The 72,089-nt window shown below is 34.3% G+C and overlaps 1 protein-coding gene and 1 long non-coding RNA gene across 2 annotated transcripts; one reads left to right on the forward strand and one right to left on the reverse strand.

Annotated features, from left to right (window-relative positions):
- Positions 1-23,841: 23,841 nt before the first annotated feature.
- LOC109123737 (uncharacterized) lies at positions 23,842-25,396 on the forward strand. The gene is made up of 2 exons (XR_002031528.2): positions 23,842-24,043; positions 24,396-25,396. It is a non-coding gene; the product is annotated as an uncharacterized LOC109123737 (long non-coding RNA).
- Positions 25,397-25,850: 454 nt separating this feature from the next.
- On the reverse strand, positions 25,851-57,674 carry LOC100267967 (uncharacterized). The gene is made up of 9 exons (XM_019224379.2): positions 57,515-57,674; positions 53,872-54,104; positions 53,566-53,705; positions 49,176-49,278; positions 44,300-44,845; positions 43,270-43,607; positions 34,362-34,510; positions 30,395-30,447; positions 25,851-26,366 (listed from the first exon to the last, which is right to left on the reverse strand). Exons 2-9 carry the CDS (start codon positions 54,038-54,040, stop codon positions 26,185-26,187), a joined length of 1,680 nt encoding a protein of 559 aa, XP_019079924.1. The 5' UTR covers positions 54,041-54,104; positions 57,515-57,674; the 3' UTR covers positions 25,851-26,184.
- Positions 57,675-72,089: the final 14,415 nt, after the last annotated feature.

Genomic DNA, 72,089 nt, shown 5'->3' on the forward strand with positions numbered 1-72,089 from the left:
GGCAAATAAATCCATCCAAAGAGCATGGTCAAGAGTAGGAGGTGCCTGAGAAGGTGGTATCTCAGTATAGGTGGGCTCGGTGAATGATGCTTGAGTAGATGGTCTCTCTGTAAAATCAGGCTCAGTCATCATCGACTTAGAGAAAGTGGACTTAAACTAAACAACCTCGATATGTAAAGGAATTTGTGTTTGAAGTGAGGGAATATCAAGCTTGGGCCCTGATTGAAGCCAAAATATGTGCTCTAATGGCACATATTCGATATGATTTGAGCACCAAATGACATTCAAATCACCCAACTTGACCTAAATCAATGCTAATGCTCTAGCATGAGTTTAATTTTTTACTTTGGAGACTTATCTCAGGTTCAAAGGAAGAAAATGGTGCAAGTTAAATCACTTTAGATTTTGAAATATCAAGAAAGTGCTAAATGAGGAAATAAGTGAGTCAAGACTCATGGACCGTAAGGAAAGGCAAGATGAAGATATCATGAGTTTGGGAGATGATAAATTACCATTATGGAGTAAGAAATAAGGCAAGAAAATATGGAAAATGAGGCATGAAGTAAGATTCAACTGGATGGAAATTTAGAACTTAAAAATCTGATGGTATTCTATACTTTGAATTTGAAGACAAATTTGGAGCACTTATTAGAGTCCATTTTATACATACTATATATCATTTCGAAGCTTGGGAAGTCAGCAGTCCAACTCTTCAAACGGTGTGCAAATCGAAGCTGAAATGAAGAAGTTATAGCCATTTGAAGACAACTGCACCAAGTTGGAGGGTCATTTTGAAATGATTTCGAAATTCAACTTATGAATTCAAAATCCACTTCAAAGTGACACCAATTTCGAATTCACCCACTGCCACTTTGATGTTTTGTCTCCTCTACCTCGGGAGTTGCATCTATTCAACTTATGAATTCGAAATCCACTTCAAAATGACACCAATTTCAAACTCACCCACTGCCATTTTGATGTTTCGCCTCATCTACCTCGGGTATTGCATCTAGGGCACTCCATCTTCCCTAAGTGGACCCCATATGACTAGAAATCACCATTTTATTATTTTTTTTAATCATTTTTTGGAAATTATTTTGTAATAAGTGGCCAATGAGAGTGTGTCACATGTTAGGTAATTGATGATATTATATAAACTCTCTTAATTCTAGGTTTTAGGGATCTTGAATTTTTTTCCAAAGAGTTTGACATTGAAGGTGGAAGAAGACGAGAACTTTGGTTTTTTTTCTTTTTCTTCTTTATTAAATATATATTTTTTAGTTTCTTTTGATTCAAATTATGGATTTTTACCCTATTCTGGATTGTGAATGTGATATCACCCCCATGAAAGGCTAAGAGCCAACTTGGGGCTTGAAGCATGAAAACCTAAGGGTTAGGAAACCTATAGGGACAATGGGTAAATTATTATAACAATGAGATTAATTATTGGTTGGGTGACAATTTATCAATTTTTTTTATCCTATCATTGTGAGTTAGTTTAGGGAATGATACGATAGGTTATTACCCGATACTACTGATTCTTGGTAATTCTTGATCATTAGTTATCCTCATCTTCCCTATTGTTATTTGCCCAAAAACAAAGCTATAAGGAGTATGAAGGGTTAAAAATCCAAATCTTAAACTGGTAATCAATCTCATTTATCTGATGGTTCTAGGAATCTGTTTTTAAAAGGAAAAATTAGGTTTCAGATGCAATTTTGAGTTATAGAACTCAACTTGATCGTGAACAGCTAAGGATCTCAAAACCTTAAGATCATATTACTTAAAAGACCCTTATTTTCTCTAATTTCTATACCTTAGGTTGGATTGTGGAAAACCCCAAACTTGAATTATTCGAATTTAAAATCAATATTCATTTTTTTTATTAATTTAATTTCTTTTACTTAGTTTCACATTATTCACATATTGATTTTCACTTTCGGATTTAAACAAAAGCAATTCATTTATTCTAGTATTGAAAATTTCCATAAGCCAATCCTTGAGGATGATACCTGAAATACTACATAAGTTGTAGTGACTTTTTCTCTGGTTTTTCTTGACCAGAGTTGCTACGTAAAAATGCTAAGTATTTTGGTACAATAAAGAAGTTCGGTAAGGCCTTCTTGACTGGTGGCCACTTTGAGGGTCTAGGCCACCCTAATGGTCTACTCCACCCCCATCTGTCTAATCTTTGCCTTCTCCTCAACTCCAAGATGTACATGTCCCTATGGTTGTCATCTCTCTGTTTTTCTGATCCAAGAACCATCTAGATCCTTCTCAAATTTCATTCGTCTCATGGACTAATCATCATATGTATCATATGAACTAGGGGTCTCAAAGTCTATCTCTTTGCTAAGGTCAATGCCAACATCCTTGAATACTCGGGAAAGGAAGTAGCCATAGTGGAGTACATGAGTCGTGCTCTTGCAACATTCAATCATGTGCATCATCATGAGGTATCCCAAAAAACGGATCCATCTTCTAGTCATAATGGAATCTATAATGAATGCTTCGCAATATTAGACCTCATCTTAGTGTCCACCCCGTGGTAGGAAAATGAAGCACAAAATATGATGCAACACTCTATAGATGACAGTCAAGCTGTGTGCTGAGGGTTTTCCCATCCCATGAGCATTTGATAGTACACAAATCCTCTTAATAGCCTCTTTAGGCTCAAATCCTAGCATAGTGGGCCACATCTTGAACTCAGCAGGCCACATCTTGGATGCATATACTCTGAGTTGAATAGGAGCAATATCGAAGATACGACAAATGCTCTTCGGTTCCAAGCAAATCTCAACTCCTTTTGACAGTGTACGTGATTGGGTCAACCATGTCATAAGTTGTCATTGAGTAGAATGCTTGTACCAATGTTGGAAAAAACGACTCAGAAATTATAATAGCCGATAACTAGCCCACCCTCGTGAACAATTTCTCAAATACAAAGTGTTAAAGCTGAGGAAAATTGATGTTTATCCTTAGAACTACCTATCTCTGAGCAAAATCCTGCTTGTATCGTTGGTACTCCTCCATGGTACTAAACATTGTGGTGTCAAAACATGTCTTTCAACATGTCTCTAGTTGAGACGCTTCATTTGGGCACTTGCCCTAAGCTCTAGCCACAATTGACTCTCATATAGGAGCCATGAGAGTCCGAGAAAATCAAGGAAAAATGAAATGAAGCTCGGGTGGAGAGAGTAGGTACCAAAAAATTGAAACCCTAACCTCTAAATGTGTCCTAAACTCGCAAATTCGTGTCCAAGATAGCTCTATCAACAATAAATAACACCAAAACCTCTTTCCGGCCCTTATTGTGGCAAAACCCCTTAAAGAACCAAAGGAAACGGTGAAAAAATGAGGCACAAGAGGCTCATAAAGTTCTCAACCCTGACAAACCGGTCGATCGGACCTCAACCGATCGACCGCCTGGTCAACATGGTCAACGTTCTTTAACTTTCCATTTTTTGTGCACTTTTTCATTTCTTAATCCTCCCTCTGCATTTTTTTTTTTCCAGTTGAATTCCCCAATTTTTGATGCTCAATGCTAATGGAATTTTGATTTTTGGTAAAAAATTGACCATTTTCTAAGTATATGTCTATATGATGTTCTATATGATGCCTATGACATGGAATTCAAGTAATCAGTAGGCATAGACATGAAGCAATCATAAGAAAGCATTTGATCATAAAGAAATCACCCCTAATTGTCTTCTAATATCAATAAATTGTTCTTCACTTAGAGGTTTTGTAAAGATATTGACAAATTGATCTTTAGTGCTTACAAATTCAAGTGTTATGTCACCCTTTTGTGCATGATCTCTAAGAAAATAATGTCTAAACTCTATATGCTTAGTCCTATAGTGTTGCACGAGATTTTTTGATATACTTATGACACTAGTATTATCATAATTAATAGGAACATGCTCAAAAGATAAACCAAAATCACTAAGTGTTTGTTTCATCTAAAGAATTTGTGCATAACATAAACCAACTGCCATGTATTCGAATTTCGCCGTTGACAAAGTTACTGAATTTTGCTTCTTATTATGCCATAAAACAAGTGAGTGTCCTAAGAAATGACATGTGTCACTAGTGTTTTTTCTTTCAACTTTACAACCGGTAAATCGACATCCACAAAACCAATTAATTCAAAGTTATCACTCTTAGGATACCATAAGCCTATGTCCATTGTTTCTTTTAAATATTTAAGGATTCTTTTTATGATACTTAAGTGAGATTCTTTAGGACAAGATTGAAATCTAGCACATAAGCATACACTATACATAATATTAGGTCTACTAGCAGTCAAGTATATTAAAGAACTTATCATGCCTCTATACATAGTAGAGTCAATGGATTTACCTTTCTCATCCTTATCAAGTTTGATGGATGAGCTCATTGAAGTCTTCATTGTCTTGGCTTCCTCCATGTTGGACCTTTTGAGAAGATCTTTAATATATTTTGCTTGATTGATGAAGGTTTCTTTCTTTAGTTGCTTGATTTAAAGTCCAAGAAAGAAGTTAAGCTCTCACATCATGCTCATTTCAAACTTATTATGCATACACTGAACAAATTCTTCACAAAGATAGACATTAGTAACACCAAAAATGATATCATCAACATATGTTTAAACTAAGAGTGTATCATTTTCTTTGGTTTTTGTGAAAAGAGTTGTGTCAATTTTACCCATTTTAAAATCATTTTCTAAAAAGAATTTTCTCTATCTTCATACCATGCTATAGATGCTTGTTTCAAACCATAAAGTGTCTTTTTAAGTTTAAAAACATGGTTAGGAAAATTAAAACTTTCAAAACTGGGTGGTTGTTCAATATACACTTCTTCATTTATAAAACCATTTAAAGGTGCACTTTTCACATCCATTTGATATAAAACAAGGTCTTTGAAACATGCAAAGGCAAGTAGCATCCTAATGGCTTCCAACCTAGCTACGGGGGCAAAGGTTTCTTCATAATTTATCATTTCTTCTTGATTAAAACCTTGGGCTACTAACCTTGCTTTGTTTCTAACAATTAGGCCATTTTCATCCATTTTATTTCTAAAGACCCATATGGTTCCAAGAACACTTTGATTTGAAGGTCTTGGTACTAATTCTCATACTTCACTTTTTTCAAATTGATTTAACTCTTCTTGCATAGCAATCATCCAATTTTCACCATCTAAAGCATCATTTATATTTTTAGGCTCAATCTAAGAGATAAAAGCTAGATTATTGCAAATGTTTCTAAGAGAGGATTTAGTTCTTACCTCACTAGATGGATTACTTATGAATTGATCTTGTGGGTGATTGATGGCAAACTTCCATTCTTTAGGAAGGTCTTGGATTAATTCACCTTGTACTAATTGAGAATGGGGTAGTGTCAATGGTGATCTTTCTTCCTTGGGATCTACTTCATTCTCTTTTTGCTGTCTTCTATCTTCAATTTACAATCTTCCTATGTAAGTCTCCAAACCTAAATCATCATCAATACTCTCTTTTTCTTGGAGAGAATTGTTAGATTTATAAAAAATGACATGGATGGACTCCTCTACAACCATGGTTCTTTTGTTGAAAACTCTAAAAGCTTTACTTGAAGTTGAGTAACTAAGGAAAATTCCAACATCCGATTTTGCATCTAATTTTCCAAGATTGTCTTTGGTGTTTAATATAAAACATTTGCATCCAAAGACTTTGAAATAACTAATATTGGGTTTCTTATTTTTCCAAAGTCCACAGGGAGTTTTTTTTAAGTATAAGCCTTAATAAAACTCTATTTAAAACATAACAAGAGGTGTTAACAACTTCAACCCAAAAATATTTTGGTAGGTTATTATCATTTAGATAGTTTTTGCCATCTCTTGAATGGTTCTATTTTTCCTTTCAACTACCCCGTTTTGTTGAGGAGTTTTAGGAGCTGAAAAATTGTGGTCAATTCCATTCTCATTGCAATAATTTTCAAAATCAATATTTTCAAATTCTCTCCCATGATCACTACTTAAATAAATAATTGCAAAACCTTTTTCATTTTGAACCTTATTGCAAAACTTTGAAAACTCATAAAAGACTTCATTCTTTTGACTTAAAACAAGATTCATGTGTATCTAAAGAAGTCATCCACAATAACATAACTATAAGACTTTCCTCTAAGACTTGGTGTCGTAGAGAGACCAAATAAATTCATATATAATAACTCAAGTGACCTAGTTGTGGAAATGAATTTTTTTTTGTTTTTAAAAGAGTTTTTTTATTTGCTTTCCCACTTGACAAGCTTCACAAACTTTATCTTTTTGAAAAATTATTTTGGGAAGACCTCTAACAAGTTCATCTTTGTTGAGTTGGGAAATGAGGTCCATGTTAGCATGTCCCAACCTCCTATGTCACAACCTACTTTGATCATGCATGCTCGAAAAACATCTATCATGACCATCATATTTTGAAATATTCATAGTGTAAATATTATCACATATATGGCCCCTGAAGATGGTTTTTGTCATTTTGAATGTCCTTGATAATGCAATGAGATGCTTCAAAAATCACTTTAAAACCTTTTTCACAAAGTTAACTAATACTTAAAAGATTATGTTTTAAACTATCTACTAATAAAACATTTTCAATGAAAAAATATGTGTCATTACCAATGTTGTCTTGACCAATAATTTTTCCTTTTGCAGTGTCTCCAAAGGTAACATATCCTCATTTTTTCTTTGTAAGAAAAGAAAATTTGAATTCATCTCCGGTCATGTGTCTTGGGCATCCACTATCCAAGAACCACTTATCCTTTTTTGAACCTTACAACACATAACTCAAGTTGATTTAAGTATCCAAATCTTCTTGGGTCCTTGACGGTTAGTAACCTTGGATTTTTCAACCCAAATCTTTTTAACTTTGATTCCTTTACAAAATAGTTTTTAAAATACTTTGATTCTTTGAAGATTTGAATCATAACCCTTGTTTTTCAAAAATACATTTTTAGCTAGCTATGATCATTTCAAAAGATTTTTGTCCATAAGAAAAAATTGAAAGAGAGGACGTCAACCATTCATTTTTCTTTCTTAAAATCTCATTTTCTTTTTCAAGATAAGTTTTAGAATCTTCAATAATTGAAAATTTTTGTTTTACTTCTCCAAGTTCTTTTTCAAGTTGTTGAACTTTCTTTTTTAGAAAAGTATTTTTCAAACCAAGTTTTTCAAAATCCTCATACAATTCTTCAAAAGCATCATGTATATCTTCATAGCTAATGTTAGAGTTTACCTCATCAAGTTCATCTATTCTATGAAGCACGTGTTTACCACTTCTTTCTCATTTTCTTTTTAGAAGGATTCATCTTCACTTTCACTCTAAGTGGTCATCATTGCCTTCTTCTTTCTCTTCTTGGCTTCACTTTTGTATAGAAGACAATCATATTTAATGTGTCCCGATTTCTTACACTTGAAGCACACCAAGTCTTTTTCTCCTCTCATCTCTCCTTGTCAACATGGGATGAAGATTCCCTTTTAAAGGAGCATCTTCTAGAAATGAACCTTCTTCCTCTAAACTTTTCACCTCACATGAACTTGTTGAACTTTCTTGTAATGAGGGTTAAGTTTTCATCTTCTTCACTTTGTTTTTCTTCTTCAACTTCTTCTTCTTCCTTAGTTGTAGCTTTGAGAGTCATGTTTTTCTTTTTTTTGTCTTCCATTTTTTGTTGCTTCTTTGTTAAATTGATCTCATGTGTCATCAATGACCCTATGAGGTCCTCCAAAGGTAGCTTGGTCAAGTATTTGGTTTCTTGAATTGAAATGACCTTTGTATCCCATTTTGATGGAAGTAACATCAAGATCTTCACCACCTTCCCCGATTTCTTGTAGGTCTTTCTCAAGGCTTCCAGACCATTGACAATGTCAGTAAACCTAGTAATCATCTCAATAATAGTTTCATTATCTTTCATAAAAAACAATTCATAAATATAAACAAGTAAATTGATTTTTGACTCTTTAGCTTGATTTGTTCCTTCATGAGTTACTTCAAGTAATTTTCAAATTTCTTTAGCCGATTTGCATTGGCAAATTCTATTATAATTATTTCTATCTATAGCACATTGCAAAATATAAACGGTTTTAGCATTTAATTGAAAATTTCTTCTATCACGCTTATCCCATTCTTTTTTGGGTTTTGGAATCATGATTCTATCAACTAGTTTTGAAGGAAAAGTTGGGTCATCTTCAATGACATCCCATAAGTCTAAGTCGATTGATTGTAAAAACCAAATCATTTTAGTTTTCCAATAGGGATAATCGATTCTTGTAAAAAAAAATGGAGGTCTATTGGTTGCAAAACTTTCAATATGAGATAAGCTTGATGGATTAGTCATTTCCTCTTATACGGTTAAGTCTTAAACAAGAAGCTTAACTCTTATACCAATTGAGAAAATAGAGGTTAATCTTAATAGGGAAAACACCCAAGAGGGGTGGTGAATTAGGTTTTAAAAAATCTTTTTCAAACATAACAAATTCAAGCAAGGGAAGCACAAATATGAAGAGATAAGGTTAGAGATAGCAAACTTGGATTTTATAGTGGTTTAGCACCACTTACCTATGTTCACTCTCCTTAAACTCCTAACCGAGTGAGGGTTCCACTATACTTGAAGCTTCTAACACTATTACACTTGGATTCCAACTCCAATGGGCTCTTACACAATCTCTTCAAGTCTCTACTCACTTGAAGCTTCTAACACTCAAATAACAAATTTAAATATTTCAACATAGCTCAAAAAATGCTCAAATAGAACTCAAGTACTAGGATGAATCATAAGGGTGAACTAAGGAATACGCAAATGGAGATTTAATTCACCAATGAAAGAATGAGAACTTTTAAGGTAAGATCAAGTATGTAAACAAATAAATGTAGGTATTCTCTTCCTCATAAATGAAGTAGAGCTCTCAATTTTTAGGTCCCTAATCTCATAAGCCAAAAATGCTAAAAAGCAGCATCGACCAATCGAGTTAGGACCATCAACCGGTTAATTAGCAATCGGGCAATAAATACATGGAAGGTGAACATTAGGTCTCGACCGATCCTTGACCAGACCTCAACTGAGAAGGCATATCCCTCGATCGGTAATGCAAGTGTCACGCCTCAAGACCCACTCCAAGGGCGTGACGGTCATTTCACACCTCAAACCCGAAGGCTTAAAGTATAATCTGACCCAAACAATCATATTGTAACTGGATGTTACCAATTACCAAATACCTATTCAGAGTAGCGGAACAAAATCTAAAATCCTCAAAATTCAATTTCCAAATAACTTCCAAATACCAAATGATCCAAAGGAACATAACTAACAGTTAAACAAAATCCAACATAAAATCCTAAGTCAAATCCTAATGATGACCATTCCTTAGCCTAGCCATCACTCCTCACCCGAACTAAGAGTACCTGAAAAATTTTCAACAATTGGGAATGAGCTCACAGCCCAATAAGGAATATTAATGCAGTTCATGGATCAAATATTTTCATTTCAAATAGGAGATATCATTTTTTTTTTCTCATCAAATATCAGAGTTTCAAAAATGCCAATATATTCAAAATTCAACCAACCATTTTCATATCAAAATCAAACACTTTCACATAAGATTCAATCAAATCCATTCAATTTTCATTACTCTGGTTATCAAATATCAAATGCCCAGTTAGGTGGGACTTTTCAAATGGGTGGCTAGCCTCAAATTGTTCTTGGTGAACGGAACCAAACACTACTAGTACTAGTAACCTCTAACCAAACCCCTAGAGGCTGGGGTCCAAATCAATTACATTCCCACCATGAAATGTAAAGGTCAACTATTATATCCCGTTGACAGGGCCGAATAGTCAACTATTATATCCCATTGACAAGGGCCAAATAAACCAAAGTGATGTTTTTGTTCAAGTATTCAAATTTACACAACATAATATCTCCATATTTTGTGTCATAAATAAAACAAAATATTCCAACGTAATATTTAGTGCAAAACAGTTTGATCCATGCATGGTAACAAAATATCATTTTCTTTTCCACAATTCAAAATAACATATAAAATAGTTTAATTTTATAAATATTGCATTAACTTCCCTTACCTCAAAAGAAGTCCTCAAAAACTTTGGAGAAAAATAATCCTGAAAATCTACTCTTCACCTAACAAATATAAGAGAAATAATCATTACTATTTATCTAAAATTATAGGTTTGTCAATCCTAAAATTTTAGGTATTCAAATTAATATTTTCAATTATGAAAGACAATTTAATCTATTCATAATAATTTTTTTTTTTTTTTTTTGGGACACAACTTAATTTAATTAAACTATAATTTATTTCACTAATTAATTTCTATGTTATTTATTAACTTATACTCATCATTAGTATAATTATAATACCAAAAAAAAAAAAACTTTACTTTCTTTTATTTAAAACTTCTATTCTCTCATTTTTATTTTTAAACATAAACTTTATTCCCAACAATACTCCATTATTGCCAACAAACAATAGACATATATATATATATATATATATATATATATTTAACTAACAAGACTCTTCCTCCATCCGTACACACACCCACACCCCATATATATATATTATATTATTTTTTTTTTCCTCCAATTCTATAGTGTGCACACGCGTCTTCCAAGGATTTTTTTTTTCTAAAAGCTTAAGAATTTCCAATTTCCAACAATAAATCAAAATCTTAAATTTTCACTATTTTGATATTAAAACGAAATAAAAATAAAAAAAATAATAATAATAAACTAACCCTAATCTAAATTGAAATCTTCACAGGAATCTTTTTTTTTTTTTTCTTATAAAAAAACTTAAGATCTCCCCAATTCCAGTAATAAATCAAAATCTTAAATTTTCACTATTTGATATTAAAACGAATTAAAAAAATAATCTAACCCTAATCTAGATTTGGGGTTTTCCAAAAAATATATCTAATGTGTTTGAAATTAACTAATGAATCTAAAATAATAATCTAGAGGTTAGAAACTTACCTATAGAGGTTTGTTCTTCAAACCTTGAAATCTGACCTCAACTTCACGTTCTCTGGAAACTCTCTACGAACAGGAATACGATTAAAAAAAGAACAGGAAGAAGAGAATTTTCTATTTATACCTAGGGTATTATTCGTAAAATTACCTTTTCACCCGTCTTCCATTTTATTAAATTAATTAATTAATTAATTTAATATCATTATTAAGAATTTCCTAAATTACCCTTTAAAAAGAAAACTTGGGCGTTACAGCAAGGCTATTGGAAGAGATAAAAGATTTTCGCATCTCTCGACCGAATCTCGACCAAAAAGGTATAACCGGTCGACCGCTACCCTAGTTGGTTGAGCCAATTGGCTTGTGCCTCGACCAGTTCACCATTTTTGCCCAAAAACCTATCTTTTTCTATTCTTTTCACTTCTAACACTTAGGCAAGGTCTTTAGGTAAACTGATATGCCAAATTTGAAACAATTTGCCTAAGGTTCATTCGATAAAACTCGGATTTTGATGGAAATATAACTTTAATGCACAAATTGAATTTTTAAACATGCATGAAAGGATATGAAAATCCTAAATGCACCCATGTATTCATCTTACATATGTTTCCTATTATTAAAGGTTTTCCAATTGTCTTGATCTTGCATCCATTGTGTTCTTTGTTGAATTTCCAAACAAACACCTAAAATTCTTTATAATTTAAACCAATAAGCAACTTAACAATGATTTGTTATCATCAAAATGCGATTAGGCTAACAAATATAATTATGTGTAGAAAAAAAAATCTAATATATTAAGGTATTGCATGTTTTTTTAACTTAATTCCAAATAGAACTTTAATACTTAATAGTGTTAAGTATTAGATTGTTTGTTTTCTTAATATTTTATTTCTATTAAACATTAGAAAGTCATAAAAAAAACCCAATATGTTACTTTTTTCATTTAGAAATGGCATCTGCATCTCAGTCACATTCAGACTTTAATCTAGATTGGAATAAAATTAATTTCTACTTGTTAAATTTGATAACTAAAAGATAAACTTTGAAGTCCTAATGCAACCGCATTTTCGAATACAAAACAAAAACTAGGTTTCCTCACGGGTTTCATTCATGAGTTTTGCAGAGAGAATTGCATCTTGTATCAAACCTTGAACACAAGTTAACTACATGAAGGTTTCATTTGGTATTTAGGGATAGTAGCTCCTTGAATTGGATAAGGAAAAATATTGATCCTCTGAATTGCATCCCCGGTCAAAATCAAGGGCACTTATAAAATGTGGCTATTTGGAGAAAATAGTTGAGAAGCTGGTTAGAAGGTGTAGCATAACTCAAGGAAAATGTAAGATTAAAGTTGTGCCTTTTAAACATACAAATATAGGTGTATGTCAAACCCTTCAAAATGATGTTCTAGGGTGGAATGATCGATATTTTAACTCTATGTTCCATGAGTCCTTCAATGAAACACTTTATAATATCATGTATTGGATCAGACTTTGACCATCTCATCTAAAAACCAATTAGTATCCAGTGAGTGTAAGTTAAGTCTCATATGACAATTACCATCACCATCATTTGGGTGACCCATTTTCAGGCTTAATAGCAGCATCATTACACCCCAACACCATGCAACCTCATCAATAGCATGGATAATCTTTTTTCCTAATTTTTTTTTCCATGAAAACAAAGACTTTCCTATAATTTAATCAAAATTTATCCAAGTTTTCTCATTGCAATTTGTTTCCTGAGTGATCAAATTGAGCATGGCTAAAGACAATGACGCGCCCAGAAAGAGGAAATGTCCAATTTACCTAAAAAAATAAAATAAAATAAAAACTTGGATCAGGGCATTAAGAACTGAAAACAGAATACTATGATCGTCAAAGTTAAATGGCGGATACTGCTGTTGGTAGATTAACCAACCAATAATTCAATTTCCAATTCAAAGGCAAACCATTTCAGAGGGTTTAAGAACTCAAGGCTTTAGATGATATGAAAAGATTAGGCATGTGGATGATATAAATGACTCGAGGTCATGGGTTGAAGGCTTTAGATGCTATGAACAACATAGGGCTGTGAATGGCATGAATGACTAAGGGTCATAAACTCAGGTCTTTGAATGTTATGAACAACTCCGAGCTGTGAATGATATGAACGACTCAAGGTCGTGTGCATAGGGATCTATATGATATGATCATCTTAGGGATTTAGATGATATGAATGCCTCGGGTTTGTGAGCTTAATTCTCTAGATGCTATGATCAGCTTCGGGTCGCGGATGACATGAACGACTCTCGATCATGAGTTTAGGGCTCAAGATGCTATAAACAACTTAGGGTTGTGGATAACATGAATGACTTCGAGTCGTGAGCAAAGAGCTTTAGATGGTATGAACAACTTAGGGTTGTGGATGACATGAACAATTTTAGGGCAAGAGCTCAAGGCTTTAGATGTTATAAACAACACAAGGTCGTGGATGACACAAACGACTCTGAGCTCTTTGCCACGAAGGAAAGGGTGCCAGTTGCTATGGAATCTCCTGCTAGCCTTGTCAAAGATTTTTTGTTCAATCAGACGATGTTGGAAAGAAATGACCTTAGGGCCCTAGATGTTATGAACAACTTAGGGTTGTGAATGATATGAATGACTCGAGGTCATGTGCTCAAGGCTCTAGATGTTATGAACATCTCAGAGTTGTGGATGACATGAACGACTCTGGGTCATGAGCTTTGAAATCAATATGCTATTAGCAGCTTAGGTTTGTGGATGATATAAACGACTCAGGATCCCATGAGCTCAAGTCTCTAGATGCTCTGAACATCTCACGTTTATGGATAACATGAACTACTCAGGGTCATGAGCTCTGGGTTCTATATGCTATGAACAACCCAAGATTGTTGATGACATAAACGATCCCGGTCTTGAGCTCAGGGCTCTAACTACTATGAACAACCTAAGATTGTTGATGACATAAACGATCCCGATCTTGAGCTCAGGGCTCTAACCACTATGAACTTCTCAGGTTATGGATGATATGAACGACTCAAGGTCGTGTCCTCAAGGCTCTAGATGCTATGATTGTGCATGACAGGAATGACTCCAGGTTGTTAACTCAAGGCTCTAAATGCTATGAATAACTCCGGGTTATGGATGATATGAATGATTTAGGGTTGTGTGCTCAAGGCTCTATATGCTATGAATAGCTCAAGGCAATGGATGACATGAAGGACTTTGGGTCGCAAGCTCTAGGCTCTAAATGCAATGAACAGTTGGGGCTATGGATGACATGAATGACTCCTGGTCCTGTGCGCTCAGGGCTCTAAATACTATGGGCACCTCAAGGTTATGGTTGATATAAACAGTTTTGGGTCGTGAGCTTAAGGCTCTAAATGCTATTAATAGCTTAAGGTTATGGATGATATGAACGACTCGGGGTCATGTGCTTAAGGCTTTAAATGTTATGAATATCTCAAGGTTATAGATGACATGAACGACTCTGAGTCATGAGCTCAGGATTCTAGACACTATGAACAGTTAAGGATTATGGATAGCATGAACGACTACAGGTTGTGAGCTTAAGGCTTTAAATTCTATGAACAACTCAGGGCTATAGATGATATGAACGATTCCAAGACCTGAGTTTCAGGTTATAAATGCCATGAACAACTCAGGGTTATTGATGATATGAACGACTCGAGGTCATATGTGTAGACCCTCCATTTTGTCCTATTAGCACATGTCCTATTACGTGTTCGTTTGACACTTTACAATAATTATCTAGTAACCCATTGGGCACCACTTTAGGCCCACTTTGGCATCATGGGCCCATTTAAATGCACTTGGCCCATTAAGTACACTCCTAGGTCACTTGACACATTTCTAATCACCCTACATCACTTAGGCACTTTTCTAAACCACTTAGCATATTTTTGACCACTTAGACACCTCCTTAGTTTAATTTCCACCTAATTCACCTTGGCACTTTCCGCTTAGGTCACTTAGATGCTTTTTTGGGCTTAATTCCCTAAAATTAATTTCTTGATTGCTTGATTTTTGAGATTAGGTGAGTATTTTGGCTTGATTTTGATTTTGATTGCTTGAGATGAATTTTCGATGTTTAATTGTGTCAATTTGATATTTTGTTTTTTATTTTTATTTGTGTTTTAGTTTAATATTTAGATTGTTGTTTACATGTATGTGGTATTTATTTATTTGTTCATCCTCTTACTTATTTTCAAAAAATTGCAGGTGATTGGGGATCTTATATTATTATTATTATTATTATTATTATTATTATTATTACTACTAGTATTTTTAGTTATTATTATTATTATTATTATTATTATTATTATTGTTATTAGTATTCATTTATTGTATGTTCTTTTTATTATTATGTTATCATTCTTATTTTATTTTCATATTTTTAATGTTTATTTATCTTTATTTTTATTTTCTTATTTTATTAAATAAAAAATAAATAAATAAATAAATAAAATAAACAAATGGGAAGGCATGGGAATTGGGCAACTACATGAAAAAAGTGGTGGAGTTTTTGAAAAAGAAGAAAGAGGAAGAAAATGAGACATGGAAATATGGGAAAGGAATTTTTTAGGAAAAGAGAGCAGTTGGGGTTTTCCGAGGGGTACATGGAAAATGGGAGCTGGGAGGTAATCTTAAAGGAGAAGAAGAGAAAATCAAGAGTCAGAGGGAAGTCTGATAAGAGCTACAAAAAGAAAAGAGAAGGGAATGAAATTTAGGGAAGTCTGAACGGAAATTGGAGAGGCTTTCGGAGAGAGAGGAAGGAGACTGGAAAAAAAAAAAATAGAGAACAGAGAACAGAGAGAAGAAAGAGATAAGAGGAGGATAATCATTTGGGTTTAGGAAGAGGGTTGAGATTAAAAAAAAAAAAAAAAAAAAAAACGAGGAATATGAGAGTTTTTGAGAAAAAAAGAAAGAAAAGAAAAAACAGAGATATGATAGGAGGAATTCGGAAGGTGAAGGGGTAGTTGGAAACCGATATTTCACATAGCCAGAGAGGGTTTTCGAGGTATGAATTTTATTATTTCTATTGTTCAATTTGCTTGCCATGCCACCTTTTGTTTCTCTTTTATGATTTCTGGATATTTTAACTTGCTTGGGAATGTGATGGTAAAGACCTCTTGTTGCCCATTGGAATCTGGCTCTAATATTTTATTTGTCATTGTTACATGTTCATCTATGTTCTCTTCGGCTTTGCTCAGTAAATAATGCAAAATATGTAGTCTTTTTTTTAGTTGTTTGATATTTTCTGATTTGTACCTTTGTTTGGCCTTGAATCTACCTATTTCCCTCCCACCAATCTGAGCTCGTTGATTATGACATGAAACGTTGGTTATGGTTGGTTCATTTCGTTCCTTTCATTTTGTACTTTGTTTTCTAGTTGTTTGTCCCCTGTTTTTGAATGTCTAGCTATAGAGAGTTGGGCACTGCAAATATGGAACGTTAAGAGGTTGTGGGAGATCATGAGCTGAGAGCGTTTATGGAACATGAGATTGACCGTCATGCTGATCACAAGTAATGACAGAGATAGAGAACAAGATTTCGTGAAGCCATTGATTTCGGCTTGTTTATGTTCTTCAAACCAGCCATGCAGTGCCGATGGCTTTATCGCTGGTGGCAGCGGCTAAAAACTAGAGATGATATCCTCTCCAAATGCTCGGTTCAGCTATGTTTTGGAGTTGATGTAGTTCGTTCCTTCAATGCTAAACGAGATGGCTTTATCGTTGGTGGCAGTAACTGAAAACTAAAGATGATATCCTCTCCAAATGCTCAGTTCCACCGTGTTCAAGAGCTGATGCAATTCGCCCATTCGATGTCAGCCGGGACTGCTGCTCCACCGGTGGCTGTGGCAGCTCCCCTTGCTGTGATGGCATGGGCGACACCCCCTTTAGTCCTCATCACCGGAACTACCCTAGGTTTGGGGTAGATTTTTTTTTAGTATGAAAGTCTCACAGGCGATGATAATCCAGCCATTCTTAAATTCTCAGATTTTCGAAATTCTAAATCAAGTTTTTTTTTCTTTTTAAATACTAACTTTAAATAAATTTTCCAAAATTCCATTTCTCTTAAAATTCCAAAGTTTCATTTTTTTTTTTTAAAAAAAAAAACACCATTCTTAAATTAATTTTTCAAAGTTCCCAAAATTCTGGATTCAATTTTTTTAGGTTTCCATTTCCAAGGTTTCCAATTTTGAAAATTCAAGATTCAATTTTTTTAATTTCCATTTCCAAAGTTTCCAAAATTTCGAAAATTACGAATTTAATTTTTTAAGTTCCCATGCATGCGACTTTCATGTAATTGGTGGCATATAATTGATCTTTGGCAGTTGAAGTTTTTATGGTGAATTATGGAATTTGTGGCTATCAGTGGGTGAAATCAAGTGGAAAAGATGTTAATCCCCAGCTAAAAATCAATGGAATTGGAATAGCTAAATTTTAGCCATGTAGTAAAGTTTCATGATAGCATTTTGGTGGTCATTTAGTGGAGACTAGATGTTACATGTATAGGGTTTGGTCATGGCTAAAAATTCTATTAATTCAAGTAAAAATACGACTAAATTTTAGTAGATTTGGGGGTTGCATATGTTGTGTGCTTGTACTTATTGACTCACCATTTTCCGTAGCACATGGCTAGGGACCTCAAGTACGTATCTTTGTTCTAATTATTGATTTCCTATGCATGCCAAATATCAGCTAAAATTGTATGATTATTATCATCCATGTAGCCCGGGGGGATAATTGACTGATCTTTGACCCATATGCTCCAATCTACCCAATTCACTAGTAGAGACCGAATCCCAAGCCTAGACGAGTGCTACCTTGCATGAGGTACCTTCCTAATAGGTAACCTAATCCCCAGACCTAGAAATCGAGTTTCACAGACCGTTTTTTCCTAATTGGAGTCATTGAGGGGTTTTTGTTCTTACTTAATTTTTCCCATTTCAAAAATAAAAATAAAAAGTAAGGGGCGACTCCAAACAAAACCATTCCTCATCGGAGACGGATTTTCCAAAACTCGAAAACCGTTTTTTCTCTATTATTTTTTTTTTTTTAAATCGCGAGTTGCGTCAGTCGGTGGATCAGGGGAGGGTCCACAGTATGCTCAGGGCTCTATAAGCTATAAACAACTTAAGGCTATCGATGACATGAATGACTACCAGTCCTAAGGCTCTAAATGTAATGAACAATTAAAGAATGTGGATGATATGAATGACTCAAGGTCCAGTGAGCTCAGGGCACTAAATGCTATGAACAACTCAGGTTGTGGTTGATATGAACAACCCAAGGTCATGTAATCAAAGCTCTAGATGCTATGAATAGCTTAGTGCTCCATATGACATGAACGACTCTAGGGTCCAATGAGATTAGGGCACTGGATGTTATCAACAACTCAAAGTTGTGGATGATATGAACATCTCGAGATCGTGACCTTAAGGGTCTAGATGCTATGAATAGCTCGGGGCTATGAATGACACAAACGAATCTGGGTCGTGAGTTTAGGGGTCTAAAGGCTATGAACAACTCAAGGGTGAGGATGACATAAATGACTCCTGGTCGTGTGCTCAAGGCTCTAGATTTTATGAACTATTGAGGGCTTTGGATGAAATGAACGATTGGGTGTCCCATGAGCTTAGGGCACTAGATGCTATGGACATCTCAGGGTTGTGGATGATATGAATGATTGTTGGTCGTGAGCTTAAGGTTCTAGCATTTATGAAATGCCCAGGGCTATTGATGACGTAAACGACTCCAGGTTGTGAGCTTGGGGCTCTAAATGCTATGAACAACTTAGGTTGTGGATGATATAAACGAATCATGGTCCCATGCTCGAGACTCTACATGTTATGAGCAACTCAAGGCTATGGATGACATGAATGAATCTGGGTCGTGAACTCTTGGTTTTAGATGCTATGAATAGCTAAGGGTTATGGATGATATGAATGACTCTGATTCGTGAGCTCAAGGCTCTAAATGGACTCCGGGTTGTGAGTTCAAGGCTCTTGATGCTATGAACAACTAAAGACTGTGGATGGCATGAAGGACTCTGAATCATGACCTTAGAGTTCTAAATGTCATGAATAGCTCAAGGTTGCAAATGATATCAAAGACTTAGGGTCTCATGAGCTTGGGGCACTAAATTCTATGAATAGCTTAGGGCTATGGATTATATGAATGATTTGGGTCTTGAGTTCAAGGCTTTAGATGTTATGAATAGCTAAGGGTTATGGATGACATCAATGACTCTGTGTCGTAGCTCAAGGCTCTAAATGTTATTATGACCAAATCAGGGCTATGGATGATATGAACGACTCAGGGTCATGAGCTCAAGGCTCTAGATGTTATGAATAGCTCAGGGTTGTGGATTACATGAATGACTCTGGGTCATGGGCTCAGGGCTCTAAATGCAATGAACAACTTAGGGTTGTGGATGATATGAACAGTCATTCTTGTCATCCATAGCTCTGAGTTGTTCATAGCATCTAGGGCGTTGAGTTTAAGGCCCCGAGTCGTTCATGTTATCCATAGCCCTAAGCTGTTCATAGCAGCTAGAGCCTTAAGCTCCCAACCTTGAGTCATTCATATCATCCACACCTCTGAGTTGTTCATAGAATTTAGAGCCTTGAGCTACAACCCAAAGTTGTTGATGTCATTCACAACCCTTAGCTATTCATAGCATCTAAGGCCCCTGAGCTCACACCCTAGAATAGTTCATATAATCCACAACCCTGAGCTGCTCAAAGCATCTACTGGCCCAAGCTCAGAAGAACTCGAGTCATTGATATCATTCATAACCTTGAGCTATTCATAGCATTTGAGCCTTGAGGTCATGATCTAGATTCGTTCATGTCATCCACAATCCTTAGTTGTTCATAGCATCTAAAGCCTTAAGCTCACAACCTGAAGTCATTCATGTCATCCACAACCCTAAGCTCTTCATAGCATCTTAAGGCTTGAGCTGATGACCTTGAATCGTCCATATCATCCATAGCCCTAAGTTGTTGACAACATCTAGTTCCTTGAGCTCACGGGACCCCGAGTCATTCATATCATCCACAACACTAAGTTGTTCATTGCATTTAGAGCCTTGAGCCCATGACCCAAAGTCGTTCATGTCATCCATAGCCCTGAGCTCTTCAAAGCATCTAGAGCCCTGAGCATACGAACCTGAGTCGTTCATATCATCAAGAACCCTAAGTTCTTCATAACATTTAGAGCCTTAAGCTCATGACCTAGAACCATTCATATCATCCACAATCCTGAGGTGTCCATGACATCTAGAGCCCTAAGCACACAAGACCCTGAGTCGTTCATGTCATCCACATTCTGGAGCTATTGATAGCATTTAAAGCCTTGAGTTCATGACCCGGAGTCATTCATGTCATCCACAACCCAGAGTTGTTCATAGATTTTAAAGCCTTAAGCTCATGACCTAGAGTTGTTCATGTCATCCAAAGCTCCAAACTCTTCGTTGCATCTAGAGTGTAGAGCTTGCAACTTGGTGTCGTTCATGTCATACACTGCCCTGAGATGTACATAGCATCCAAAATCCTGAGCACATGACCCCAAGTTGTTCATATCATCCACAGCTTAAGCTGTTTAGAGAATTTGGAGCCTTGAGCTCGTGACCCAAAGCTATTCACGTCATCCACAACCCTGATTTGTTCAAAGCATCTAAAGCCTTGAGCTCACGACCTAGAATCATGCATAAAATCCATAACCCTGCTCTATTCACTACATCCAGTTCCCTTAACTCACGGGGCCTCGAGTTGTTCATGTCATCCACAGCCCTAAGTTGTTCATTGCATTTAGAGCCCTGAGCCCATGACTTAGATCCATTCATGTGATCCACAGTCCTAAGCTGTTCATAGCATCTAGAGCCTTAAGCTCATGACCCCAAGTCGCTCATGTCATCCATAGCCTAGAGTTGTTCATAGAATCTAAAGCATTGTGCACACAACCCTGAGTCATTCATATCATCCACAACCCAAACTGTTCATAGCATTTAGAGCCTTGAGCTCACAACCCAAAGTATTTCAGATCATCCATTGCTTGAGTCGTTCATAGTTTTTAGAGTGTTGAGCTCACGACCCGAAGTCATTCATGTCATCAATAACCCTGAGTTGTTCATAACATCTAGAGCCTTGAGTACACGACCATGAGTCTTTCATGCTCTCAATTCATGAATCGGAGTCGTTGATGTCATCCACAACCCTAACTGTTCTTAGCATTTAGAGTCGTAAGCTCACAACCCAGAGTCATTCATGTCATCCACAACCCTAAGTTGTTTGTAACATCTAGAGCCTTGAACACAAGACCCCAAGTTGTTCATATCATCCACAACCCTGAACTCTTCATAGCATCTAAAGCCTTGAGCTTATGACCAAGAACCTTTCATAACATCCACAACGTTGAGGTGTCCACGACATCTAAAGCCCTAATCACATAAGACCCTGAGTCATTCCTGTCATCCATAGTCGAGAGTTGTTCATAGCATTTAAAGCCTTGAGTTAATGACCCGAAGTCATTCATGTCATCCACAACCCCGAGCTGTTCATAGCATCTAGAGCCTTGAGCTCACGACCCAGAGTCGTTCATGTCATACATTGCCCGGACTCAAGGTTATGAACTCAAGGCTCTAGATGCTATGAACAACTCAAGGCTATGGGTCATATGAACGACTCTGGGTCTAAGCTCAAGGCTCTAAATGTAATGAACAACTTAGGGTTGTGAATGATATGAACAACTATGGGTCGTAAGCTCATGGTTCTAGATGATATGAATAACTAACGATTGTGGATGATACAAATAACTCCGATTCATGAGCTCAATGTTATGGATTATATGAACAACTTGGGGTCGTGAGCTTAAGACTCTAGATACTATGAACAACTTAGGCTTGTGGATGACATGAACGACTGTAGGTCATGAGCTGAGCGCTCTAAAGGCAATGAATGACATAGGGTTGTGCATGATATGAACAACTCGGGGTCCCATGAGCTCAATGCATTGGATGTTATGAACAACTTAGGGCAATGGATGATATGGACCATTTTGGGTCGTAAGCTCAAGGCTCTAGATGCTATGAACAGCTCAGGGTTATGGATGACATGAATGACTCTAGGTCATGAGTTGAGCGCTCTAAATGCAATGAACAACTTAGGGTTGTGAATGATATGAATAACTCGAGGTCTCGTGAGCTTAAGGCACTAGATGCTATGAACAACTCAGGGTCTCGTGAGCTCAAGGCACTAGATGCTATGAACAACTCAGGGCAGTGGATGATATGGACGATTCTAGGTCGTAAGCTCAAGGCTCTGGGTGCTATGAACAACTTAGGGTTGTTGATGACATGAACTACTCTTGGTTGTGAGCTCAAGGCTCTAAATGCTATGAACAACTTAGGTTGTGGATGATATGAATGACTCAAGGTCGTATGTTGAGGACTCTAGATGCTATGAACAACCTAGGGCATTGTATGACATGAACTACACATACACATTCATATTGGTAGAAAATCAACCAAAGCCCTATGACACAAAACCTTAAGTATCAAAACTTAAAAACCCTTGAGAACATGAATCCTTAATCGATCAAATTTACAGTGAACATCAACTACAATCCTAAAAGACAAACTCAACCAAATGAAAATTGAGAAATCTAACACACACACAAAAGGAGAGATTAGATAAGGAAGTAAACAAAGAGTGAAGACCTTAGAAGTAGATATTTTACGAGAGAAGCATCGTGGCCGAGAAAAACCCATCTCTCTCTTGAAAAGCTCTGTAAATTCATCTCCAAATCCCTTACAGCGAGACTCCATGGCAGTAGTTATAGAGTTGACTAGAGGTTGGAGCTGCACACAGAATCAAAGGCTTGAAGAGCATGTGCCAAGCTCAATACACAGAGAGCATGAGAATTGGAATTTTAAGAAAAGAGTGATTCATGCATACGTGTCGATTACAAGTATAACAATGGACTTCTGTTCTTTATTCACTCATTTTCTCTAAAATTGTCTTCTAAAAAAAATAATAATGAAAATGTTAATGGACATATTAATAATATATTGCGAAATAACTGGAAAACATGTCATTTTAGAAATATTTAAAATTTTAATTTAATTAATTTTTTAGTTTTTCCATCAAACATCCAACATAAAAAAATTATTTATTTCTTCTCATTTCTAACCCTCTTCTTAGGTACTTTTCAAGAAATAAGTTTGATACATCAATTAAAATGACTTAATAACTTAATTTAAGTTATTAAATAGATTAAAAATGTTTAATAAAGTAACTTAATATTACAATTTAAAATTATATTTAATTTTAAATATTAAGTCAAAATAGTTCATTTATTTATTAATCTCAATTTTTGTTATTATATTCTTCCGCTATAATAAATATTTTATTGTTATTTTATATATATTCAATACTATAAATATAGATATTTTATAAATAAATTTATTAAATTGGATGGTTTTAAATAAATTTTAACAATGAAAAAATAATTAATAAGTTTTTAAATTAATATTTTAAGCCAATTTAATTTAAAGTCAAATTAAGTTATTAAATAGTAAATATGAAGTCTTTACAAACATCCACGAGCATCAGTTTTGAGGGTCCAAGTGATTTTTTTATAACTATATGCATATAAATTTCATAAATTTTTGCAAAACTATAAGAAAACTAATGTGAACAAGATTTTTGTACTAAAATTAATTAATTATAAGGTACAAACTCTGAATAATATTTGAAAGAGACACGTGGGAGTATGGGATTTCTTGTTATAGAGACAGATGTAGGCTGTGAGGGAGGGAGGGTATTCTAGTGTGGGACACGTAGAGAGAGAGAGTGAAGGAGCTGTTGGGGGAGGCTTGAGCAGCAAGAAGCCAGAGGGAGCTAGAGGAAGAAACCGGAGCAGAGAAGAAGGGGAAAGGTGGAAGGAAGCGTGTGAGAGAAAGGAGCACCGGGGGAAAGAGAGGAGAAAGGATTCATCAGCCTGCATTTTCCTGGAGGTAAGTTCTTCACTGTAACACCCCTGCTGCTTTCTGGATTTCTTTCATTTGCTACTTCTGTAATTTGTTGTATGCTTGGGTGTGGCCATCAGAGGCCCACATGCTTCTTGTTGATTTTGGGTATGAATATCAGAGGATCCTATATTCATTTCTGTTGATTTCTTGGATTGTTATGATTTAATTATTATTGTTTCATCTCTCATTTCTCTGATTCCCTTTAAGAATAACCCTATTTTGCCTCTAATCCGCTGTGTCGTATCATAAGCTTTGTTGTATTATCTGATTCTCTATTAAAACCACTTTGGATTCACACACTGATCTTCAGCCTTCTTATGCTCTGTTTCTGTTAAAGTCCTAAGTTTTTCCCGTCTTTGGTGGAATGGATCACAAGAATACCGTGATTTGGACTGCGTCGATGGGTCGGTTGCTACAGGATTTGTGGAGGATGAAACTGAGGCTCCAGACGATGAAAATGAGTTTGTGAGGGCACTTGTTCTTCTATAATTGATTCCTGGAATTCTGAGTTGAGAAAGAGCTACAGATTTTTTTTTTCTTAGCACAAGGAAGCCACTAATAAGGGGTATTATGTTAAGGATGTGAATGGGGAGATTATGATGGTCTGAGAAGTTCTCTTATCAAGAACCATGTTGGATCAACTCTTTGGTTGTACATTTGTAATGACATGAATGGGCCTTCTGTCTTTAATGGCCCAGAGGTGACAATGCCTCGAGATGCTTTATATTATGGAGGTGTAGGGCACAGAGAGCCACATAATGCCCATAGTTGTTACTTTCATATGGCCACATCCAATGGGTTTGTAAAGCGTGGAGATGGAAAGGATCGACCTTTTGTTTTGTCAAGAGCATTCTTTTCTGGAAGTCGAAGATGTTGGTGGGTTTTTAGGGCAATCCTGAGACAGAGCTGTTGGTACGCTGGTATCAACTAGGTGCCAACTATCCTTCTTTTAGGTGCTATCCTCGTCACGACACAAAGAGACGAGTCTTGCCATCCCCTGCTTCTCAACCTACATTTTCAGATCATGGAGAGATGAAATTTGAAATGTCAAATGCAAGGAGGGTCCCACAAGCTTTCAAATTTGACACTGCATGCAAAACATACGTAGATGTGATTGGGAATGCATGGCCACCTTTTCCTGCATGCGCGTGCTTCCTCTCCTCTTACAGCCACTCTTCACTCACCCAATCTGATCGCCATGAGAACTTTTCCCATGTTTGGTGCTCATAAATGCAGATGCAAGAGTGCCTTTCTCACTCCTCACACCAATTTCAATTTCACTACACTTGTGCTTTATATTTATTTTATTGAATCTTCTATAGTAATTTTATTTTATTATGGGAGCTGTTGTACTTCATATAGAAATTATTTTTGAAAACAAAAGGTGAAAAATATACCCAAACACCACCTTAATTTTTTTTTTTAATTTATTTCGAACATAATAAATGCAAATTTGATTCACGGATTAACCATCTAACTGGAAAGTGATGCTTAAAAAACTGGAATAGAACTCAGACTGAACCCATCTTAATTCTAAAAAACCGTCCGTCTGAAATCTGAATGAATCCAAGTCATTTGGTTGTAGTCGTCAACCCTAGGAATAGGAATGGGAATAGGTAGTGCCAATGTACAACCCTCACCAAGAAACAGGCATGCCAATACTATTATTGACTGAAAAACCTAAAAGTCAACAAACTCACCAACAATCGATGGTAATGATACTTGACTGAAAAGCCAAGAAAGCAAGAATGATGGAGGGTGGTGGCTGACAGACAGACAGAGACAGAGGGAGTCATTCAACTTGGAATTCTCTGAATAATGAAACCATTACAAGAATGGAACTGTGTACTAATGTGACCAATTATTACAAAAAGAAACGGGTCTTCAAAATCCATACTAGTTTGTATGCATGTGAAATCAATCCTCTGAACAGCTGAATGAGAAAGTATCAAGATTTCCCATGTCCTCGTATTTAGATTTCTTAAAGGACAGCTTGCCATGACTTGGTAGATACCATTTTAGGTTTTGGGCTTCTTCTAATGTTGGATTAAGTTTCTGATTTCTTCTGTACTCTTTCACAAAACCGGAAAAAAGGAAACTATGGCGGGACTAGTCTTTGTCATCTGTTAATGAAGCAAAGGAGAAAGGCCTGAATTTGTAGCCACCATGGTAACACTTTGGAATTCCACCCAATGGAGACGCAAGGCATGGAGGAAAGCACCAAGTGTCTCCATCATGAGCAGTATGAAAGCAGTAGCAAAGGCAAAAACTGCTAAGCCCCACCATCCGGATGACAATGTTATTATACCTGTAATAGCCATCAAAAAGTGATCTTATTACTCAAACAAACATACTTTTCAATCAAGTATATCACCAGAGAGTGCATGTGTTTTTTCCCCTTTTAGTTATTGAAACTAAAAGATATCAGAGTTAAATAGATCCCAAACACAATAGGGAAGATTGTTCTGCTTTTCCTTCTGTTCACAAACACGAGAGCATACTCAATCATGGGGCAATACCCAAGAAACAAGAATAAACATGGGTATAGCAGTCCCAACCACATCAGCCATCAGCAAGTCCCCAATGCAACTAGGGAATTCCAATAACATGAGAGTTAATTTGCCATTGAGCAACTAACTGCAATTAAGGAATTTCAGAGTTTTACCATTCACTAGAATGAAACATTTTATTCCAAGTACAAGGCCTCTTGGAAATTTTGGGACAATGAAGTTGGGCCTGCTCATGATCATGCTTCCCTAAGAAATGGTCTGAATAGCTAATGTAGAAAAAGGAAAATGACAACAGAGTGATGTTTACAGCAAAAATCAGTTTGTCAGTGCTCTTTCAGTTAATGGGTGAACGAGTGTGCAAGTTATATTCAAGGAGAATTTCAATAGGTACTTCCTTTTCTTCTCTTTAACAGAAACAAACTAATTACCTTCTTTCTACTTAATATTACAATGCAATAATATCATTATTTCTGATTTAAAAAAAAAAAAAAAGAACTAAAAACTCGAAGATCTATCAAGGAATGAAAGAATTTTTTTTTTTTAAACCTAAATTACATTATCAAGGATATTTACGTAATTTTGGAATTTTTGTGTCAAAATTGGTTAGTAATTGATATTGATTTTTATTCAGAATTTGGGAAGTTTTCTAATTCTTAAAAGTTCTTCTAAACTCTCTATTTTCTAAAATAATCTTTTTATTCTCAAGCTTCTAGTTTGAGTCCTTAGAATTTAGAAGTCCTTTTTATTAGAAACTATATTATAAGAATTTTTTATAAAGTTATTATTTTTTTTAAAAAAATTTGTTGATAAAAAATTTAGTAGTTTTAGAAATGTATAAGAGTCTTAATACAAAAAGATAAGGAGAAAGGGGATCCCCTTGTCTCAACCCCCTGGAGCTGTTAAAGAAGCTTGCTGGTGTGCCATTCACCAGCACTGAGAAAGAAGTTGTAGAGATACACCACTTAACCCACCTTACCCATTTTTCTCCAAACCCCATTTTCCTCAACACCTGGAGCAAAAAAATCCCATTTTAAATGGTTGTAAGCCTTCTCTTTATTAAGTTTACACATCACCCCACATTCATTACTTTTCAATAGAAAATCTACGGCCTCGTTAGCTATTAGCACTGCATCTAAAATCTGCCTCCCCTCAACAAAAGTATTTTGAGACGAGGATACCACCTTGCCCATCACTTGCTTCAACCTATTAGCTAACACCTTTGCTAACAATTTGTACAACCCTCCCACCAAACTGACGGGCATGTAATCTCTCAGGTCCTCAGCATCTCCTTTTTTTGGGACCAACACCAAGAAGGTAGAGTTCAAGCTTCTTACAAACCTCCCATGCTTGTGAAAATCACGAAAAAAAACCCATCACCTCCTCCTTCACCAAATCCCAACTAGACTACCAAAAGCTAAGGAGTAACCATCTGGCCTGGAGCTTTGTCCCCACTTAGGTCGAAAAGAGCCGATACAACCTCTTTAACAGAGAAAGGCTCCTCCAGCCTAACTGCCTCTTCCCCTTCTAATCTATCAAAGACCAGCCCATCCAAACTTGGACTCCAACCACCAAGGTCCGACAACAGGTGCTGAAAAGCACTAACCACAGCCCCCTGGATCTCCCTCTTTTCAACTATCCAATAACCATTAATTTTTATCTTGGTCAGATTACTCCTTCTATGACTATTCGCCATCCTATGGAAAAAACTTGTATTCCTGTCACCTTCCTTCAACCACACTTCTCTAGATTTTTGCCTCCAGGAGATTTCCTCCATGAGAACCCATTTCTTAAATTCCTCCTTAGCCTCCTTTCTTGCCTCTCCCTCCTCCATCGATAAGGCTCTAGACCTCTCTTGAGTATCCTAGAAATTGACCTATAAATCAGTCTCTTATTCACCTCCACCTTCCCAAAAACCTCCTTGTTTCAGGTTTTCAAAATACCCTTAAGAGCCTTCAACTTTGCTGCCAAAATGAAACTACTAGAACCCCTGAAATTGAGCCCTTGCCACCAGTCTTTTAAAAGGTCCTTAAACCCCTCCTCCTTCAACCACATATTCTCAAAGCGAAAAGGCAAAGGACCACTCCTCACCCCTCCCACATCTAACAGAATAGGATAATGATCAGACACTGGTATGGAGAGAGTACTTTGCACCACCCCACTGAACCGACTTTCCCAGTCCTCAGACACCAAAAAACGATCCAAAACCTTGGATCCTTTTTAGCCAGTTCCACATATCCTAAATTTTGGAGTTCAAGAATCTGATTCCTAGATATGTACCCACACCTGACACCCACATCTGAATCCAAGAAGTGGCCAAATATCCTAAAATTTTTCATGAGTGTTAAGGAAAAATGCAGTACAGGTAGTAGTTTAGAGTCTAAACATCAAGCGAGAAACCAATTAATAAATATGTGAACTAGAAGTGATAAAAATAAAATAAAAAATCTGACAACTCAACTCACCTCCATGCAAGGACTTTCTCATAGAAGACGGTTGACAATTCCGAGTGGACGAAGCTGCAACAACAGTAGGAGATGTCAACTAAACTATAATAATATAAACAGATGGAAATTTGACTATAATGAGAGGGAAACTATGGCTGTACCTTAAAGCCTAAAGTTGTAGGTAAGATGCCGTATTTGAAACTGCACCCAGGATAAATTCTATGGAATGTATCATTTGATGCACACATATCTCACTAAAATTAAACTCCTCATGATGTTGTGCAGAATCAGGTTCCACTTCAAGATCCATCTCAGAGGTGTCAAGTATCCCATAGGTACGACCTTGAAACCCCTAGAAAATATTTCCATGAAAGAAGAAAAAAAAACTTAACAACCAGTTCTAAGCTATCAACCAATTGTCCGATGTTCATGGCTACTGTTAAGAGATAGATGACTAGCATAAATGATTACAATAGATTTTCAGTCCATATTCGCTGAAGGATCACAAATATTCATCATTTTTTTTTAAGATAAAAAGGCAATATTCAAAACAAGTTTCCTGACTAGATGGATTCTAATGGTTTTTTGGATGATTGAATGCCATTGATCCTTATCTGGAGCAAATTGTGCTTAAAATAGTGAAAGGTCAGAACAAACCAAATGCTATATTTACACTATTTTATACTCGAGAAAATCTTCAGATAAGTCTAAAAATATCGGAGGATTGCCTAAATCATATGCTAAACAGTCATAAAAGAACAAAAAGCATCCAAAAAATTTATGAAGCTAATGAAATGGATGAAACTGAAGTCTCCAGATCTAAGTATTTTATACAGAACACCTGATTTTAAAGTCTCTCATCATTTGATAAAACAATTATTACATACATTGATATCTAGATACAAAGATACATAGATATGCACAACAATCATGAGATAACCATCGATGCAATGCAACTTCAAAGACATCACTCCTATTAAATACAAGGAAATAAGGAACTTTCAAGTTTCAACAATTCAAAACCACTCTACCTCTCTTACATGTAAGCCTTTTAGAAGCTGGAGGTTGTAGAAAAATCTAACAACAGGTTTCTCAAAGAACCAAAGATGAAGAGGAATATCACTTAGACACTCTCGGTTGAACTGGAAAACTTTTAAGGATACAGAAAAATGAATAGAGAAATAGTAAACATAAATTATGATTTAAGAAAACTACAATTTAGACATTCAAATTAGCAAATTCAAGAAAGAAACAATGTGATGCAAAATAAGACACATGGTACCTCTAAATGAATCTTCTTAAAAAAGAAAAGTACAATTGTAGATGTCCAATTCATTCTCTCTAGAAAGAAAAAATGTAACACAAAAAGACACCCACACTACCTCCAAATGAAGCTGCTTCAAAATAAAAGGTTTTGGAAAGGGCATCCATGGAACTGCAATAAGAGACGAGCAACTGTATGAGCTGCAATAATCAAGCATTAATCAACCATAAAGAAGACTAAAAACATAACGATGAAGTATATCCAGACTGCAACAATAGTCAAAAGAGTAGAAATCATACTTGGAGTGGTCTCTGGCCCCAAAACAACTGATTCTCACCAAGATTGTCAGGGGCTCAAGAACATGTAGATCATTACATGATAGAGATCAGATTGAGAACCAGTGCACCATTTTATGATAATGAGAAGCAATAGATACCCAAAAAGCCTGTTGAGAAATATCATTTGTAGCACAAACTGAAACCTGATAACAAAGCAGACAATAAGTTTCACTATTCTCTACCTCCCTTCAGATGTACAGAGTGACGGTGGGGGATGTTGAAAAGGGGGTGGGAGGAGGGGGAGGGACAAGGAACACACCTTATATCCAATGAGCTACCAAAGAAATGTGCATTCAAGTAAATACAATTCCTATGTTCATCTGGGTCACCCCAAACAAAATAGACATCTTCATTTTGAGAGAGTTCGAAAAAGGCAACTCTGAAGAACTTCCACACCAACTGGGATCTATGCCGAATGGGTATGGATCTTGGTATTTGATTAAACCAACGGTGTGTGAATTACTGATCAAAGCACCAAAATTTGATTTAGATATATCACACAGCTAAAAAAAAATGTAGAAACAATTCCAAAGTTCTCATTCGAGAATTGAACATAAGATCTCGTATTGGGTTTAGAAAAGGATAGGATTTTTAAGCAGGAAAAAGTAGAATGATAGTGTGCAGGAGATGCCCATAACTTGTTAGAATAACAGAAATTTGGTCAAAACTACAAGAAGGATCAAGAGACAATTACATTAGAACAAGATGGATTGATCTTATTTCCTTCAAAGAAAAAAATAAAAATAAAACTAAAAACTAAGATATCTACATAACCTCTATAGAGAACTAAACAATGTATCAACACCAGTTAATCATCACTTTTGCAACAATTCAGAATCATAATGAAGAGTAGATAGATATCCAGAATCCTAATTCCACTTCCTTCCATAAAGAATCAAACCCCTAATGTAAGTCACTCAAAACAGTTTATATAGCATTAAGGCCACATTTGGTACACTGGATCAGCAGTCCAGACAGGATATATATACCCAGAGACATTATCTTCCAAGTGATATAATATCGTATGCTACTGTTTGGTTTTGGATAAAAATCAGATTCAAAAACAGAACTCATGTGTTTGATACTTTAAAAAATAAAACATATATTTCATAGATGACTTTTTATTTCCTTTTTAATAATATTAATTAAAGTATATAAAATTTTAATATTATTTTAGATAATATGATACATAAAAATATTTTCTATAACTATTTTTGTTTTTGGATCAGAAATTTAATTTCTTGGTTTAAAATTTTTTAATCAAAAAATAAAAAGCATGAGGGGGAAAAAAAGAAAGCTTGAAGAACTAGAAGAACGGAGGAAAATAGGAGAGAAAATAAGATTTATGATGCATAGATAATATTCCATCTCCCAAGGCAATTATTAGTCGTCCCTTGTAAAAGGGACATGAAAAAAATGTAGGATAAGTTATTCCACTCACTTATATTATCCAATTAGCGATTATTAGTCCCATGTAAAAGGGACATAAAAAAAATGTATAATAAGTTATTTCATTCACTTATCTTATCCAATTATCAACCAAAAGGGGGAATAAGATCTCTATTTCCAGGCTAAGAATTATTTCAGAAAAAAGTGAGTTAATTTCAATAGGAGCAGTACCAAATATGGAGGAGTGATTTTCAGTGTTGGGCTGTCAAGTTGGGATGCTTCCCACTAAATAACTAAGACTTCCTCAAAGTGCTTCTGTTGTGGGGAAGAGAAGAAAGAAAGTATGGAGAGTGGCTGCATTGTGTATTTTTTGGACAGTTTGGAAGAAGAGATATCAGAGATGTTTTGAGGATGTAGAACAAACAGATCAAACATTAAAATCCTTTTTTCCTATGTTTACTTTTGGACTGGGTGAGGGTAGGCTTAAATGAAGCAACAATGTTTATGGCAGACTTAATCAATCAGTCAGGTGTTTGTTTTTTTTTTCCTTTTCTTTTTTCTTTTTTTCTGCTTTTCTTTGCTTTCATTTTGCTCTTGACTTTGGAGCTCTTGTATACAACCCATATATGTCGGTGCATCTTTTTATAGGTGCTGTCAATATATCTTTTTTGCTTGCTAATAAAACAAAAATAATAACACTGGCACTATAATCAAGTCTTCACCCATTTATTAGGTGTTGAATCCTTTAAACTAGATGAAATTGTGAGGCCATCATACTTAGCTTTCGACCAACACAAGAAGCTCCATCTGATTTTTTTTAAAACAGAAAACCATCTCATTTAACTATTGTGTCACCAATTTATTGAAGCTATTCTTGATTCTATCAATGGGCTTATGTCTAATTTTGCCTTTTTTAAAGGGATGTCCAAAAACACAGCAACAACATTCTCATATTCCAAATTTTGTCCTTATTTTTCATCATACAAATGAAACCCAAAATTATTCTATGCATTAGAATAATATCTGAAAATATAATTATTCTATGCATTTCAATAATATCCAAAACATTTTCAATAAGTTACAACAAATATCTGAAGTCCTAAAAAAACACTGAATATGCAATAGAAACATCTTCCTAATTTTCTCAACATCCACTCCTTTCCGCCCTAAAATTCTTATTGGATCTTCCCCAAATTATTCTTGATATTTTCTAGGAACTCCCAACTCGCAAATCATTCAAGTACTAAGTCTCAATATTCTTGGGAAAAAAAATATTTGGGAAACAAGGGTAACCTTTCTATCGTTTTTATCAGTCGTATTTTATTGGAAATCATATTTAAGCTCCACTCCTATTGATACAGTGACAATTTAGATACAAGACATTACAAATAAAAAAATTTCCCAATTTTGGAGGAGGAAAAACAACACTGAGATAGGAAAGAAAATCTGTTGTAATATTCTAGGAATACCAAAACAGTTCATTCCAAAGCACAATGAACTACTAAGGCAAAAGCATTCCAGTCTCAATGACAATCCTGGTAATTTGAGAATCATAATTAAGAGAATAATTTTTCTTAAAGCAATTATACTGTAATGAACTGTAAAATGGAGAAGAACAATTCAAAAAACTGGAGAAAACCCACTCACTGGAATAAGAAATAATTCTAATTGCAAAATATAGTGTTTTCCCAATAGAGCACTTTCTTTTGCACCATTAAATGCTAGAATATTATAACAGATCATACCTGAGAACTAAGCTTACTTTCACGAGCTATAAGAACTAATGCTCCCAACAAAAAGCAATTCCATGACCCCAATCCCCAAACATCACGGCAAAAAGAAATGGAAATGTAATAACAGTGTAAACTGCAGGATTTGCTTCTAGCAACACTGTCAAATAAATTATTGCATTAGTATCTTGATCATTCTGACATGTATAAAATAGAGTTAACATTGTTCACCAAAAAAAACAGCTTATCCTTAAGCTTCAAATCCTCACTAGTCTACATGATTTGCATCAACAAGTAAGGTAGTACATGAAGTAGAAGTATTAAATTTGGCATTATTGCCACTAATAAACTAGAGATACTTGTGCAATCCTTACTAGAGTATGAAACAGGCTATGCACATGATTTCTCACTACAAGATCTCCCTTGATTAGGAAAACTAATGATGTTAAATGGGAATTGGAGAACCTCAATAGGTCATCATGACAGTTCTTTGTTCTTTTGATAGCTTCAGCATGATTTCAAAATGAATTATGAGGAATGAGGTAATCTAATTTGAAATCATTTTCCTTCTCAATGATAAAAAGAGAAAGGAAACTTGTTAGCAACAACAATGGCTGCTTAAACTCACCCATATGCATCAACAATTTCCTGAAATGCATTTGTGAAGCGGTTGGTTCTAAAATATGTTGGAGGTGGTTCCACAGCATCCATCACATGATATATTATGCCCACTTGTGAATTGCTATCAAACGTTGCATGTTGCAGAGCCTCCTGAATCTGTTTAACCACAGAACAATTTTACTTTTAAAACCAGTTGAGGTTTGAAAACGCTGAGAAGAAATTCAAGAGAATGACAGGAGCAACTGCAGATAGATATATTTGATAGTTATATAATGGAAGATTATTTGTCACAACATGAGTACAGTGAGAAAGCAAATTAAATTACCTGAGCTTTTGCAAATATTGGGCACCAGCCCTCTCCAACAAGGCACTTTTTTGTAACATCAAATTTCAACATAGTTTTCATATCATGTTAAACATGCATAGCACACTTTCATACAGACAAGCATGAGTTAGTTTGAACACTCAACAAGAAGTTGATAGCTCAAGCCAATGCAATTAAAAAAGGACTAGAAGCATACAATAGCGACATTTTACCATGTTCATCCATTTCATTAGGTGGAACCTGATTGAAGAAAGTGTTTTGTTTCAGTGACGGATACCAGCATCCAAAGGGGCTTCAGATTCAGAGATGCGTGCTAAAACCTGCAACAAAAAAGTTGGGACTTCCAGCCAAGAATGATTATAGGGTACTTGCAATTAGGTTACTGGGGCATTTGTCCAAAATCTTTTATATTGGAATTCCACTTCAAAAATTGTAAAGGTGAGTGTTTTGGGTGCTTCACAATCAACCCAAATATCATTGCTAAAGAGAATAGACCTTAAAGCGTTCAAGAATTGGCCTAGTGTTCTCTACAATGTGATGGATGTGAGGTTGAAATTAGGAAGTTCTTCATATTGTTTGAGATTGCACAAAAAGAAAAAAACATTGTTTTTTAGAATTCCCGGTTTTCTAAAATATTTGCTTTGAAGACGAGAAGTTTCTAAACTATTTTTTAGAAAGTTTTCTTTTTATAAAGATCTTGCAAACAATTTTTGAAAATAAGACGGTATATACCTTATATATTCTTTAAGAAGATTTGAAAAGTTTCTTCAAATGTTTTCCAAGGAAATTTAAAAAAATGTCCAAACCGTTATAGAAGGAAACTTTAAAAGTTTCCTATTTTGGTAGAACACCATTTCAGAAAGTCTTGTTCTTTAAGTTTCCCAATTTATTTGAAAGGCTTTTTGAAATAAAAAAGATTTTGAATTAAATTCCAAAACTTTTAATCAAGGAATTTTATAGCTTTTATAAACTTTATTTAAAATTGAAAATATTTTGAACCAAGCTTCAAAATTTGACTAGTTTAGATCTCTGTTTTGAGAGTAATCATTTCTCAAAACCTAATATTTTTCTAACAGCTTTTGTTGATCAAAGAGAAATTTGATTTGAACTTATTTTTTGTTATCTTCAAACTTGCATAGCATTCATATCTTATAGTTTTCAAGACCCTAAAACGTCATTTCTCTCAAAATTTCACAATCAACCCTTGTGCAGTGTGTGCAATCTTCTCTAGAGGATCATGTTCCTCAGCATTCAAGGAAGCTTTTCTCATGTGCTCAGAGAGGAGTAATGAGTTGGATCAGTAAAGAGTGAACAGATGATTTGCAGGGTTATCAATGGGGTCAAGGTGCATAGAGTAAGCAAAGCATGAGGACACTAAAAGGATATATGGATTGGATAGAAAGTAGGGCCACTTGCTAAAACTTTGTAATATACTTCTGAATCTTTAGTGGAGTGTTTCATGGCTATTAGGCCCATGGTCTTTCCAAATGTGATTTCCATGTAGAGAGAGAGAGAGAGAGAGAGAGGGAACAAACTAAACAGAGACAGCCATAAGGAACATAAAGTCAATACTTGATGACATGAGTTATTGGACTCTTAAGTGATGAATCTGGCAAATGCATACTGCAGACTCATCCAGAAGTGAAGGAAACAAAACAGATTCATAAACGTTATGAATACAAAATGGACTCACTTGAATCTCTGGATGTTCTATGATGTTTGAATCTATTCCATGTGCATATGTGGTTGACCAGTTAATTTAGTTAAGATATATCATCTACTACTGTCCTTGGAGTTGAATTTTTTTTTCTTAAAATATCATTTAAAGGGGTACTTTATGGTTAAAATGGATGACAAAAAGATATAAAAAAAAAAGAATAATTCATGTGGAGAACACGTACATGTGTTACCAGAGGCATATGTGGGAGATTGAAGCTTGAGTGTACTTCCTAATTATTGTTCCAGAGGATAATGAAGAGGTATCATTTAAATGAAAGATAGGCTATTCATATGATGAATGAAAGAACAAAACATAAGCTGAATATAATAGTTTAATCTTTTATGGGTTTCTTTTCTTTTTAGGGAAACTGATGGTGTTAATTAGTTAGAATTTTGAATATGGCACATCAACACATCCGTCAATAGTCCATAAAAGTATAGTAATACTTCTATAAGATCATAGTTACTATTTTGGTATAGAGGTTGAATCTGTAGGAACCTAGAATTTTTGACATAATAATATTCGTCAACAGCCTTGTTGGAAATTGGAACTCGAAGTAGCACCCTATTCTAACAATGGAATCCCAACACCAAAGTTTATTATGCTTGGACACTACAAAACTCAAGGTCAAGTTTTATAGAATTTGGAGGAAAATGATGATGAACATCTCCATAGAGAACGAGCAAATAGGGTTCATTTTATTAAGTCTTTATATTGGATTTATTCTAATCTGTCTGATAATACACCTAGCTGATAGCATTAAACTTGAGAGTTAATATTAGTCTAGGACCTAAATCCAAGTCTCAGGAATAAAGTTTAATTAATATTGGATTAACTTCACATCCACATTAATTGATAGCTAAGTTACCATAGGTGAAGCAAGCTGCTTCACTTGGATGTAACTTGCTTCTCTATGAAGCAACCTCTACTTTAGAAGGGGTACACTCTCTTGTGCACATTCTTCAAATCATATTCCTTGTTTCTTCTTGAGTTTTTTTTTTTTTTTTTCTTTTTTTTTTTTAGTTAACTTTGTATTCTTAACTCTGAAGACTACTGGTAACAAAAAAAACTTCTCCTGTACACACCTACTTAAACCAATTAGTTCTCTTTCCTAACTGCTTCTTGCATCAACAACTTATTATGCCAGTCATCTCAAAGGAAAAGGACATCCTGCATCAAAGTGACTAAAGCAGAAAAAATAAGAGCTTCACTACAACTTGAATCTTATCAACATGACAGATGCAGAAACAACTAGAACACTGAAGGAACAAGAAGAGATGAGAGAAAGTACAACTTAGGCATACATTACATAGTATAGAGTTAATAAAAAATCCACATACTTTGGAGTTTGACCATTAAAAAAATAAATAAATAAATAAAAGAAAAGAAAATACCCAATATAGTATAAAACAATTACTTTTTTGTTTTATGTTATGTGGAGTCTCTCTATAGATTGTGTCCTACAATTCGGAGGTTAGGGACCTTAATGCAATCACACAATGTTATATTTTTTTTATAGGCAAAAGAGCAATAGATTAAAGAGCCAAGAAAGGACTACAGGAAGTACACAAGAAGTATACAAGTGTTTTTTGAATAAAAAAACAAGAAGACCCAACCCAACCAATCAATACAATAAAACAAGTACAAGTACGCAAACCTAGACCCCGTTTAGTCCATTTTAAAAAGTTACACAAAAAAGAGAACTTAAGCTCTCAATATGATAACCCAACATTTTCAAAAGCCCTTCCATTTATCTCTTTCCAAATGGTTCAGAACAAACAAAGGTGACAAACATTCCATACCTTCCTTCTCTTCTCTCTCTTCTTTCTAATGAAAAGACCGTACCAACTTAGTATCATTGCTTTGACTGAGGAATACAACACCCAAACCACTCCAAACAAGGAGAAGAAGACCAACCACCAAAACAAAATTGCCTTGGAACGGTGAAGAATGTGATCACAAGATTCCTCCTCGCCTTTGCACAAAAAATATCTTTTCAAGCTGCCTATAGTTAGAAGCCCTTTCCAAGCTGCTTCCCAAATGAAAAAAAAAAAAAATCACTTTTATTGGAGCCTAAGAATTCTAAATAAGGGTTGTCAAGGAAGACTCTAAACTCCTTTGAACCATCCCATAATAGAAAGATTTAACTCAAAACTTGCCTCCCCTTGTGGTCATCCACACTACCCTGTCATCCACCTCCCCACTCTTCCATAACTAACTTTTCATTTAAAAGAATTCTAGAAAAAGTCTTTCATGCTCCTAATAATAGAGATTAAAAAATATCAAGGACCACTTCAAGAGCACTAAATATTATTTATTTTGTATACTTTTATATATGTGTGTATATGTGATAATTTATTTTGATGTAGAAAATTTTGTTTAATGTAGTTGTTCCATTCTAGAGTTTAGTAGGTTAAAGAAGATTAATTTTTTTCCCTTGGCAGTCTCTCTCTTACAATTTATTTGGATTAAATTCTCTAGTTCAAAGCTTATTAGATTTTTATTTATAAAATTTATGATAAAAGAATTACATGATCTACTACCCACACCTTATTATAAATTATTTAATAGAAATCTCAACAGTGCAATTAAAAGAATTATTTTTTTACAATTTTTCAATGCCAAAATTTGTTTACTATTTATAATTTAGAAGAACAAGTTGTTTTGCCTCATAAAAATAAAGAAAAATTTATAATATATGTGTATAAATATACATATCCTTATTCTCATAGATCAATCTTCTTTGCTTATAAGTTTTGAGAGTGATTTAAAAAATAAAATAAAAAATGAAAGAAACAATTTAATAATACATATTATAAAATCATGTAATAACTCACGCACTTGACTTATGCATAAGGATGACTGCTACACATAGAGCTAGGGTTAACAGAAAGACTACATGACAAAATGTGTTCTACATGAAAGTAAGGATAAATTTGTAAAATAAATTATTTTCAGACTGTAGTCATATTATTTGTGAAACAAGAAAATTAAATTTAAGATTTAATTTGAGTTTTGATAATTGCAGAACCATGTTTAGAGTAATTGGATGTAAAACCACCTTCAACATAAGGACTTGGAGCTCTCTCAAAGAACAGGTGTCAAAGTAATTTGCAACAAGCGACTAGGAAGCTATAAACCAATGTCATGTATGCAAATCATGAGCAACACGAAACAGAAAGATGAAGTGGTCATCTGCAAAGTATGGTGCTAAGCTAGTTAACACTTCAAACTTTCAGAAGGAACAGTGCAGCAACACAGGTATGCCCAAGCTTCAGCAGTTTGACCCCATAGTTTATAGTTTATACAAAAAAAGATGTTGCTCAATTAGTGGGAGTTGTTAGCATCATAGTTGTTAACTCCTAAAACCTATTGTGTATCATAAGTTTTTATACTGTGAAAAATTAAACAAAAAAATACGCATACATGTAAACATATATTGGAGCCATGAATAGAATAATATACAACCAATTTTATAAAAGATAGTAGGATTTAAAGAATTTAAGTTATATCATCCCATATAAAAACATTGAATGATAGATTTTTTAAAAGTTCAATTTAACAAAATAAGAGTTAAATATATAGGTTCATCACAAAATTCATAACAAAATACTTTTTAAATTTTTAGATGTAATTTTAGTTCTAAATTTTATATGGCATATGTACTTTTATGTTTTATTGATATATGTCTTTAGATGTCATCCCCAAAGAGGCGTTTCACTCAATGTTATTCAATTCCGTTGGCATTTGGTCTGTAAATCAAATGGGTTGAATAACAATGAGAGGAGTTGAGTCTGGTTTTGAGGATATTTTACGTTTGTTTATCCTTGGGCAAACTAAACCTTTGTGTAGAGTTCTTCTTGTATAGTGGAGGTTTCTAATCTTACTTTGACCAGTATTTCGTACTTTGTGGTAAGGACCCCTCATCCTTCTCATGCACTTTTTTCATAATTAATACATCTTTTGTTTCTAATATATATTCAACCTTTTATATTCACAACATTAAATAGAATTTTTATTCATCAATTACCATCATTTTCAACGTCAAAATTCAAGTCATTCAAATAAAAATTTCCAACATCTATTGTAAGAATAAATTTACTTGGCTTCCAACATGACTTTTGACAACAAGACTCTAGCTTCTCATATAGGATTATTTTACTTCTCTCCCCTTTTTGTGATCAATTTCAAACCATATTGTGTATTTAAACAATTAATATAATAATGTTTTAGGGAAAAAAAAATCACTTTGCTTTTCTTAAATATTATAAAAAATAGTTAAAGTTGTATGTATTGTTGTATCATTATATCTCGTATCATAAAGTATATCGTATATGTATCATGAGCTACGCTCAAGATATGATATGGATTGTGATAAATATCCGTTTTCATAAATGAAAAAAAAAATGTATCATAACATTTTATTGTGTCGTGTATCATAGGTTTTAAACAATTATGGTTATTATATTTGTAAACAAAACAGGAAGGAGCACTAGGAAGCTGTTAAACAGGATTCAATTACCTGAGAACTATTACAGATATGGCACTGTGTCATTGAGGATCATAAACTAGCACTCAGAGCAATGTTGACTCAGCTCTAGCAAGGGTGTTGATAGCAAAAAAAAGCACTAGAAGATATGCACTTTTACGCAGTGCAGCAGTTAACAGAGTTGGGTAAGCAACAAGAAAATTGCAAACCATAAAGTGATACTCATAATATCCATCTTGCAAAGAAAGAATGAAAGCATATGAACATCAACTACTACTTCATGTATCTGGAAGATGGACAGTTAGCCCAGAGAAGGTTTGTATTAAGTCTAAACCCTACAAATAAGTTAACCAGAGCTTAAGTCTGTTTCAACTTTTGCAGGTCTTCAAGTGTAGAAGACTTAAGGAGATTCACATGGAATTCATTATGAGGTGCCTGAGTTTTTGGAAATCAATTAACATCAGTCTCTATGTACTTATCAAAAAAAAAAACTAACATCAGTCTCTATGTACGAAATGGTTAAGCAGGGAACCTTACCCACTAGTAATTGCATCCCAGGGGTTCAAGGGTCACTGACCCTGCAGCTATCCTACATGTTCAGTACAATTTCAAGGGGATATTTTTGGCATTTTCAATTAGTTTTTCAGTAAACTACTTCAGGTATAGGTAACAGAAAAATGGTTACTGCAGTTTATATTTTGTGGTCTTGCTGCCTCATGGCATAGCTGAATCAGAGAGTGTAATCCGTGGACATAGCTCAAACTAGAGCAAAACACATAAAATTTGCATGGTTCTCTCTTCTACTTTGTCCTTCTTTGCTTTAGTCAATATTAACAATTTGTCCATTTAGTCTTAGGTAATTCCATTCTATAATTAAGGTGTTCAAACGACATTTTGGTTTTTTATTAATAGTTAGATATGAATTGAATATTTTAGACACATCAATCAAGTAGAGTCAATTATTTACTTGCAATCCTGCTAGCTAATGCATTGGTAAACTATTGATTTCTGTATAAGCTCCAAAAAAATAAATAAATAAATAATAAATCAGAGCAACCTCCTCACGAACAATAAAGTATACATATGAGAACAAAAATAATATCAATATGGAACAGCCAAATCTTGTACTAGATGAGGTTCTCACAGAAATTGTTTCAGAAGAAAACTCCCCTTCAAAATAGTAATGAAAAAGCTAGACAAATGCATCAAGAATTAATGGAAAACAAAAATAAAACCCCACACCCAATTTTATTTCACTATGAAGTCATTCATATGCACAACTGTTTGAATATGACAGCTTTTTATCTGCCCAAACAGACATTCCGGGCAAACACCTTTGGACACAAAAGGCAACTATAAATCTTCACAAAATTTTCTATGAAAAACTAGGATGGGAAAAAACTATACTTTAACTACCCGGACAATAAGGCTAACTATACTTGTGTATAATTGATAATTAGAGATAGGAGAAACAAAAACTGCGAATATGGATGAGAATTCCAACTATTCAGCTTTTGCTTCAAAAGAGATAGAAGGGCCAGCAGCCATTTTTATGGCTATTGGGGACTGAATAGGAAACAACTACTCCTTAACACCGAATCTCTTTGCAATGATAGGACGGACATCGTCAGCATCAACCAAGGTCTCTAAAAAGGGAAGTAATGAAATAAGTGCACGGTCTGATGGGTCATCAAACCAACTCTTAATAGGAATTCCATTATCCACTTGCAACCGGAAAACCTGAAATTATAAAGAGAGAGCAGAACTTCAATAACATGTGCTGGACCAATAAAGATAAGGTTTTGTCAACCTATTTTAATTTTAGGTTTCAACAGAACTGGAAAACATATTTCCTAAATTTTACATCTTATGTTATGATTTATACGGACAGGATGATCCAACTCAATGATCAAATATTGATTTCCCTATAATCCAACATGCTAGCATTTAGACCAACTTAATTTCTAATTTCCACTGTTCATATTTTCTTAGTAGTTTAAACAAGGTTCTGCATGGGGTTAGCATTCTCATTCCAGACAGAGAATGATTTCAAAATTATCATTATACTTGTAATCAAGGAAAACTTTTAAAGTTCAACTCTAGTTAAATTTCCACTAGTCTCAGATGAAACTACTTTCTAGATTTTTATATTTATGTAAAATGTTGAAGTTATGATGACAAAAATGCAGATGATCTGACATAATTACAATAAAGATATAGTCTATTTTGACTAAACATTTTATCTAACAGCACAAGATACTGAGATCTGAATAGGGCCAGCAAAATGACATGATAAATAGCAGAAATATTAGAAACTAAAAAAGAAAATACTGCTTCTGATTAAAAAGAAAAAAAAAAAGAAAATACTGCATGAGAAATACCTGTGGAGAATTATCTATTATGGCTACTTTTGCCAGGTCAATTCCTAAAACTGTCAGATCTTTAGTGTAGCTACCATCTGAAAATATGCATGATTCCCTATAAGCGCGTCCAGAGAAAAGCTTTCTATCAGGGTCAAGTATATCCAGTAGTTGTTCAGCATAAATGCTTTGACTGGCAGTGAAAACAATGATTTCAAACATCTCTGCCACTCTCTCCAAAAACATCTGCAGGAAAGGCCTTTGTCGTACATATATGGTGTGCTCTTTCATGTTGAAAAAAACTGGAAAGGTGAAGTCAGCGTGATCACAGGGTTCCAGGGTAGAGTGGACAAGTGTTTCTGTACAAATGCAGCCAAGTAAAACCAACCTTTTGGTTAGTATGAACCTTAAACTTCTTAAAATTAAGCAATTTTGGACCTCATAATAAGGAACTAATACCAGGATGGAGTGAAAAATATGTTTTTAGTTTTAAGCCAATATTGGACAAGGGGAAATGTTATTCTGGTATTTGGGATTTTCTTCAAAATTTTGTCATGTTCCATGATCTCTTTAAGAGAAGGACCAGAATTGGATAAAATGGATCAACTTAAACTGACCATTGTCATTTGAACATGTCACCAAGGTTAACCAGTGAAACACTACTGTTGAAGAAAAATAGATGCTGCATAAGTTAATTGCATTGGGAAGTATTATTATAAACATACACATGAGATTTTATTGGCAGCATATAAGTAACCACATGCGCAATCAAATGTGACTGGAAAAAGCACTTGATCACAAGTGCATCATGCCAACAGACCAACATTACAGCTTTAAGTAATTTCCAGAAGCACAGAATTGGACTAGGACATAGTATCAGTTTAAGATAATTTTGCAAACATCAAAAGGATATTTTGAAAATAGAAAAAAGGAAGTCAAAGAATATTAGATTACCAAATGGAAATCAATAGATATTTAAAAAAAAATGAAAAGTGACATAAAAATGATATTCTAACTTCAAAAACAAATACAAATCAATCAATTCTCTTACCATCCAAGTCCAGGACTAGAGTGATCCGCTTCCTTTTGCTTTCTTCCTCGGGCAATAATGTAGGCAAAGAATTAGGTTCTACATCTGATAAGTCTGGGAAATTTCTAATATACAAGTGTGGATCAAAACAGTCAGCTTCATCTGAATCAAAAAGGCTAGGATTTACATCATGCTCTTCATTCAAGGGGGGTTTGGTCTGATGGCTCACTAGCTGGAACCATGATTCATCTGAGTTCATCCACAGCTGTTCACACAATTCTGCACAATGGGTATTACTTGTTTCTACTGTTTCTTCAAGGGAAGGCAACATCATGCACCTCCCAGACATATCAAGCATAAGATTTGGCTCAGCACATTCCAGATCAGGAAAGATGTTATTCTTTACCATGTCATCAAATCTGGTACCTCCTTCAATTGGTAAACCAATGAGAGTCATGTCAGAGATATGAAAATCTTCAATATCACAAGATTGATAGCCAGATAAGTTGTTGATCTCATCGTTGTTAAGAATGGTCATTTGCGGTGCTTCAGGGCAATCCTTGCAACCTAACGTAAAGGGAGATAAATCTAAGCACACTTGATAAACAACAAAAACTACAAAGCTATAGAATTCAGTTCATGTTCAATTAAGAAAAGGACAGTTATGGGGCTTTTGGACATTCAATTGAAATTGAATCATTTTGCTAGGATTTGAAACAAGTCTATAATAAGAGTATATTTGCTTTTCTTAACACTTACAAAATATAGTACTTGGGATCCCAATAAATGATTTCAACACAAGGTTTACACGGTTATTATGGTAATCTCTTGATATAACAGCACAATCTTGTGCATTTTCTCATGCATGAAGCAAAATCATATTCAATTTCCATTCAACATTTAAACACCTAGTTGGAAATATTTGAATTTGTTGCAAAAGTATTCAAAGAATATATAAACCTGTTGGGAATACAAAATCAATTAGAAGAATTGAATTTTCTGTATCTTTGGCCTTCATAAAAGCCTCATGCTGTTAACATGACCAGTCAGGAAGAAATACTTTGCTAAGATGATCACATGGATGTTTGTCTTAAATAAAAAACTATCAATTATTTTAAGATAAATATCAATGAAGTTGGATAACCTGATCCACATGGATGCCATCCAGACTCAAAATTGTTTATTGAACCAGATAAGCATGTTGAAGCAAAATAAAAGTATATGGAAGAGGGTTTGATGCAGGACCATAAACTTTCCAGCATTCTAAAAGTTGTTTCTTTTCTGTATGATGATATGAGAGATCAACGAAAACAAAAGAAAGAAAATCCATATATATATCCTTGGCAATTACACTAAGGTTCCTAAGCATTCATACCTTAAGTTTCCTAAACAATCTCACTCAGGCAAGGCAATCACACCTTAAGAAGCTAGGTAATCTCACTTACCTTATGAAATATCCCATTATTCTATATTAAGCATGCAGAGATACCCTCTATTTTACTTCAATATGTCATTTCCACAGGAAAAAATCATAGTTCCAACTGAAAAGTATAAGTGTAGATTCGAAGAAGCTTTTGCAGGTTTAGGGGAAAATGTTAAAATACATTAAAACTATCAACAGCTACAATGTAGTTTCTGATCAGCAACCACTAGAATAGCTACTGACACTGATCTTTTGGCACTTGCAGAGAATATCCTGTGGAAGAGGATTCTTCAGTAATTATTTCATGGCCCTCCACAGGAGGTAGAGGTCCATGGGGGCTTTCTGAGGGGGTTCATGCTCCCATGAAAGATATCCTCTCTTCTTTCATCTGGAGTCCTAGATCAGTTTGAAAGAGGCATTCATGCATGTGTCTTCTTCTATAAGGATACCCAGATTGACCAACCAGTTGGAAGACACCTTAAGCCAGGACAGATGTTAGATCTCTAGAATTGTTGGAAGGCTTGTGGTTGTAATGCATTAGCTTGATTCTTTGCTTATTCTTTTTTTTTTTTTTTTTAATCAAAAACAAAAGATGTATTAATTATAAATAAAAGAACAAGTGAAGGATGAGGAGTCCTCCCCAAAATTACAAAAAACCTTATCAAATATTATTGAACTCCTTCACTCTACAAGGAGTCTATACAAAAAGGTTGAGACCACAAAACAATATACATAGATGTTGTCTCCTCAGTCCTGACCAAGCTCCTTTCAATGTTGTCCAAACTCTTTTGATCTACACACCAAAAACCAATTGAGCTGAATAAAATTGAGAGGAATGCTTTAAAAGCATAGGTGCAAGAGGCCCAAAAGTGAAATAAAAGTGAAGTAAATCCCACAACGTCACTGACATCCTCTGCTTATCCTCAAAAATTCTAACATTTCTCTTGCGTTGCACAATCTAAAGCAATGCGAGACAAGCAATTTGCCAAAAAGTCTTACCTCTAATGGAGCTCTCCAAACCCCTATATGAAATAATCATAATATCCATTTACTTCTATGTGACCCAATGAATCTTGGCTTATCTGAATAGACTGCTAAAGTTCCAAAGTTATCGGACAATGAAGATAGAGATGGTCGATCGACCTTCCACTCACCCTTACATACAAAGCACCAATTGGGACCAAGGGATTCAAAAGGTCTTCTCAACCGTAACATGTCATTGATTCTTTATTTTCTATTTGCATTTTTCCCTTGCAAATGACAATACCTTTCTGAAGTTAATTTGGAATAGACTCATCTCTAGGCTTTGCATCTTCATGAGAAAGACTATGCCTCTGCTTGGCTTTCATGCCACCCATACTTGCTCTCCTTCTCTTGCAAATCCTACCATTGCCTTTGCATCACAAGGAGAAAGAAGGATCTATGTTGAATCCTTCTTGTATCTCTCTTTTATCTTGATATAAATATTGAAAAGCATTGAAAAAGGGGAGGGGATGTTGGTAAAGACCTCCTAACAAAGAAGCAAACCAAAGCTCAAGATTTGGTTGCCCAAATGGGGGGGGAGAATGACAAGAACTTCCAGATCCAAGTGTTTCCTGAACAAAATCGTTCTACTTATTTTCAGTTCACCACATTGATTATCCTTTTGCACTAGGGGTTGTCACCAATGCCATCGAAAGTGGCCTTCTTGACCTTGAAAAGAATTTTGTTAATGAACAATTTGATTGCAAGAATTAGGCAATTTCTAACAATTATATTCTGTGAAAATCAAAATTAGATCCAGAAATCATCTATTCCTTCATTGCCATATACTGTGAGAGTGGTCTTTCTTTTTGGACAGTATGAACTCACACAAGTCCTGGTTATGCCAAATTACCTCTGACTTGGTGGAGTGGTGGAAAGATCTAGCTCAGGAAAGCAGAATGTTTGAAAATTCTCTCTTTCTTCCAAGTTGTAGAAACTGTGGAAGAAGAGGGATAGAAGTATCTTTTAAGGATGGGAGTTGGACACCAGATGTGCTGCTGCCCATGTCCAAAAGTTGGAATTGCTTTGGGGCTCTGGTTCAATTCTTCCACTTCCAAAACCTTGGCTCTGGTTGGTTCATTTACATTTGGTTGTTGGACATATAAGTTGATTAGATGATTTTTCTTTATGATACCCCACATACTTACAACTAGCTAGCCAAAAAGTAGGGCATGCGGGTTTAGGCTGACCTTAAGGCCAAGGTGGCGTCTAAGCACAACCTGTAAAGCCTGGACTGGAACTGGAAAGTGTCTAACCTAATGTAAGGGTTATGTCAGGCTGTTCTAGTAGGATGAGTTTGTCTCCCCTCACACTGTACATATTTTTCATTTCTTAATACCACCAAATCAATGTCCATTATTCAAAATGCCTCAGGAGTATCTTGTACAAAATAACTTGCCAATGGATTGAGAATTGAAATAATCTGAAAAAACAATATTACCACAAAAGAACACATAATGAAATAGCAACAATTTCATAATGTAAACCATTTGAAAGTAATTAGACTTGACCCATCTCATCACATTTATGAATTTTTTTAAATTTTAAACTATCTAGAGTTTAATTTCCCAGTACCTATCTCTTTAATTGGAGATGATCAACATCTTAAACAAACATAATATGGCATATAGTACCTACACACAACCATATATATAGGAAATAATAATATGCTTATATATTGGACCAGGGCCAGCTTGAGGTTGAACCAAGTTGCCTGAGGTCTCCACCCATGCTCCAACCAAATTTCAGGCTGGGTTGTGATTTCTCAACCCAACCCAAATCCTAAGTTCAAAATTTTCAACCCAAACTCACCATTGGTGGAGTTGCACCAGGTCAACTCAGTTACCTCTGGGGGGTGGCAATTTAGTGACTTGTCAAAGACTGAAAGTAAAAGAATAACAATAAGTTGCCCAAAGAAGTGTGGAAATTGAGTTCAGAACAGGTTTAGTTAAAAATCAACAATAAGGGAGTAGTGTTCCATCAAGAAAGATCCTAAGAGGAGTTAGCAGATATCAGTATTGCATACAATCTTGTTCTGCACAGCTGGATCAGGCATGGCAAGGCAGATAAACCTTCATTACTGTGCAACCAGGCATAAATGAGAACTCTAAAACAGCACGACTGGTGGATAAGTTGAGCACATGTAATATCTTTACAAGTAAAACCTACAGCTCCACACTCTCTCCGGTTCTCCTCCTTTTCTCCCCTTTCTCCCTTTCTTCTTTATTTGCCTTAATCTACATTTCTTTTTTACTTTAAACAAATATATAAACAAATAACATGGCCACATATATTACCAGAAACCATCTATGACTTTGATAAAGGAAAAATAGGGAAGCCAGATTTTAAATGGCAATCCTAGCCAGACTCACTTAAACAAGATTACCAATACTCTGGATATAAATGTTTAAATGGATTGCAAATATTTGGCCTCCATGACTTAGCTGTTACCTGCATTATCTTGATCACTTGGTTTGCAGTGAAAGTCATTTGTGTCTACAATAGGAGAAAATATTGTTTCCATGTTTGGTGAACAGGTGGACGCCAGAAACTCCTGCCAATCAGTAAATCATGGTTATGGCATCAATTAATTAACCAACTAAATGGCAGACTTCTCAATTAATCAGTGCCAAACACTATGAATGAGAAAGTTGTCAGAAGAAATGAAAAACATAAAACAGCTTGTTCTGCTATTGGGCATTCAATATCTGGAAGGAAAGTCACTTTAGTTTAATCTATATAGCATATGCTTCTATAGGAAATATCAACCCTTAAACTAATTGTCATTTGCTGTATTCATGGCAATATACTATTCCAGGTGGATGCCCACTTTGTGAGTAGTTTATAAAAGTAAGTATTCAATGCATCAAAATCATCTTAATTATAATGATTTTGGCAAAAAAAAAAAAAAAAAAAATTATTGACTGCGGTTGTTTAGGTGTCTCACTTGCTGGACAGCTGACATGTATCATGTTATTCTAATTAACAAGCCTTCCTTCAAACATTTAATCTGGCATCAACAAAAGAATTAGGGGGAAAAGGTTCTGCATCAAACAAAATGTGCCTTCCTATTTCCTAGAAAGATGCTAGAGAACTATAGTAGCAAACAGCTCAAAAAGAACCTGAGTGTTTAACTCTTTACAAAAAAGAATAAAAAGAGACATATATGGTGGCGTCCTATACTAATAATACCTGGCACATATATAGTGATGCTAAAGAAATCATGCTTAGACAACATTTGGTAAATAGATCCAAAAATAATTCATTTAAGATTAAATATCTGAACATAGTAAAAATGCTTTTTTAAAAAGGTTATGCAAGTTTTAAAGAAAATGATCTAAAATAGTTCTAATGTGATTACTCTGTGTATCAAGTATTTGTCAAACAGGGTGGATCAACCAGTGTTATGTTCCCAATTTAGTAAACATTTTCCAACTGCCATAGTGCAAGGCTCAATAGTAATAACTCAAGTTTCAGTGGTCATCATTTCATGGAGTTGTCAGAGAAAATACAATAAGGGGAAAGTTGGAAAAATGTGTCAGAAACAAGCAACATTGGGTTATAGCTGAACTGGTGACCATCTGTTTATATTTTCAACCTCCTTTCCAATTCTAAAATGTCAATAGGCATTATTTGAAGGATAAAAGAAATATATCAGTGGCAACCAATAGCAAATGTAGGATGGATAAACCAAACTCTAATTATCAATATAGTGTGTTCGTATGTATGTCAGCATTCATGTAAAGCAATTAAATGAATAGTGTCCCACTCTTTAGACAAACACTAAATCTGCTGAGGACACCCATTTCTGACAAAACATGGGGTGCCCATTACCAAATCCTTTTTTTCTTTTTTAATATACATATAGTAGTGTAAATTAAAGCCTGGAACAGGGAGGTGTTTGGAAGGCTGGAAGTTAACAAAAATTCTGCCCTTCAGCAAGTGGAATATTGGGATGGAGTGGAGAGCAAGAGGTGTCTGTCTATAGCTGAAACTGGGTAGAAAAAGGAAGCCAAGGATGCCTTCCACAAATGGGTGCTGTTGGAAGAAGTCCATTGGAGGCAGAAGTCAAGGGAGTTGTGGCTTAAAGAAGGGGATAGGAACACTGGCTACTTCCGTCGGATGGCTAATGCCCATCGTAGGAACAATTCCCTGGACAGGATAATGATTAATGGAGAGTGGCTGACTGAGGACCAAGAGGTGAGGGAGGGGATTGTGAATGCCTTCCAGAATTTACTCTCAGAAGAGCCGGGGTGGAGAGCGGATATTGGGGGGCTGCACCTAAATCAACTTAATCCTCGGGAAGCTGAAGACTTGGAGATGCCTTTTACTGAGGAGGAAATTCTTGGTGCCTTGATGGAGATGAGGGGAGATAAAGCTCCAGGCCCGGATGGATTCACAATGGCTTTTTGGCAAGAATGCTGGGAGTTTGTGAAGGAGGAGGTGGTGGATCTGTTTAAGGAATTCTTTGAGTATGGGTCTTTTTCCAAATGTCTCAACACTACATTTCTGGTCCTTATCCCAAAGAAAGGAGATGCTGAAGACTTAGGGGACATCAGGCCCATCAGCTTGCTTGGGGGGTTGTATAAACTCTTGGCCAAAGTCCTAGCAAATAGGCTAAAGAAGGTGCTTGATAGGGTCGTCTCGGTAGATCAAAATGCTTTTGTGAGAGGGAGACAAATTTTAGATGCATCTCTAGTGGCTAATGAGGTGATTGACTACTGGCACAAAAGGAAAGAGAAATGGTTGATTTGCAAGTTGGACATTGAAAAAGCCTATGATAGCTTAAATTGGGAGTTTTTGATGAAGGTGCTTCGGAAGATGGGATTTGGGTCGCGTTGGATGGATTGGATGTGGTGGTGTATTTCCACTGCTAAGTTCTCCATCTTAATCAACGGGGTGCCTGCTGGTTTCTTTCCAAATTCTAAAGGGTTGAGGCAAAGAGATTCCCTTTCTCCGTATCTCTTCGTCTTGGGTATGGAAGTTCTTAGCACACTTATTCGACGGGCTGGTGAGGGGGGCTTCCTTGCCGGCTGTAGGCTTCGGGGGAGAGGGGGTGTGGAGCTGAATGTTTCGCATCTCCTCTTTGCTGACGATACAATCATTTTTTGTAAAGCGGAAAGAGAGCAAGTAACCAATCTAAGCTGGATCTTGGCGTGGTTTGAGGCGGCTTCAGGCCTCAGAATTAATCTTGCTAAGAGTGCCCTAATTCTTGTTGGGCAAGTGGATGAGTTGGAGGAGCTGGCGGCTGAGCTAGGATGCAGATTGGGAGTTTTCCCCACTGTTTATTTGGGCCTGCCTCTAGGAGCCCATTATAAAACATCTTCTTCCTGGGATGGGGTGGAAGAGAGAATGAGAAGAAGACTAGCCCAGTGGAAAAGACAATACATCTCGAAGGGGGGTAGAATTACTCTTATCAAGAGTACTTTGGCCAGCATACCCATCTACTTTCTATCCCTTATACGCATCCCTAAGTCTGTTGCAAAAAGGTTTGAGAAAATCCAAAGAGATTTCCTTTGGGGGGGAGGAAGTTTGGAGAGGAAAGCTCACTTAATTAAGTGGAAGGTGGTCTGTAGCCCTAAGGAGGAGGGAGGATTAGGCATCCGAAAGATAGATTTATTGAACAAAGCCTTGCTGGGCAAATGGGTGTGGAGATACGCCTATGAGAAAGAGAACCTATGGAAAAGGGTGATAAGGGTGAAGTATGGTCAAGAGGGGTGTGGGTGGAGGACTAAGGATGTTTGTGGGCCTTATGGAGTGGGATTGTGGAAGGAGATCATGAAGGAAGCTGATTGGTGCTGGGAGAGTATTGTGTTTAAGGTAGGCAAGGGGACCAGAATTTTGTTCTGGACGGATAAATGGTGTGGCAATGAGGCGCTTTCTCAAATTTTCCCTCAGCTGTTTACCTTGGCGGGTCAGAGGAATGCCAAAGTAAGTGAAGTGTGGGACTCTAGCCTGGGTCAAGGAGGTTGGAATCTCAGATTGGCTAGAGACTTCAACGATTGGGAGCTGGAACAAATAGGAAATATGCTGAATTTGCTGAAGGATTTCAGGACTTCGACTGAGGAGGATGTTGTGAGATGGAAAAGGGAAGGCAATGGTGTTTTCGGGGCTAAGGGTGTTTACAAAATGCTGTTTGGGTCCTCAGCCCGTGTTTTCCCGAACAGACGCATTTGGATGGATAAGGTGCCAACAAAAGTGTCTTTTTTTGCTTGGGAAGCTTCGTGGGGGAAGATTCTCACCTTGGATAAGCTTCAAAGAAGGGGGTGGCAGCTCCCTAACCGGTGTTTTTTGTGTGGATGTGAAGAGGAAAATGCAAATCATATTCTGTTACATTGTACAGTGGTTAAGACTCTTTGGGAGATCACTCTCGCCATTTTTGGAGTCCAATGGGTGTTCCCAGAATCAGTTATAGAAGTGTTACTTAGTTGGAGGGGCTCTTTTGTGGGGAAAAAAAGAAAAGATACCTAGAATTCCATTCCGTTGTGCATTTTTTGGACGGTTTGGAAGGAAAGGAATAGGTTAGCTTTTAGGGGGGGGGGGGGGTTTAGATATTCAAAAATTCAAGAATTTTTTTGTATGTAATTTGTGGAGTTGGGCTAGGGTGTACATTGGTGAGGATACCTATTCTCTCTTAGGCTTTTTGGAGTGGCTTGCGGCCACTTGAGGGTGGGTGAGGCTCTCCCCCTCTTTTGTTCAGTTCTTCTTTTTGGGCGTTTGTGTATACCCCCTGTATACATGCGGCTTTTTAGCCTTTTCTAATATATTCTGATGTTTATCTATCAAAAAAAAAATAGTAGTGTAAATTTGTATGCATAAGGCAACTCAATTAATCATGTACCATTCTTTCATCAGAAACTGAATCTTCATCAGAGGATGGCTGCTGTTGAAGCATTAGAGTTTCTCCATCAACCATTTTTTTATGGTCAATGACTTCATCAGATCCAATCTCCTGGGCAGATAGTTCACTTTTTGTTGGACCTACAATAAATGGTATACTAGTAAGAAATTTCCTTAGAAACATCAAGAAGAAAACATTACAGCACTAAAAAGATCTATAAAAAATTGTTAGTCAAGAGACAAAAAGCCCTTGAGAATATGGTAATTGGTTTCTTATAATGCGAAAACATGAAGTGAGGATGCTCACAATTTTGAAAATTTGTACTTGACTTGTCAAGCTCTGCCATTTCATGAGACATCCGCACATGAGAACAAGAGCTCTTGGATATTTTACTTGACTTCTGACAAACATGGAGACAAGTTCCTTCCCTTATAGAACATGTAACTAACTTGGCCTTCATTTTAAATGCCGGCATTGGATCTAGATTTATAATAAAGGATTGAGGATGAATGCAGAAATACCAAGCACAAAAATCACCACTGTTCACATTCAAATAACCAGATAAGAACACATAAAATAAAAACAGTAGAGATGCATATATGGTATAATAAGTAGAAAATTAACTACATATTACACACAAAAGTACGGAATAAGAAGAGAGTATTAAAAAGTAAAAAAATATAAGTAAAATTCTTAAATATACCAAAACCACTAAAACATTGAGAATCAATGATAATGACTGGATTATTTTGGCTAAAATAATCAAATTAGCCAAATTATCTGAGCTCTTAACATATTATTGTTTGTTTCCATTCTCCCAGTCATTCCAACTCCCTTTTTCATGAGACCCGGTCATTTCAATTCTGATGACAATCAAAATATTAATCAGATCATAAATTTATTGTCGACAGTTTTGTCCTTGGCAAGATAAGGTAATAGTGCTCTAGATTGTGATGTTCAATGTTTAAAAGGAGAAGGGCAGCCTTGAAGAATTTTGCCCAAATGAGGCATAAGCATCCAAGTTGAACAAGACGTGTCAGCTTTAAATAAATAAAACCAAAAAAATTTCAAAAATCCAGAAAAATACTAATAAAATCACATAAAATAAAATTATAAGAAAATAATTAGATTTACAATAAGAAAGTTGTTAACCATTTTCAACAATTTCTAATTTAATTCCTCTTTCCCTCTCCCAAAACCCAACTTTCTCATGGCTCCATCAAAAATAGTCCTCAGCACCATAGTCTATATCATTAGTAGGATCCTCTAATAGAATCATCATGTCTCATAGCTTTATCACCTTCCCCATTAATGTTCACGCTCACCCATTCTTGTTTTCATTAATCAATTGCAATGATCTCTTTCCTTTAACCATCAATAATGAATTATATATGAACCCAGCCACTATAGCAACCAACAACTCCTCTATCTCTTCTTCTTGATCACTTTTTTTTCCTTTTTTATTTTTTATTTTTTATTTTTTTCTAAAGGGTTGAACGGAAAGTAGCTAAACCCTTATTGTAAACAGTTTAAACCCAAGCATTGGACCAAAGATTTTTAAAGTATATACAAAAGCCCACCAAAGCCCAAAACCCATTAGAACCCATTGAGTATTGAAGTTTAAGCCTCTTATAAAAATATAGCAAAGGCCCAAAACCCATTGAAGCCTAAAACCCATTAAAGCCTATCAAATATTTAAGGCTTAAGCCTCAAGAGCCTCGAGGCTGTAAGCCTTAACAGGATGAAGCAAAAGCCTCAATTACCCCATACTAAAGCAATAGCCTCAATTACCCCATACTAAAGCAATAGCCTCAATTACCCCATACTAAAGCAATAGCCTCGGGGTTAATTTTCAACACCTTGCCTTGAGACCAGCCTCTTAAAAACATTGGTGATATTAATGTCAATAAATGCATTAAAATGGAAGCACCTAAGAAAGAGAAATAACAGTTTACTATTTAGGTATTTTCAACAATGAATATAGCTGATATTTTGAGTATAAACACCTCTTCCCCACAACCAACCAAAGAAAGAAAGAAAAGAAATCTTAAAATGCAAGATGTGCACATTAGATTGTCATAATTTTCCAACAACTTCAATTTTCACTAAACTTCCAAAATTTGAGTTTCTTAATTGTGAACTGAATGCGAAATTACAACATTCTAAAAATTGGATGAGTTAAACCTTATTCTATACCACAAAGAAATCTAAAAATTTTGTCAATTTCATTTATTTAAATTCCAATCAAAAGCCAAAAAGATAATTTGAAATCAACAAGTAGAGTCATGATGAACGCATCCAAAACAACCCATAGGTGTTAATAAAGTTCACCAATAATTCACGTCCTAGAGAACATGGGATATTAGCGTGTATGGACAATTTTCAAAGAATGACACATCAAGTCCCTAAACTGGAAGTCAAGAAATAAAATGAAATTTCAATGAAATTTCATTGAAATATTCAAATTCAGGCCTAAATTGACTCAACATCGGGAACGCTACAAATGCCAAAATCATTCAAAGTGAAAAACCAAAAAAAAAAAGTCACGAACTTTCAACTTTTATTAAACTTAATGTTAACCCCAAATAAAATATGTGGCCCTGTTATGTATTTTTTGGACAATTTTGAAGGAAATGAATACGTTAGCGTTTGATAATGCGGAACTGTTGGTCCAAATGATGAAAAATTCTTTTGTTTATAATTTGTAGTCTTGGTTTAGGGTGCATGGAGATATGGGCCTTATTTCTCTTGTTAGCTTTATTGATTGATTTCGTTCTAAGTGAGGTGAGGGCAGGTGATGTTTTTTGTTTCTCTCCCTCTCCCTTTTGGGTGAGCCTTTAGAAGGCTGGTTTATAAACCCGGATGCTGTTTTAGCATTTCCTTTCTTTATGTATACACTCTCTTACTTATCAAAAAAAATATATGTGCCAACTGCCAAGAATCATTGTCTACATTAAATTATGATATGTTAAGCTACTCCACTCTGTCCCCAATTCCACCATTATAGAAGAGGGGTAATAATTTTTTTCCTTAACAGAACAAATTATTCCATATGATGGAAGCACTAAAAACAAAGAACAAGAATAGATGTTCTTCAGGCATTTCTCCCCTCCTCTGTCTAAGATTTAAACCAAGAAGAGCATCAGTTTTGTATAGCCGGTGCATTAGAGTGGATGCATCAGATGACCGAGACCCACCTCAGTTTTCACGCCAACATACCAAAGGCCAGATGCAGTAATTCACTATGGCTAGCCAAACCCCTCTTCACCCAGCCCCCTATTTGAGTTTCGTAGTCCTAATTTTCCCCATGTAACCCTTTAGTTTGAGTTTTAACCTCAAACAATAGCAGGGAAAGAAAAGGAAAATGCTGAAAATAGCTTGAGAAAGTAACTCAGTTTTCTTCGGAATTTGCATCATGTCCCTTTCCTTTCCCTGATCCTGACCAAGATCCAGAGAGGTCTCTGGGATGGCATATCTCTAAACCTTCCTTCACACAATTCAGCTCTAGTAATCCACAATCATGGCTCCCTGCTTAGTCCAGTCTAACAAATAAACCCCAAAACCCATTTATCAAAAACACACAAAGGAAAAAGCCCGTCGCCAAACGCCAAACCTAACCCAAGAGCTGAATTACCCCCCAAAAACACTTCAATATACCGAAGAAAACCCAAATCACGAAACAAACCAAACATGGTAAAGGATCCCAAGAACCAAAGTCAAACAGCTGTTTCTTCGACAAAGTCAATTGCAACACCCATACAAACCCAAACAACGAGCAGAAACACAAGAATTCACCCCCAAAAAGAAAATAAAAAGAAAAGAAAAACACTTGCACAAGCAACAGTCGGAAACAAACAACAACCGAAGTGAATCATTAAAAAAAAAAAAGTCTCTAAATGAACTGAACAAAACAAAGAACAAATACAGAGAGAAGGAGAGAGGGATGAACCAAGAAACATGGAAACTGATAGAGAGCTGAGATATGATAAAAAGGAAAGAATCTGTGAAGAATCTCTCCACACCTGTAGCAACAACAGCCCCAAGCCCCTTTCTCTCTCTCTCTCTCTCTTTCTCCCGGAGGAGCGAAAAAGGGTGAAAATATGACCCCCCTAACTCTACTTTAAAAGAAACTTGGAGGAAAAAAGGAGAAAAAAAATTTCAGGGGAAAGCGTCGTGTCGCGTCCACGTCTCGAAGATCCCATGGACGGCCCCGATATCATCTCCGCCGTTGGGTTTGACTGCAGCCAATACTCTATGGACACGTGGTGATCATTTAATCCACGTCATCACCTCCATGTGCGCGAGGCGGCAGAGCCCGTATTATGTTCCCACTCTGCGACAGCTTCTATTGGTGGTTTGACTTGTTGTGGGTCCCACAATTTATTATTTGTTTTTTCAAAGGATAAATAAACCAGTGGATATATAATCACGTCAAATTCCGCAACCTTCCAATTCACTAGATTAATATAACTCAAATTTTCCAAGGTAGAAAATATTTATAATTTGTATGATAAATTAATATAGAAATAAAAATAATATAAAGAAATTATTTTTTTAAAATATAAAAAAATATTTAAAAATTAAAATTAGATAGGAGTTAAAAAAATAAAATTCAACCCTATATTTCATTAATTATTATTATTTTTTCGCTTTCAATTTCTCTTTTATTTTTATGGGAAAAAAAATAAAGAAAGAGTTATAAAGTGAAGGGAATGATATGCTGCAAATGTTTCAAACTTAATTAATTAATTAATTATTATATGATATGAGCGTGAATTTGGTGTCAGAGACAGGTGGAAAAGTCCGTACACGTCACCTCCACGTGAGGGCAATAAGGAGGCGGCAGAGCCAACCTATGGTGGACTCTGTCTCAAGTTCTCAACCTCTATTTGTGGTTTGACTTCTTGTAGGTCCCACACGCGCTTTTAAGTCTTTCCTTTTCTTTTTCTTTTTTTCTTTTTTCTTTTTTCTTTTTCCTAGGTAGTACCGCAGTAGCACATAAATTTTGGTATCCGCCACTATTCTTATATTTTATCGTTGACATTAGATGACGGCTACACCATATAGTTGTGGTCAACTCTTTTCCGCCAAAATTCCCATTGAGTACCACCCTATTCAAGGAATAAATATCAATAAAAAAAATTCGTAAAAAGGAAAATATTTCAAAAATCGATAAAACTAACATTTTCTTCAAGAAAGGAACAACAGGCAAAAACAAATGCTAATACCCCATAAGTTGAGAAGCAAAAGGAGGAAAGAAGGGGTTCACATTTAATTAGCTAGTCGGTGAGACAATAGATTATCAAAGCAACGATCAGTATCGGATGTGAGAGGATGATAAACCATACTAAGACTAAAGCAATACCTAAAACCACACTAAGACTAAAGCAATGCCTAAACTCCTATGGGAGACAACAATGGAAAATTTTCCGCAATGGGTAAAAGCCTAATGAAGTAATGTTATATGAAGATAGAAGGTCCACAGTGAACTTTTTTTCCCAAAAAAGAAGCAATAATAGTATATAGGGATTAAGTATCGGTTAAATCTATGACAACAACCGCAGTAATACAAATAATGTAAGCGTTATCTAGAATGATTAGGCGTAATATTGGATGAAACTTAATGAAGTAATAACTAATCGATAATATACAAATTAACTATTTTATTTTGTAAGGAAACAATATATAATGATAAAATTAAAGATATCAATTGATGTTATGACTTGCAAATATTAATATTAAGGTAAAAAAAATTATTTTATTGAATTTTAATACTTGAAAATAGGTTACATTACATTTAGCATCAAATTGATGATTAGTGTGGCTATAATGACTTGAGAATAAAGAAACACTAATTTGATTTAAATAATGTTGCACCATGAGATAAAGTTTATATAATGAGAAAATAAAGATTAATCTTAATAGAGAAAAACACCCATGAGGGGGAGAGTGAATTGGGGTTTAAAAAATTATTTTTCAAACATAATAAATTTAAGCACAATAATCAAATTTTATAGTGGTTCGATACTTCCTTACCTATGTTCATTCTCTTCAAGCTCCTAACTAAGTGAAAGTTTTACTATACTTGAAGTTTCAACCAAGTTTCTAATCACCTTTGCACTTGGATTTCGGTTCCAATGGGCTCTTACACAATTTCTTTCAAGTCTTTACTCACTAGAAGATTCTAACACTCAAATAACAAGTTTGAAACTCTCAACCTAACTCAATAAGGACTTAAATAAATTTAAATGCTAGGAAGAATCACAAGGTGTGTACTAAAGAATATGCAAATGGAAATTTAATGCATCAAGAAAAGAATGAGAGCTTTTAAGGCAAAAATAAGTAGGTAAACAAATAAATGCAAGTGTTTTCTTCCTCATAAATGAAATAGAGCTCTCAATTTATAAGTTTATAGCCCCAAGAGCCAAAATGCCAAAAAGACAACCTCGATTGGTCGAGCTTGAGGTCAATTGGCTCACTAGCCATTGGGCATTAAATGCATGACAAGTGACCGTTAAGCCTTAACCGGTCTTTGATCGGACCTCAACTGGGAAAGAAAGGCTATTGGAAGAGAGAAGATTTTTGCATCTCTTAACTAGACCTCAATTGGGAAGGATCAATTGATCGATCGGTGACTTAACCGATTGAGTTGGTTCACTAGTGTCTCGACCGATTTACCATTTTTTGCCCGAAAACCTATATTTTTATGGTTTCTTTGCTTTTAACATTTAGACAAGGTCTTTAGGTAAATTAATATGTCAGTTTTGAAATAATTTGCCTAATGTTCATTTGATAAAACTCGGGTTTAGATGGAAATATTACTTTAATGCATAAACCAAGTTTTTAAAGATGCATGAAAAACTCTCATTTTGTATAACTTTTGATAAATTTCCAAATTAACGCCTGAAATTCTGTATAATTTAAACAAATTAGCAACTTAACCATGGGTTGTTATCATCAAAACAAGATTAGGAGAATCATTGGGCTAACATATAATATTAGATGTAAGTGGTGAAGCCATAGATTTTATTAAGGTAAGATTGAAATATGTACAATCATCTATATAAAAACTTAGATTTTACAATAATAATCCAAACCTTTTAAAAAAAAAAAATAAAAATAAATTAGAAACTAGTGAGAACTATGACTATAAATTTTTCAAAGATTCTAGTAATTCTTGTAGCAAAAAAAAAAAAAAAAAACCTTAAAAGTTTTTAAGGAATTTAATATTTTTCTAATAAATTTATTTTTTTTTTCAAATAAATAAAGTTCTATTTAGAAAATGTTTTTGAAAACAATTTTTTAAATTTGCTCTCTTAAAATTTGTAGAACAAAGTTTGTTTCACATTCTAAAATATTTGTAATCTATTTTCTATATTTTTAAATATGTTTAAAAATAACTTTTATATATAATACTTTATCTTTATTTTTAATCATTCTACGTATTTGTATAATTATTTTTTAAGAAAACTCTAACCAGTGAAAACAATAAAAAATAACTAAAAGATGTTCTTTGAAACATCTTACTTCCAAAAACTATTTAATTTTTTTTACTAAATATAAAATCAACTACAAATAATGACATTTTTTTTCTTTAAAATTTTATATGATATGATAATATTAGAATGACACTATTAGCAAAATAAAATTTTAAAGCTAAATATAAATTTCCATAATGTGAATAATTAAATAGCACACAATCTAATATAATTATTTAATTTATTTCTAAATTAGACATTATTTACTTAAGTCTCAATTTTTTTTTTTTTTAAAAAAAAATCAAACTCAAAATTAAAGAGAGCATACAATTTTTTTTAAAAATTATTTAATAAAATATCAAATACAAAATTACCAAAAAAAATTTAGTATTATCATAAAAGTTATAATAAAATTAAAATTTACATATGATGAAAGAATGAAAAATAATTAAGATATTGAATGCATGACAAAAGTTAAATTAAATTTTAAAAATTCAAAATAAAATTTATCTTTTTGGACTTTCTATTAATTTTTATTATTTGAAAACATTAATTATATGTATGAGATTTTTTTAGGGGAAAAGATTTGAGGGGGAGCATGTGCCCCTCCTTGGCCCTAATGGGCTCAGACAGTATTTATGAAGATATTAAACATAAGTTTCCATTAGATTATGTTTTTTATACTTATTTTTAAAAATTATTTAAGTAAAAGAATAAAAAATAATTTATAAAAATAAGTGTGTTTGAAAAATTATTTTTAAAAACATTTCTAAAAAAAAGCCCTTTTGGATAAATTGTTTTTAAAAAATAATTTTTCTATTCTTATTTTACAAAAACATTGTAAATTTAATTTATATAATATTAATTAAACTTAATTCGATTCTTATTGAAAAACGAAAATAGATTTTAATTAGAAATTAATTAAAAATAAATATTTTTTTAGTAAAATATGAATATTAATATTATAATAAAAATCATAAATTATATATATATATATATATATATATATATATATATATATATATATATATATTTATAAAAAAATATAATATTTTAGTGTATATATATATATGGATATTAACATGTTTGTAAAAGCATAATTGATTTTTTTGTTGAAGATAAATTACAATAATTTAAAAGTCATAATTATTAATAATATTATATTTCAAATAGATTTAAAACCAAATTAAATTTAACTTTTTTAACATGTAAATGAGTTAGAGTTTTTCATTATATGTACATATTTAGTAATCAATTACACTCACAATATTTTATAATGTTTTAATTTCAATTTCAATTAAAATGATCAATTTTTTGAATTTCATATTATTCTTAAAAATTAATTAAAAGATTATAAAAAAAATATAAATTCTCAATTATGTTTTACTTAATTAAGGATCTATTTACCTAATGAAAAAAAATCCATTTGCAATTAACTCAATTAATTTTTAAAATTTCAAGTTATTCTTAAAAATTAGAAAATTCATTAAAAATTTAATTTTTTTTAATTATGTTTTAATTTAGGATCTATTTAACTAATGAAAAAAAAACCTGAAAATATAGTTGTATATAGGACAAACAGGAAAGTCATGATTCATAATATATCAATTCTAGTTTATTATTTTTTGAAGTGATTATATCTATTTTGTGAGTTCTAAAATATTTTTAAAAATTATTAAACTCATTAATAAATCCAATACAAGTGTTACTTGATTTGATTTTTTTTTTTTCTCTAGTGAGAAAAGTTATAAAAATATAATTATATGTAAAAAAAAAAAATAATAATAGAGCCATTATGCACCAATTTTTGTTGATAAATTTGTAGTATTAATTGGTGTCACTATTTGAGTTTAAAATTATTTAAAAAAAATATTAGACTCATTAATGAATCTAATGCATAAGTCTAATTTGAATTTTACTTATCTAGCGAAAAAGAAAAAGAAAAATATAGTTTTATGTAAAAGAGTAATAATAGGGTCATTTCAAACTAATTTTGTCTATAATTTTTTTATATTAATTGGATCACTATTTGAGTTTCAAATTATTTTTTAAAATTACTAGACTTGGTAATAAATTTAATGCATTAAGTCTTGTTTGATTTTAAGTTTATTTGCCTAGAGAAAAAAATTTATAAATATATTATTATATGTAAAAAATAAACTAGTTAAGTCATTCAAAATGTATTTTAGTCCATGACTTTCTAGTGACTTGGAGTTCCATGATTTCTAGTATTAATTAATTGGTTTTTGAGTTTTAAATTATATTTAAAAATATAAAAAAATTTATGTATAAAGATAATTTGATTTGGAATTTATTTGTTAAATGAAAATTTTTGGAAAAGTTAAAAGGAAATTAAAAAAACATGTAATTTAAAGAAAATTTGACAATTTTCAACATCGGTAGTTGCTTTTATGTTTAATATTATTTACTTTTTCTGATTTTTTAAATTATTTTTAAAATACGATAAAAATAATTTTTATTTATTCTTTAAAAATTATTCTCTATTTCATTTTACTTTCAAAGATTAAAAATAGAAAGCGGCTAAATGATATTATAACTTTTTTAAAACAAATTTTTACTTTTAAAAATAAGGAATTATTTTTTAATCACACAATCAAACAACCTCTAAGTCTCTTGAATTATTTTCACTGCTCCTCCATGAAAAGGAAACTCTTGAGATTCTTGAAGTGTTTGTTTGAACTTCTCCTCATGTGTTTATTTTGGATATTAATATAACACTTTGTGGAAGAAGATGATTAAGTGTCTTAAAATTATTATAATAAGTTGATTCTATTTCATATTGCGGACCTTAAACCAAAATTACTAGAATATAAATGTTAGTGCCAATAAATGATTTACTAGAAAAAGTCCATAAATTCATGAATACAAAATTAGAGGAAAGAGACTTCTCATCAAATATGGGCAATTTTTTTCGGCTTTCGTCTTAAGGCCATTTGCTCTAATGCTAAAACATACTCTTCTAAATCATGGTATTTATCTTATGTGTAATGCATGAATTCAGCTTCACTAGTAAATTGGTTCAATTGTTATTAATTGAGTTTGGTCATATTATCTAGAGATGCTTTAACATATTTTCTTCTTGTCCCTCATGCTTGGTGGTAGCCCTTTTTATTGTCGTTGTCCGCCTCTTTTTGTAGGCCTTCTTCTATTTTATTCCTTCCCTAGGCATGCTCAGTGTTATCTCGTCTTTTCTCTTTCTTAGGGCCTAAGTCTTGTGGATAGATGAGCCATTTTAGCTTGTTCTGATAGAGGTACCTGTTTTGCCTCAGGTGGGGGTTGTCTAATTCTGCCTACCCCAGTCTATTCACTTTTAGTGCCCCCAACCCGCTTCTCTTAGGTCCCTGATAAGCTTCATTTTTCACTTTGATGTTGTTAGCGTGTTGGTTTTTCTTCTCCAGGTGAGTCGTCTCAGGATATTTTTTTATCAAGGTTTTTTTTTTCTTATTATCTTTATTTATGTAGCTTTTCTCTTACTGCGATGGCAAAATGATAGAAAATGATGAAGTGCCTTGGCTCTATGGAAGAGTTCTGGTTGAAGTTTAACATTCCACTATTGGTTAGCTTGAATTTTTTTTACCCAAAGGATGTGAACTTAGCAACAGGAAGCTTTTTAGACAAGGAGTTGTTTTTATCCAGAAGGTATTTTAAGGCAAGTTTACGGTTGTGCTTTCCCCCATTGTTCCGTTATCTACTTAACCAATTGTACCTTGCCCCAAACTAGTTTTCCATAAATACTGTGAGGTTGATTATGTCAGTGGTGGTTTTAGATCATATGGGCTTGGAATTACTATGGAGGACATCTTTTATATATACATGACGAAACAGTCTCAAGTGCCTCACGAATGATATTGATCTCCTCGTTCTAAGATAAATAGCTTTATAATTGGAGCTCCTACTACCAATAAAGATCTGGATAGACGAGTTGTGGCGGTTCCCGGAAAATGGGAGTTTAGCATGTTAGAGCCAATTGGTCCCCTATCGTCTCTTGCTGTCATGGTTCGATAAGTTTATTTCATCTTTCTATGCCTTCGTTGAATTATATTTATGGTGGGTTGGCCTTTAAACGCCGTGATTTGACTACGAATTCATTATCTTTTCTTGGCAACAGTGGAGGAGGTAGAAGTTCCTAATTTGGAAGAGTCTCATTGCGAACATATTAGTGAGTGGTTTAAAATTGAGGGCATTTTCAGGGACCAAAAGCTTTTGTTGAAGCCATTGCCATTTTATGCATCATTCAATGCTCTTGGGTTGATTTCCCCTACACTTATAGTCTTGTTGATTAAGTTGGAAAGTTAGTCTTTTGTAATGGTCCGCTCCTAACCATGTAGATATTATCCGCTTTGGGCCCAAGGGGATCCTCACGGCTTTAAAACGCGTCTACTTGATTAAGAGGAACCTCTACATATATAGCGTCAGGAACATTCTCCCCTATCCGATGTGGGACATCACAAACACCCCCCTATGTAGACACAACGTCCTCGTTGTGTCCTATGGGATTGTGGGGCCAAACAGACAAACACCCCTTACGGAGCCAAACAAACCCCCACACCGGGGTTGGGGATCGGCTCTGATACCATTTGTAATGACCCGCTCCTAACCATGTAGATATTATCCTCTTTGGGCCCAAGGGGATCCTCACGGCTTTAAAACGCGTCTACTTGGTTAAGAGGAACCTCTACATATATAGCGCCAGGAACATTCTCCCCTATCCGATGTGGGACATCACAAAACCTGAGAAGAAACTAGCCTTACCCCTTCCTTGCCTGATGATTGAATGATTTAAGAAGAAAATACATGATTTTGCCAAGCTTGCCTCTACGAACAACAAATCTTAGAATGTCAACTCCAACATTAAGGGATTTGTTAGGTCTTTTCTAGTCTTGAGCTTGCCTAATCGGGTTCAGGCCAGTTCCAAAGCGACCTTCTTTTCTTTTGGTACACTAAAGGTAGGTTGCTAAGATCCTTCTCACATATTGACTTGACAGGAGATAGCAACGAGTCGTCGAGCTCTAAAGAACTTAAGATCTCCAAGTACATGGGGTTCTTAAGGGTTCGCTTCCAGGCTAGGCTTGACTTCCACCGAACTGATTCTAAGGTGGGTATTCCCCTGAGCCCATCTGCTCCTTCAAGCAAGGGAAAGTCAGTAGAACTCGATGCTGTTGGGGAAGATTTAGAATAGGCCATGTTTGATGTTTGCAAGTTGATGATTCATTTTGACTCCAAGTTTCTGGCTTCTCTCTTTGATACTACAATGATGGATAAGTTGGTGGGGTTAGCTTACCAGGTATGGTGTCCTCATGGTTTCTATTTTCTATTTTAGGAGTGTTAGTAGTTTAATTTTCATAATTTTTATATTTTACCCTTGTTACACATATACTATCCAAATAAGAATATGTGATAGAGAACATTTGATGTGTAAAAAAAAAAAAAATCCCAAAGACAAACTCATAACAAAATCAAAGTCATTTATACATGAGACAAAAAAAAAGTGTTTTCTTTTAATAATTTTACTATTTAAGTATTATATTTATCTATAGTATAGAAAATGTAATTTTACCTAGGAATCAAAATATAATTTTATTTTATTTCAATTTGAGTGCTTTATAATTTGGGAATCTTTTCTTGTATTGTTTTATTTTAGATGTAGAAAAAAATATAAGAAAACTTTATAATTTTGAATTCCAAAATATTGCTAGCCCTTCAATTAAAACTCAGACTAGTTTTTTTTTAGCTGAGTTGACTTAAGGACACCTTTTTATTTATTTATTTTTCATTTTTGAAGCAAAATATGAAATATAGCATGTTGTGAAAAAACATGATAAAGAATAATAATAAGAAAATAATGAGAGAATGAAAACAAAACACAACAATTTACGTGGTTTGACCTCAAGTCTACATCTACAGGCGAAAACGAAGAAAAACTTCCATTATTATTGAAGGAGATTATAATCTTAGAGCTCTCAAATCCCAAAGTCACAATTTATACCCAAAAAGTTATTTTGGTTAAAATCTTTTCTTATATTTTTTCCTAATTATAAAAGAAGATTTCATATAGGAAACTAAGTGTACAATTATGAAAGATGCCTTTCCTTAAAAAGAAGATATCGTAATAGAATATTTCTTTTACAATAATAGGAAACCCACTTACAAGAATATCTTCCATTAGGAAATTATCAATAACTTTCCAATTTATTCAAAAATAGAATTTGAGACATTTTCCAACAATCACCACCTTGGCTCAAATTCTCAAAATTCAAACAAACTCGAAAGTCTTTCCTGTTACTTCACTTCTACACCCCAAAGGGCCTTAAGATACTATTAACAACAATTAAGTCCAAGTAATGCCTGAACTTAACTGTAAGAACAAACTTATTCATCATATTTGGATTGTCCATCGTAGGGATTTTTTTCACTACAATAGCACCTTATATAATCATATCCCTAATAAAATGCATTCTGATGTCAATATGTTTGGTCATTTCATGGAACATCTAATTTTTAGTCAAATGTATGACACTTTAGCTATCATAATACACAACAATCAACTCTTGTTGTAAGCCTAAATCGCTAACCAAATTCATAGACCAAATAGCTTCTTTAACTATTTTTGTGACCGTTATGTATTTTGCTTCAGTGGTTGACAAAGCAACCGTGGATTCCAAAGTTGTTTTCCAACTAATAACACAACCACCTAAAGTGAATACATGCCTACTTAGAGATATTCTTCTATCCAAATCTCTAGCATAATCATAATCAACATAGCCAACAATTTCCCTAGAGATGTCACTACTTTTATCATATACTAAACCAACATGTGATGTTCATTTCAAGTATTGAAGTATCCATTTCACTGTTTGCCAATGGATCTTTCTAGGGCAATCCATATATCTACTCACCACACTAACTATATGTGAAATGTTTGGCCTAGTGCAAACCATGACATACATAATGCTCCTAACTACACTAGCATAAGGAACATGTGGCATGTGCTCCATCTCTTCTTTAGTTTGTGGTGATAAAGCACTTGAAAGTTTGAAGTGAGCTGCTAATAGAGTACTTACTGGTTTTTACCCTTGCATTCCAAAGTGTTTCAATACTTTCTCAATGTACCTTTTCTGTGATAAGTACAATTTCCATGCTTCTCGGTCTCTATGAATCTCCATACCCAATATTTTTTTTGTAGTTCCAAGGTCTTTCATTTCAAACTCTCCTTGAAGTTGAGTTTTCAACTTGTTAATCTCAAACATATTCTTGCAAGCAATTAACATGTCATCAAATTTAATAATAAATAAATGAAAGAACCATCAAACAATTCCTTATTATAAGCACAATTATCATACTCACTCTTATAGTAGCCATTACCAATCAGAAAAGTATCAAACCTTTTATACCACTACCTAGGAAATTGCTTTAAACCATAAAGAGATTTCTTCAACAAACAAACATGGTTTTCCTTTTCCAAAATTATGAATCCCTCGGGTTAATGCATATAAATATGTTCTTCCAACTTACCATGTAGGAAAACAGTCTTGACATCAAGTTGCTTTAACTCTAAATTAAATAAAGCCACCATAGCAAGTAACACCCTGATTGACTATGCTTCAAAACTGGAGAAAATACTTCATTGAAGTCCATATCCTCCTTTTATGTGTAGCCCTTTGCCACCAAGTGTGATTTGAACTTAGCATTCTCCACTTTTGGAATTACTTTCTTTCTTTTGAAGACTCATTTACAACCAACAATCTTTTGATTTTTAGGCTTCTTAACTAGTTGCCAAGTACAGTTCTTTTAAAGAGATTCAATCTCCTCATTCATAGCAACAATCTACTATGTAAACTCTCTACTAGTGATGGCTTCATGATAAGTGTGAAGTTCCTCATTTTCAATGCTTTCTATCATACTAAGTGCATAAGCAACCAAATTTGCATAAGCATACCTTTATGGTGATTTAATCTGCCTCTTTGTTCTATCTTTAGCCAAACAATATTGTTGCTCTTATGATGCATTTTCTTTATCATCAAGATATAGTACTTCTTCCTCATTTAGCTTCATTAAAATCGTTTTTTCTATGGTTTATGAAGCTTTAGGATAAACTCCATGTTTTTTTTTTCATACTAGGGTCGTTTCCTGCATGAATTGCTCCTTTCTAGGACTCAACATTACAAACTTATTAAAAGTGACATCTTTACCAATAAGAAATTTAGAGAATTTTGAATCTGGGCACCATAACCTGTACCATTTCACTCTATCTATATATCCTAAGAATATGCACTTCCTTGCCCTTGATTCCAACTTACCTTCATTCACATGAGCATAAGCCAGATAATAAAAAAATTCTTAGATTTGCATAATTAGAAGGGGAACCAGACCACATCTTTTTAGGAGTCCTATAATTAATAGGAATTAAAGGAGATCTATTCACAAGATAACAAGCTGAATTTACCACTTCAGCCCAAAATTCTTTTAACAACCCTACATTTGAAAGCATGCACTGTGCTTTCTCTAAAAGAGTTCTATTTATTCATTTTACAACACCATTTTGTTATGGAGGATGCCTAACTGTGTGGTGTCTTATAATACTTTCATTCTTACAAAACTCATTGAATTTTTTCCCATAAAATTCCATGTCATTGTTAGTTCTCAAGCGCTTAATCTGTTTTCTAGTCTACTTCTCGATCATAGCTTTCCATTGCTTGAACTTCCCAAAGACATCATTATTATGTTTCAAAATATATACCCATACTTTTTTAGAGTAATTATTAATAAAGGTCAACATGTATCTTCCACCACTATGTTATACAACTTGAGAAGGGCACCAAAGATCCAAATGGATATAATCCTAAGTACCTTTAGTTTTATGAACACCTACATTGAATTTCACCTTGCATTATTTCCATAACACACAATGCTCATAAAAATCCAGTTCTCCCATTTTCTTGTCCATCAAGTAAACCTCATTTGCTCAAAATCTCAACTCTTTCCCATTCACATGCCTAAGCAGCATATGCCACAATCCAATAGTCTCTAAAATTGATTGAGGTTGTAACTATAGTTGCACCTATAACCGTGCTACCTTGCAATGTATAAAGACCCATTAATTTTCTTTCCTTTCATCACAACAAGAGCACCATTTGAAATCCTCAAAACTCCACTTCCAACCTTATATGTGCATCTATTGGAGTCAAGTGTCCTTAAAGAAATCAAAATTTTCTTCAGGTTTGGAACATGTCTTACATCAGTTAATGTCCTTACAATGCCATCATGTTTTTTTATTCGAATTGTGCCAATCCCAACAACCTTATAGGCTACATCATTTCCCATGAGAACCTTCCCACCATCTATAAGCTAGTAGGCACTAGACCAATCCTTATTGGGAGGCAAATGATAGGAGCATCATTAATAAAAAATACACTCATCACCTAAGTTATTAACAATAACTAAAAGAACATATGCAATATCTGAATTTTCTTCTATAACTACTATATCATCAAAATTAGAAGTTTTCTCTTTTTCTTTTCCTTTTTGGTTTGGACAATATTTCACATAATGTCTTTCTTTATTGCACTTGAAACACTTGTTGTTTCCTCTGGACTTTGATTTAGATCTAGATCAACTTTTTTTTTTTGTCATTATTTTTCTTTCATGTTCTCCCTCTAGCCACCAAACCTTCACCTGAGCCATCTTCTCTCCCAAATACCATTTTCTTCAAATCCTTTAAGTTCAAGGTTGCTTTAACATCCCTTATGGAGAGAGTATCTTTACCATACATCATGGTATTTATGAAGTGCTCATAAGAATTTGGCAAGGAATACATCAAAATTATAGCTTAGTCTTCATCATTAATCCCAACATTAATATTCCTCAAATCCATAATAGTTTTATTAAACTCATCAAGGTGGTCTTTAATGGACATACTTTTTTTCATTTGGAGAGTAAACAAGTACCGCTTCTTTAAATACAAGTGATTCGTAAGAGACTTCCTCATATATAGACTTTCTAACTACAATCATAACTTGGTAGCCGTATCCTCTTCTGCAATCTCATGAAGCATCTCATTACTCAAGCGCAATAGAATAACACTATAAGCTTTTTCCATAAGTTTATCATTCTTTTCATCAAACATCATTGATGGTAGAGCCTTTCTACCTTTTAGTGCTTTGGATAATCCTTGTTGAATCAATAAGGCACACATCTTAACATGCCACAAACTAAAATCGTCTCTTCCATTAAACTTGTCAACCTCAAACTTTGTCGTAATTCTAAGTCTAATAACCCAAGCTCTGATACCAATTTGTTGTGAAAATGAAACATACAACAATTTACATGGTTTGGTCTCAATCCTACATCCACGGACGAAGACAAAGAAGAACTTCCAATATTGTTGAAGGATATTACAACCTTAGAGCTCTCAAATCCCAAAGTCCCAATTTATACCCAAAAAGAGACTTTTACTCTTTTGGTCAAAATCTTTTTCTATATTTTTTCCTAATTACAAAGGAAGATTCCATATAGAAAACTAAGTGTATAATTGTCAATGATGCCTTTTCCTAAAAGAAGATCTCATAATAATATTTCCTTTACAATAATAGGAAACCCACTTACCATAATATCTTCTATTAGAAAACTATTAATAACTTTCCAATTGACTCAGAAATAGAATTTAAGACATTTTCCAATATAGTATAAGATTTTTTCTAGAAACTGACAAAAAGCTAGAGGTTCTCTTTGAATGTTTCTAACTTTTATACTATTGCTCAAAATTTTAAATTAAGGATTTTATTTTAGACTATAGCTCAAAATTAACCATACGAGAACATTGTCTTGTACAATTTTGTATAAAAAAAAATTTCGCTTGAATTAATGTGCACTAATTTTAAAAAAAAAAAAACAAAAACAAAAACAGAAATGGTCCCACTAATGAATATCAATGGAAGCCTTTGAAAAAAAAAGTAATAAATTATTTTGGGATGTTTCTTTTAAATTTTATTTTTAACTAATATTCATTACTTAAATCTTATAATAAGA

The sequence above is a fragment of the Vitis vinifera genome, chromosome 13, assembly GCF_030704535.1.
Source record: "Vitis vinifera cultivar Pinot Noir 40024 chromosome 13, ASM3070453v1".
NCBI lineage: Eukaryota > Viridiplantae > Streptophyta > Magnoliopsida > Vitales > Vitaceae > Vitis > Vitis vinifera.

Bases quoted from the DNA above. Each gene is read 5' to 3' on its own strand.
- LOC100267967 (XM_019224379.2), bottom strand. From the start codon at position 54,040: ATGCCGGCATTTAAAATGAAGGCCAAGTTAGTTACATGTTCTATAAGG. The intron at 34,511-43,269 runs GTATTTCTCATG...GTGGTTAAACAG, and splicing joins TAATAGATAATTCTCCACAG to ATTCAGGAGGCTCTGCAACA. The intron at 30,448-34,361 runs GTGAGTTTAAGC...CTCTTATTGCAG, and splicing joins GAAATTGTTGATGCATATGG to TTCCATGGATGCCCTTTCCA.